This window comes from Haemaphysalis longicornis, unplaced genomic scaffold (genome assembly GCF_048455015.1).
Source record: "Haemaphysalis longicornis isolate Haplotype H1 unplaced genomic scaffold, Haemaphysalis longicornis Haplotype H1 scaffold_18, whole genome shotgun sequence".
NCBI lineage: Eukaryota > Metazoa > Arthropoda > Arachnida > Ixodida > Ixodidae > Haemaphysalis > Haemaphysalis longicornis.
In genome coordinates this window covers 909,976-982,064 of record NW_027526282.1, presented here as the reverse complement: position 1 = coordinate 982,064, position 72,089 = coordinate 909,976, and the positions used below count along the sequence as shown (strand labels likewise).

Sequence of the window (72,089 nt, the reverse complement as noted above, 5' to 3'; positions counted from 1 at the left end):
GGTGGTCGCCCCGCCTGTAAACAGTAGTGAAGGTAGGGGAATAACAACCACCGAAATTCGCCATCATCGTCAGCGCCCTCATTACACAGTGGCATAAACGAGAAGCGGCGAATCGGGTTGCCACTCGAAAGTAAAGCCATTCGAAAGCAAAACGCTCCTCCAGCGGCAAGATGACAGAGATCTTCGACGAAATATGCGAGGCTAAACAAGGCGCCGCACGCGTTGAACTGGATATTATGATGTCCGATTCACAACTCACAAACTCGGATATTTTATTTCCATTACTGAGGCAAATTCCACCACCGCGCCTGCACGCCGTAGTGCACGGTGGGGCTATATGCTCACTTGTAAATGGCACTACACGAGACCACATTACTAGCGAACCTGAGCAAAATGTTTCAAAACGGGAACCTAATAAAATCATATGGGCGCACGTACATCAGCCAAACTGTCGCTTGAATACGCAGAGCGAACGTTACAAACCACGCAGTCGGTTTGACGCGAGTTACGTAAATTAACTGCTACTGTTCGGTTCGGCTCACGAAACGACTACACAGCGTGACATGCGTCTACGGAAACTTCTGAAGACCGAAAAAGAGGGACTTCAGTACGCCTAGTTCGTGCGTTGTTAGCAGCCTCCACCGCCTCTCCCCTAAACCAATTGGAAGGGAGCAAGCGCAATGAAGCCGCCACGCGTTCACAGGCCGCGGCAACAAAAATAACTGCGGCAGTCAACAAGTCCTATCAGAGAAGAGCAACTGCGGCCGCGTTTCCCGCCGGGCCCTCACCCCTCCTTTTTCCCTCTTCACCGTGACCCCTTTGCGAGCGACCGCCGAAAAACGCTTACAGCGCCAAACAGGGACCGGGAAAGGAGGGAGGTGCAGTTTTCGTTGCCTAATTTTACCATCCTTGACAGTTAAGCTGCACAGTGGCACCGCTAAATGTTTGCGACTCGTACACGCGCGTCCGGACTCGAGCTCGTGATAAAACTTGTTTGCCCCACTGTACTCAGGAGTGCATATACTCATGAATACACAGTACTCATGATTACACAGTATTCATGAGTATTGTACTCATGAGTGCTGTGTACTCATGAGTACTGTATACTCATGAGTACTGTGTACTCATGAGTGCTGTATACTCATGAGTACTGTGTACTCATGAGTACTGTGTACTCATGAGTACTGTGTACTCATGAGTACTCATACTCATTAGTACTCAAACTCATGAGTACTCATACTCATGAATACTGTACTCATGAGTACTCATACTCATGAGTAGTGTACTCATGAGTACTGTACTCACGAGTAGTGGACTTACCCCTGTACTCACTCGTCATCGTACTCACTGTTTTTTTCTGGGTGTGTGATCACTCATCATCGTACTCACTCGTGAGTTTGAGTACAAATGAGTACAAATGAGTGTACTCACGAGTGAGTACGCCGACCTATGCCTGTGGGCGGAACGCGAGGTACATGGTGCTCTTCCCACTGCGCCACAATAATCATACCCACCTGCTAATAAATGATGTCATACCCACCTGCTAATAAATGATGTCACGTGACCGCGTAATTACGTCTCCTCATTTAATTACAGTACAACAACCAACAGCAACAAGTGCAACAACATTAACGTAACGCAAACTACTTAACGTCGCGCGCCCCCGGAAATGCTCTGCATTTGATCGTGCCCTTCGCGAGGGGGATGTTTTAGTAGAACCAGGCGGCCTCCTGCGCAGCTTGTGGCGCATACCCACTTGGGGGATTGGCCAGGATCGTTTCGCTTACTACATGCCGGTTACGGCAGGGTTTGACTCAAATTTTTCAAACGGGGCAGCAGTTATTTGCGTAATTGATCGTTACCCTTGGTACAGAAATACTTGGATGGCGGTATTTAAAATTGCTCTTTGCATGCAGAATGAGCGCTCGTTTGAACTATTAAGGTAATTCATTTTAAACGCTTTAGGGGCGGTTCAAACGCGACGAAAGCGCCAAGTATTGTGGAGATAATCGGTACTAGAGCTTCCAAAACACTTTAAAATCGCTACACACATTTTTATAATAGGGTCGAATGTGTCGTGAACTAAGTGGAGGTCAGCCAATTGTTTCAAGAATGTTTTCTTCTGAAGCCTGCCCCAAAGCCTTTAAAAAATTTATTAGATGACGTAACTGCAATAGAAATGCAGTGTCGAAGACGTCTTCTATAACGGACTGGTCCTTTCTTGGTATCACCCGAAGACAGCTTCCTATATTTTAATGTTAACCTAACCAATATTCTATAGAAAGGGTTCCAGCAGCACATGCGTATATGGTCTGCTTAACGTGTCTCATGCACAAAAATGTCTTCACAAGAGTACGCAGGCCATAAACAATCTCTGATACTCTAAATGATAGAGACACACATAACACGTGGCAGCCACCAATACAAGATATTGACGGAATTTCTTATGGTGCGCCCTTCTTCGAGAATGTGAATCGGGAGAAATTTGAAATAGACATGTTATATTAGTCGAGCTAACGTACAAACGTTCTTTCTATATTTAGATTTCTCCATATCTTGGGAGCTTCACTGTGCAAGGACTTGTTTAGAATGGCTTTGAAAGGCCTGAGAAAAATTCCACCAATATGTCATCCTTCGTTATGACCCTGTGTTAAGTGACTTCTTTTTCAGTCGTAGGTCAATCGGAATAGGCGAATTGATAAAGGTAACCCCTCTGCTTAGTCTGCAAATGAACCGCCGAACTCCAGCTTTCTCACTAAAGAATCCGACTGCTCAGGGACAATTTAAAACCATCATAGCGAAGAACCGGTTGGTTCGTACAAAGCAAGGAGAAGACTAACATAAATACTAAAACGCGTTTTCCAGAACTCGAAACAGTTTATGTAACTATTTGTCAACAGCTACAGCCCATACATTTAGGCCAGGCTAAAATGGGGGCTAGTTGGATCGGCATCTTCTTGAACCGCCCTGTTTTAAAACAGGGCAACGAAAGAGCACACAGGACGAGACAAAGCGCGATCTTCGCGATTCGTCTCGTCATGTATGCTGTTTTCATATCCTGTTGTAAAACAGCGCGGTTCAAGCACATACATTTAAAATGATAGTTTCCAAGCCAGCGAAACTTGGCAGTGCAACGTGCGAGGCTCAAAACTGGCACCAAAATCATGTTTTGCGATCATTATCAGTTGCGCGAAAATACTTTGCGTTGCACTGAGAAATTTAGGGAAACAACTTCTGAAAAAGAACTGCGATAAGCCATCAAGCAGCACATGTTTGCTGTTTCCTTGAAGTTATGACCTCCCCGGAAAGTGTGTGCATTCGCAAGTACGGCTATCCAACCGATGGCAATAAGCAATGTTTTATAAAATTTGTCTCTAAGTCCAGTATAGACGTCTCCAGTGATGCGACTGCATTTGTACTTTTCCACACCAGTTAATAAGATTTCTGCTTTTTTGATTATAGAATCCCACCCAATCTTGTTTCAGATGACCGACATTGAATGCTGCGATGTCTGTGATGCTGATTAGCCTTGGTGAGGTAACTTGTAACTTCCTCCAGCTCATTAATGTGCTGCAGTTTGAAGTGCCCCAAACGTGCCCATAAGCGTCCGAGTACTCGGGTCAAAAACGTAGACGCTGAGCATGGCATTACGTGGTTTAGTAGCACTATTTCTAAATTGTTGTGCGGCGGAATTTTGAGTTGTGTTTGTACCCGAAAAGGCCATTTCGCGTCAGTTTTTCTCGTAACTTAATTAATCTTGCCAGCCATTTTACCAATGGATGTGCACCGTCGTATCCTGGCGCCTACTTTCGGGCCTCGATCGGAAAAAAACTTCGGATGGAACATAAAACGGATCAAACTGAGAAATACCGCCCGGGTATACCCCCTTCGATCTGAACGTGTAGTGTTATGTGCCGGAAATGTTCATTATACAAATTCTAAAGGGCTCTCCAATCGTTTGGAGAATACAGTTTCTGGCGTCTTAAAAATGTCCAAACTTAGATCAAACAAAAGATATATTCGTGTAGGTGTAGTGATAAACCGCCCAGCCATTGTGGAAATTTACGGCGTGCATTCTAAATGGGGATATAAATTTCTTCAGGGCTTTGCTGCAAAGCTCATAAGCAATTTTTTTAGCACCATCCGAAGTTAGCATTCCTTTGGAAATCGAATAAGAATATTAACATGGTTTCTCCAGCAAGTGACCTGGTATCAGAGCGATTGACCAGTTTCACATCCCCTGAGTTCCTCCTTAAAACTAGAGTAAACGCATACGGTAATTCAGCATAAGCATCCACAAAAACAGCAGCATGTTACAGCGCCATAAGCATTATGGTCGGTGGTTTAACAAACAGTCTACAAGTGCTATTCATTTACCATGCTGGAAAGTTTGATTCTGCGGTCACAATACTAGGTCTAGAGGAATAATGTTCTAGTACATTTTTTTTAATCCTAATGACTTTCCCATCATTTAAGTAATCTACGAGAACTATGTGCGGAACTGCGTTCGTGCCTACACACATCCCCGCGAGGCTACAATGTCGATGTCTCATGGGGCCAGTTCTAGAAAAGTAATGCTTATGTCGTTGGATTATCAAAAAACAATTCATTCACAACAGTAGAAAAAGAATAATGATTTCCGCAATATCAGTAAAGATCATAAGTACCTGTATTTTTTCACACTTTGGGCAACAGTTAACACGTCGAAAGTAATGACTTCTCAGAGTGAATGAGTATTTATACCTTAAACGTTTTTAAATAGGGCTACAGAAGCGGAGTTTTACATGCTGTCGATACCCTCACACATGTTTTTCCGCAATACTAATTTTTGCTTTATTCCTGGGTGCTCATAATACCTCGCCTATATTTTGCCAAAATTTGAGAGCCTGATACCTCCCCACAGCGCTCCAACAGCAAATAAACTAATTTCTTATGCAACACAGCAATAAGTTATAATACTGTATTACAAAACAATATGCGACTTTAAAAGAACTAGATATAGTAGGAAAAAATGAAATCGCTGTATTGCGGTTTCATACGGCTGTTGCATTTCTTATGCAGCGCTGTAGTAGTGGCAGCAGGGTGCAGAGAAACAGCTGTGCCGGTCACACACCACCATTAGGAAGCTTAGGATGCATGCAGTGAGTGCGATCTATACAAGTGCGTGAAGCACAGATGAAGGGATAATGGAGGACACTTGCTCCGTCAGGGCGGGTGAAGCAGCGTCAACATGACAATTGCAAACCCTGCCGCTGGTCACATTGAGATTGTTAGTTGATTTACGTGCTGTCTTGATCACAGTTGGGGTGAACACGGAAGCGCGTGTTTTCTGTAAGCGGGAGCCACCTGGCGGCGTTCCAGTACTACTTCGCCCGCATGCGCAGTTCATTTACAATGAGGTTATGTGTAATCATGCGCATCAGGTCGCCTAGACGCAGGCTTGTCGTCTGCTATGCCGATTGTTGCCTACTATTTGCTGTCTGGTTGCGCCAGCCAAGCAATCTGCGGCGTTGTGAAACTATCGGTACCGGGCTGCAACGAACGACTCGTTCGTTTTATTGAAATACATAAACCACGCAATGAATGTCACAAAAAATTGAAAAGTTTTAGTTGCGGCAAGCCAAAAGAAAACCACCGACACTTTCGTGGATTTTTGTTCCCAAGAAAACAAAGTGTTTTGATATTTTGGCAAAGGCTGCACTTATGGCCGTAAAGGCCACACGTCATTTCTCCGCCCGCCGCAATAACGGCAGAGCTCCGGAAAGGAAGCGACTCGTAAAGAGCAGAAGCTTGGTGAATAAACAGAACAAAAACCACAGAGATTTTAAGGGCAGAATTTGAGACGCATATCACAATTTTAGTCTTGTTTATTCCAAGCAAACAAAACGCCATGCTTATAACCGACAGTTTCCCTACGCCGCAAGTTGCAGGGTCCACGCAACTAAAGAGCAGAGGGCAGTCCACAATCGGCATAGCAGACGACAAGCGAGTGTCTTGGTGACATGATGCACGCTAATAATACATAGCCTCATGCGTGCGAAGTTAGCCGGATTACCGGCAGGCTGCTCCCGCGTACGGAATGGTAGGCTCTCCTATGTTCATAGTGTGATCACGATAGCACCAATAGCATAGAGTTTCTTACTACATACACTCTAGAGGAATCTGGCGCTAGCGTCTGCGGCTCATACAAGGCCCTCTATCTCGTCATGAGCCGCCATTATACCATGCGCTCGCATTGGTTTCGTCATTGGCTTGGATTGAATGGTTTTATTAGCCAAATATTTGAGCACAGTGTCACAAAAACGCAAACACTGGTGGGTTACTAATTAAGTGGACAATAAAACAGGCGGTTTTAGGGTAAGGATAGACTATATAAAGAGTATTTTTGCCAATCTGGTTGTCCTATTATGCTGTAAGCAGAGCTGGTAGTCAACATCAATGTCAATATTTTCTGGAAAACCCATTAGAGACTCTAATTTATTATTTGAAATATTAAGCTGCTTGAAGAGCTGGTAAATGTCTTGGTACGCGGCTATAAAAACGGCGCCTTCGTGCTGAACCGGTGCACCGACAGTCAGCTCCCGCTTAACAAACTTGTTTCTAAGCGAGTTGGTTCATACTTGAAGAAAAACTTAGTGCCCTTCCACTCTGCGAAGGCTGATGACCTGCGAAGCTGGACGCTGTCCACGGAATGCACGAAACGAAACACGTTTTTTTATAACTTGCGGTCGAGTAATAAGCACTTAGCCTCTGGAAACTTTGAAGGACTCGATATTTTTGCTAGTGGACAAACATGACGCTCTCTGTTTACCTCCCGCGTCGTAGGCATCTTACTGCCTGCGTTACGGACCAACCTGACCCGCTCGACCACTGAGGACACCGCAAAATTTGCATTTGGGCAGTGGTCGTGCACATTTTCATATCGCGCCAGCACCGCGGACATCTGCGGGTTTACCCCACGCATTCCCGCTGAATGGCACATGATAGCATCACACAACCTCTCGCGCCGCTGTGGGCTCCCTTCACGGCCCGTGTAGCGGCATCAAACCTACATCTGCGCGTGCACGCCCCCACCGTCCCTCCACTCCCAGCTTGTGTCTGATAAACCGAGAACCAGTTATGTGCGCGCACATAGAAGTGAAAATCACTGTCAAAATTGTCGCTCTACAAGCCCATCAGGCTGAACAAGAAATATTGGCTCTCGTAGACATTGCTGTTTATCCAAGATAGATTCCCAGCTACTTGGCAAGCTGGACCTTGTGGTGGAAACGGCGGAGGTAGCGGCTTTCTGTTGTTTCTGCACCCATTAGCATTTTTGTTCCGGTTAGAGGCTCCTCCGATTCCCGCTGTTCTTCCTCCAAGTTAATGACACGCGTCTGCCCATCGGAAGTTAAAACGTGGAAGGACTTGAGCTTTATTCTAATAGACAAGCATGTGGCTGTTTGTTCCCACCCCGTGTTGTAGGCGTGTCACTGTCTGCGTAACACACTAACCCAAACGATTGAGCTCGACCCATTGAGGACCTCTGACAGGTCGCATTGACCCTCGAGATATCCGCGTTTAAATTTGCCGCCACCAGAACGCGCATTTTATCAGTCGCGGTATGAAGACTAGCTTTGCATGTACGCCCTCCTGCTTCGATCCGAAACCGGTGCACCAAAAACCGAAAACCGGTGATGGGTGCGTGCGTAGACGTGAAATCCATGAGTGAAAATGTTGTGCGGAAAGCGTTTAATGCTAAAAAGAATTGTGGGCGCACGTCGGCTTTTAAAGCGGGCACGCTTTTCTGATAACTCCTGATTATGGCGCTACCACCGTTATCAGCTGATTGCAGAGTTTGCGTGAGGGGGAGTGAAGGTGGTGAGGCCAATAACTGTTGTGAAAGCGGTGGCAACGGTGGTGAGGCGGAGCGCCGCAGCGGCGCCGGCTAAAATATGCTGCTTCGCCGTAAAAAAAAAAAAACATGGCGTTAAACAGTCCTGGACGAACAAAAGGTAGGAAGCATGCAGGCCCCCGTGTCTGTCGTATCTTGTCTTCATCGAAGTACCTTTGGTTTCTTTTTTTAAAGCAAAGCTTTTTACCTTTTTACGCGTCTTCACCTAAAGCACCCGAAAGTGCTACGAAGCTGAATGTAAATTTTGCTCATAAGTAGGAACACTCTGTCACATAATCGGGGTGTGCAACTTTCGCCCTGAGCACCCTCCTCTCTTCCCGTCAACTACCAACAAGAGCAATGGGAGATGCTGCTGTCCCGTCCCTCTTTGCCTACCCAGCTTCAGCTGGTGGACAGCACAGGTGGCGCGGACTGCATGTGGGCTACAGGAAAGAAACCACTCCCCTGCTGCGCCCTCTGGGCCCTTCAGAAACCTGAATAAAAGTATTTCGCCTCATCGACCACCTCCTCTGTCTCTGCCGCAGATGTTGTCGCCTCTGTCGGCGGCGTCAGAGGCTTAGAAGTGACATCGTGTGACAGCGGGTTCGAGCTTCCTTTATTTTATAAAAAAAGAGTTTCTACTCATGTGCTACACCAATACAACTCAACCAATCACGCTTCATGCATTTATTTAACCTTAGCAAAGCATATCTTTTTGTCGTTATAAAGGGTGTGGTTAAGCGCATTTCAGTTTTCTCCGGTTTCACTATTTGTAGAGCCACGTGAGTTAATTTAAGTGACGTCGCATGGGTAATCGTTGTAGGTGCCGTTTACAGCTTTGCTTTCCAACAACATTCGCAGGGTGGATTGGATCGAATTTTTTTCGTCAGCTACAACTTTGCCGGCGCCATAGTACCCGCTTAGTAATACGTTCCTTCGACTCCGGCATGACCAACGCTAGCTACGATCACGCAGTGCCTGCTCCTTCACCAAACACGCAGTTGCTGCGGCTACCACAGATCAGGGAGGATTTCTGCTGTGTCGTAGCTCGTAGATGTTTTAATGCATAGTGAAGAAAGCAAACCCCAAAACCACTTCAGAATGCAATTGTCATGGCATGCCCAAGTCAGATGTGGTGGTCGTTGCATAATTCACAACGACGACGTGGATTCTCACAAGCAGTCCTCTCTAAAATACTTACTGAGAAACTCTATTAACGAGAAGCGGGCAGCGGAAACCAGCGATGCTGTGAGCAGGAACTGTGAATAATTCTTCTAAGGTGCGTCGACGCTGCAAACAGGGAGGAAAACCAGGCTCTCTAGGGCCATGAGACCAACGCACGCGTAATCACGGGCACGACATCACAGCTCCGATTGATTATGATGTTTTCCGCGCCGACGCTACACGGGTGTGGCGGTGCAGCGTATTTGAGGGATCCGGAATAATCTGGACCAACTGGATTCCTTTAGATGCGCTGACGTTTTGAGCACATGTAAGTTTTTTTCTTTTCGCCTCCATCAGAAAAGTGGCCGTAGCGGCCTTTAGCATGCTTAGCCTAGCTGTCGCTTTGCATAATCATAGTTAAATGAGCTAACCTTCAGCCATTGTTGGAATAACACTCATGCTAATGTCAAGACTCCACTCATACAATCTTTATAATGAGGAAAATACTCAATAGGCTCAGTGAAGACAAGCTACCCATGGCATTGCGGCGCGCCACAACAATTGACTGAGACCGACAAGATCAACTGAACAGAATTAGGGGGCTTAAAATGACGGCTATACGGTTTTAATGGTATACTCTTTTATTGGCAGCAAAAAAAGGTGCCCTTAAAGGTATCAGTTCTGAACGAACATGAGCACAGTTAAACATGCACACAGTTGCGTACGGCATCGCTGCCTACCAAAGCTTCGCACGCCGCCGCCGTCGCACACACGACATTCGGTCGGGTAGTGTAAGTCGGCAATGACAGCAGCTAACTAGCGTACGCGTCACTACCATTCACAAGATTTGTAGATTGAACTATACCTAATGATTTACGAAACGGCTACAATACACCACCCCAACCTACGTCACGTGAAAACCTGAAACACGTATGAACCAAAGAAAAATCTGAAACACGTATGAACCGAAGAAAAACAAACACAGCAGCGGTCGCCGAGAGGAATTGTTGCGTCATGTTCTCGTTGAGATAGCTGCGCAATGTTCGTGTTCCTCGTGTAAGGGATCATCTCCGCTGTCAGCTTTCTGCCAGCTCCTGATTGACCGTCGACGTGTACGTGCTCGGGTTGTCAGCTCAAGGAGCGAGAGGGCGACGGAACGACTGACGACCTACCGCCTTTTTGTGGCGCTGTCGTCTCCTGTTGTTGTTTTTTTTTTTTGCAGTTGACTGATGGTTTCTTTGTGGCCGGATCTTCTCATGCTTTTGTGAAGCTTTCGCTTGCGATTTCGTGCATAACTGTTCACCCAATCAAACATCTTGCAACACAAATGTTTTTTCACAGTCCACCACACGGCGCACAGTCTATCAGTCGAACGGTCCCACGAAATACATTCACATAATTGCAGTTGAACCAGCCCCATTGCTAACCGAGTGGTCCACAAGGAAACGTGCACAGCATCTTAATGGCTATACACAGGACACACATGCGGAGTTCGCCAACCAAAAACTATCGACATCAAGCTGGCAGTAGGTTGTCCCTCTTTCTACAGTGACCTGTTGCGGATCTAGTAGAGTGACCGGTGAAGGAGTCCGCTGGTCCGGAGTTGGGGCAAACATTTGGGCCGAGAAGGGTGAAAAAAGAAACTTTATGTAGAGATATTTACATAGCGTTTGACTGAGTGAACAGGGTTCTGCGTTCCTGCGCGCGCGATATTAAATAACTAAGTTGGTTCCGCCCCTTTTCCTCTTTTTCTAGGGTGACGTCACGACGCACCAATGACGAAATTCCGTGGCACTGATATAAACTTCCACACACTCACAAAGAGAAAACACTTGTCCTCTCGCACATGTCAGTCGGATGGATTCGGTGGTGCAACCTTCCTTGAACAGCGGCGTCTCGAACCCACAAAAAAGCCGTCCCGCGATTCGTGGTTCGCAGCTGAAGATTGCCGCATGAAGAACAATGCTGAAGGGCTTTGTTCATCCCTCTCTGCAACATTATCGTTCATTATGACTTGTCTTGCCGGCTGCCGCTTGGGTTGCCGTGAAGGTGCCGGAAGCGGCTTGTGTCCAGCAGCAGAGTCAGTCGCCCCCGCGCCTTTGCGCACAGAGCCTTGTCGCGCCCCACCGATGAGAGGGAGGGGGGGGGGGCGGGGGAGAGGGACCGGCGAAAACCGGACGACGGGAGGGTTGTGTGATTGAACCCGATAATATTGCAGACGGTCGCCGCAATAGCAATACGCCGATCTAACAGACCGCAGCGCCACCTTCTGCCACCTTGGTACAGAGGTCTGGCAGAGTTGTGATACGTCATTTCCTTATAGAACAGGTTATTAGTGCATGGGTAAAAACGCAACAAGTTTGTAAGTATTGTGTACTGAAAGCTTTACGTGTTCCCGGTGACTCCTTGCGTGAGGATCTAGCAGACTGTAACTTTTCTCTATTGGATGTGCTACAGATCTTTTGTTTTGATTCTCCTGTCCCGCGCCGTTGGGCGACTAAACAGCACGTTCGACCGTATGCTGAGCCGCTTTCACTCGACCTCATTTCAGGGTTCTGGGATAAATTTAACAGGTGTAGTACCTACCTCGTTCTAGTCAGGTATGTTCACTGAGAGTGAGCGGCGCACATGAGGCCAGACGCCCGGTGGTTGTATTTTGACGGACCGCCGAAAATATTTTACAATTTCTGGTGCTTTGCATGACTGCTTCGAAGAAGCCCGGCATTAGCTTTATGCCTGCACTCTTGTTGCGCGGGGACAAAAATTGGGGCTCTAACGCTTTGCAATGTTCCATATTGCCTGTCTCCTCGTGCTGGCCACTCACCCTTTATTGCTTGCACCATTCTTTGCGTGGTCCTAAATTGTGTTAGCCATAACCGCACTTCGAACGTTTCTTTTTTTTAATTTTTCCGATCTTTGTCTATTGCGGCAAGCTTTCTCAAAATCCTCGAGTTTTTTGACACCTTGGCGTCCGCGTGTCCTTGCCTCACTCTGTAAGGATTTTTCCTCTTTCCGGAGACTTTGGTACGCGATTACCGACTTATGAGCACTTTGCCACATCAGCCTTACCATCCCTGATTTAGTACCTCTGCTGCGTTCATTATTGAATTTAAGAGCAGGCGCTAAACCAATTCGTGTCACCCTGTCAAGGACGCCCACTGTTGTCAAATTTCGAATAATATTAAGAGAAGCACCTCTGTACATGGGATTTGACGTTTACGAAACCACAAAATACGGCATGAACAATCAACCTACAGAGACAAAAACTACAGGATTTGACGCTTACGAAACCACCAAATACGGCATGAACACTCAACCTACAGAGTCAAAAACTACCGTGAAGCCGAAATGTAGTTCTGAATCAGCGACCATCATAAAAGAGAGTGAACAAAGGAAACAGAATCAGAGTACCTGTCTGTCAGTTGGTGGGTTCTTCGCGTCGGTAGTCGGAGCGCAGTTGCGTCACTCGCGACGTCGCGCGGTCGTCTCGTTTCATGGTCCACGGTGGTACAGCCCGCTTTGAGCTCGCGCCGTCGCAGCGAGCGCCACGCCCTTGAATGTGCGGGTGCCCATTCGGAGGTTAGCGAAGCTACAGTGTAAGCCTGAATTTACGACTTTCACGGGCCATTAAAAAGGCGTCGTAAAATACACGCTTAGCGCAATCCGAACACCACCAATTACCCCTAGAAATGAAGTTTCCCAAGACGTATTTGGGAAAACCGCTATTCCAAACTACAAAATAATATTTTGTATAGGGCAGCAACCCAACTAATAAACCAAAATTGGCTCCCATCCGTGCTGTGAAAGGGGTTGGAATGCGAAATTATAAACAACCACAACCGTAACCCAGGCGGCATCGTTTGAATTCATATACTTGGCTCTACAAAGAGTGAAACCAGACTCGGCCAGCCATTACCTGGCATTCGCGGAGGCGGCTCCTGATAGCAGCTGCGTCGACAGAAAGAAAACGTACAGGAGTGCTTTTCGAAGGGTCAGGAGGAGGGCGGCACACGCGGCTATGGCCAAACAACGCCCCCCACCCCCCGTTCTAGGCGCTGAATCTAAACTACCGCCTGTCTCTATGTCTACACGTGTAGACGTAGCTCAGTGTGCAAGACGACAGGCTCTCGCTACACTTCTCTTTTTGGGCCCAAGTTCGATCCTTGGCGGTGCCAGTAGTTTTTGTAACATTGGTGTAGCCAGTAGCGAGTAGTAGCCTGGGATGTTTATGTAGCCAATAGTAGCCTGGCAGGTTTGCCCTTGACGGCGATGCAAACATTTCCTTTGCTGGTTAGAGGTATACTGCTTCGCAGTAAAACGAAACCTGCAAAGGCTGATGCACGGAAGGTTCCAATCAAGCGGTATTAAAGCAAACTTTGTACCACAGTCTGCGGCCGCGATGTCTGCCGGCGAGTGCGAATCATAGCACAGACGATCACGGCAAATACACGTGTAAGCTTAAAGGCACGTTCCCACTTGCGATTCGCCTCGTCGCGCGACGTTCCGCGACGTCGCAAAGTGATGAGCCGGCCGTGGCTTTTCGTCGCTTTGCGACGGCGGAGCACATCGCTCTCGGACTGAATTCCCTCGTCGCACGACATCTTCGCAAAACCGGATAGCCAATCATGGCCGCGGAGTAGGCTGACGTAGCCGGAAACTTGTTTACATCCGGCAATGCAAACGGCGGCGGGAGAGCCGCCGCCGCTGGGCTCGCTCGGCCCGCTTGGCCCGCTATCGCTGGACCCGTGGGGTCCGGCCGGCAAGCAACTTCCCGTGCGCTTCAATTCTGTAGTCAGTGACTTCAGCGTACACGTGCACTAATCAACGAATAGCTAGGAACTCATCAGTGTGGAGAAACGTGTTTGGATTGTAATCTTCGTGGATAGCGAGACGGTAGGTTGACTTGCAGCCTCTTCGTACTCCTATTGGCGACTGGTAAACACGCGTAAAGTTCGGAGGCGTGAGAACTTTCGCCTGTGAAAAGAAGCTAAATTTCTGGGCCGTGATGCGAGTGTTGTGGCTGAAAGCAAGCGTTTGCAATAATATGTTGAAAAAAGCCTTCTTGGGTTTGTTATTTTCTGCTCGTCCTGCAACCCGCAGTGCTTTCGGCATTGTTCCAGGTTTGTAGCATGTGTTTTAATTTGATTTCTACCTGCTTTTTTTCGCGCCCGTGTAACATAATTTTCTTTAACAGCGAATTGTTGACGCACCAAGGAAGTCGTACAAGTCCGGTAGCAGCTGCGTTGAACGCAGTCGCATCATCGCTCATCGCAAGTGCGAACACCGCGTCAGGCCTCATCGCGTGATGCGCGACGTCGCGGGACGATACAAATTGCCAGTGCGAATGAGCCTTAAGTATCTCATTGTAACATCGCTGGCAATCCACAGTTGAGCGGGAGAAATGAACACATGCACGCTGCCCCTGCCACACCGGCGCAACAAGAAGGACGCCGGTGAGGAGAGGTGGAAAGGGATTGCTGAGGGGAGCTGCTGGAGGGCACAGAAACTAATTTTCATAAGGATAAGAAAGCTACGTTGGAGAGAACCGATTGAGCAGGCTCAAGGTCTACGGGGTTCCACATTGTCCGCAGATGGGTCGCGTGCTTCCTGTGAATCGTTGGGTAACCCGGGTCAAGCATAAAATCGCGACGGATAACAAGTGTTTTAATTCATGCTTTCTACAGGGACTTCCCGGGGAGTTGACTAGTCCATCGTAAAACGTGAGTTGTAAAACCAGGGGACATACAATCACAGTTGCACTGTACTGCCCTTTAGAGATGAGGTCATGTCGTTTTCTGGGACCGAGCATGAATCCAAACGCTCGACCTGCATATGTCCAAATCACCATTCTACACCTATCGGTAACTCCTCCACGGGATCACCTCCGTCGGCTGGTCGCTGTTAACTACTTATTGGCCGAAGCATTGCGAGAGGTTTTTTGTAAGCTCGAGCGCTTGGCGCGGGAGGCCGGCGTGCGTGACCGGCGGCGGAACACTTCGTGGAGCGTTGCGTACTAGTGTTCTTAACAGTGGAGCTTTTTGAGCTTGTGTTTCATCGATGCCAATGGTGAAAAACGCTCTGCGAAGGCGTATGAGGGAAAGACAAGGCAAGGAGCTAAAGAGCTGGTGGTGCGAAGTTCGCGTTCCAAGAGAAAAAAAAATGGTTGCCGCGGTCGGAATAGAATCTTGATGCCTCACACCATGAAACCGCGTTTATGCGACTGCACTATAACCTTTTTCGGGGCACACAGCATTTGCTCTCGGTGCGTAGGGAGGCCGTTGCCTCTCGACTTCGGCTGAGTTGAAGTGGGCAGGTGTTCCAGGAGTGGAGGGGTGCGTCGGGGATTAGCTGCGCCTAGTGATGATGTAAGCTTTCTCGTGTAGGTGTTCTCCTAGTTAAGAGAGACGGGGTGCGCTGAGCGGCATCACTGTCGCATATGCCGAGAAGGTGGGCGCATCTAAAAAACGCCATATTAAATCCTGTGAAGATAACCAGCCAGGCGATTTACTCAATATTCGCATCGCAATTGCGAAAGTGGCCGCATTTTGAAACGTGAAGGTTTTTATGACTCACTTGCGCCGTAGATCATAACACCAAAACGAACTTCAACGAAGCTAAATTTACCAATTACTTTATACACCGGCACTCAAGTTGCATAGGAGAAAGCTTTACATTTTAGCCATCTTTCCAGTACGAAATGGGTTTTAACTTTTTCCTTTTGCATGGTCTTTTCCTCATGATGTGGCTTCCGTCGTCTTCTCGGCGTCATCTTTGTCTTTTAGGGCTTTGGAATTTCTTTTCACAACATGCATGCGCACAAACATACGCACCTACGTTTGTACGTTCGTAGGTACGCACATACATACACTAGCCGAGGTAGTTCAGTGGCTAAGGCGGGCTCAATTCCCGGCCGTGGCAGCCGCTTATCTGATGAACGCGAAAAGCCAACCCGCCGGTTTTACGACACTTAAGGGCACGTTAAAGATCCCCACGTGGTGAAAATTCGTCCGGAGCCCTTAACTACGTCGCATCACATACGTTACGTCAGCGCGTTAAATCGGGCAATCAGTGCCATACACACATTCTTACATACATACGTAAATACATACATACATACATACATACATACATAAATACATACATACATATATACATACATACGTAAATACAAACATATATACATGCACGCCTGCATATTGACATACATAATAACAACCACATATCCGTTTCTCCCTCACTATTTTGCTCCTTTCAACCTACCATTGACCCACTTTGCTTTCCTTCCGCCAGCCTCGCTCCAAGCAACCTCTCCCCTCACTCTCCAACTCAATCTGTATCTATACAGTACAATCGGTGTGCCTGAGATGAACCTTCATGCCTTGAAAAAGGTTGTAGAACGCCGGCTAAATTAAAATAATATATATATATATATATATATATATATATATATATATATATATATATATATATATATATATATATATATATATATATATATATATATATATATATATATATATATATATATATATATATATATATATAATTCTTGCAAACGCTATTACAAAAATAATTGCCGTGGTGGCTCAGTGCCTAAGGCGTTGCGCTGCTGAGGTCGAGGACAAGGGCTCGATTCTTGGCCGCGGCAGTCTCTTTTCTGATGAAGGCGAGCGAAAAGCAAAAACTCCCGTGTGTACAAAATTTCGGCGCACGTTAAAGCTCCTCAGTTGGTCAAATCTAATCCAGAGCCCTCCACTACCGCACGCCTCAAAGCCTGCCTTGAGTCACCGTGTTTACCCCTAAATCAATTACTCAGGTACCTCTATAGTGCCCTTATTGTACTTTATGGGTACTGAGGGTTCATGCTTGTGTTATCTGTGCAAGTGCAATTACATGTGCTATCCTTAATTGCCAAATTTCGGCACCGAAACAAATATCTTGCTTCTGGAAATCCCTAAAGTGGTGAACGTATCGTTCTAGGGTGGTATTTACGGACGCCGTGTACGTATTCATTGCCATCATAGCAATACTTGGTATTCGTCCGCAGGTGTAGTGCACTGTAAGATATACCAGGCAGTCAAGCGAATTTCCACCATCAGAGTAACCAAAACTGCTGCCATTAAAATAGCCGTTTCTGAGTATGGACTTGAACCCAGCAGAATTAAGATACCATTACTGTGGCAATTACTATTTATAGTCAACTTTTTGTTTCATCTAGAAGACTTGGAATTGATTCTGCACGTTGTTATTACACCCAGCTAATGCTAAGAATACTCGACTGTGACGGTTTATCTTTTCGCTACTTTTTAATGTCAAAGTTAAAACAACACAACAAACAGGCAAATACGTTTTAGGAGGAACACTCCTTTTGTTCTTGTGCCATCAAATGCCAGTGTCTAAGTTATAAATAGCCGGAACAAATCTGTGTGCGCCGCACTTTTTACATACGCACTTCGGGCGCCATTAGCTTATACACGGGTGGTACAACTATCAGCACACCCGCCCAATGAGCAGAAAGGTGGGTATTTCTTCGAATTGTTACTGTGGAATTGTTGTGCTTGATTGTACGATTGAGACCGGCAACAATACTGATACAAAGTCTGAAAGACTTGAACGTTTCACAGTCTAAAATTTTTTGTGTGTTGGAATTTTGTGCAGATAGACTTGTAATAAAACATTTCAAACTAAAACAAAGAAAGCTGACCTTAACACCTCAAACTTAACAATTGCATTGCACCTGATTGTACAAGGGTTCCTAGATGGCTCCCTTAAAAGTTGAGTTTCCTTCTTTAAGCTATTAGTAGGGACTGCAACATTATGCCCAAGTTATCGTGGTTTTAGGCGCTAATAATATGCACTGAAAAGTGCCATTTACCATGTGCAGGCACCAATTGTTGTCTTTCTGACCCATGCCAGGTCAATTCATATTTATCTCAGCAGCACATTTAGAATAATTGTCTCTCGTTGCAAAGAAAACTGCGGATTAACCTTGTTCTCTGAAGAGGTAACTTTATTTTCCTCGTGAGAATAAGCGGCACAGGTGTTGCTATTTTTAGATTTACTTGAAATACCTGGTGTTTCTATACCAACAGAACAAAAACAAACACTGTTCATAAAACGAGCAGACAAGAGAAGGCGACTAGACGCACAGGGCGCCGCCCTGTGTGTCTAGTGGTCGTTTCACGTGTCCTCTATTTATGCGCAGTTTTAGTTTTCGTAATGTACCAACTAGCCCAAGTTTGCATTCTACCAAAGGAACGGTCTGAAAGCCATGGCAAACCCAACCCATCTCAGTAATTTCCTGCTTCAAGTTGTGGTTCCTTTAAGTCGAAAACTGTGTGTGAATAAACAATGTTCAACGTCCACTAAAGTTGAGGGATCGTGCTTGTATCTGGGACCCTACATGATCTAATTCCCCGTGGAATATTACAATGTTTGCAGCTCGCAACCTTCAGCAGATCTTGGTCAGACAAATTTAGGCCACCTGATATTCGTGGATGCTGGCGAATCTCTTGTGGACCTCCGATTCAAATTAGCATTCTTAGTCAGAGTGGCGCCCGAGGACGCAGCTTCTGAAATGCTTTGTGCTAAGAGTGTAAAATACGCACGCCACTGTGACATATTACGTTCAGATGTAGCTTGGTGCAAATAATTTCGGCTGCGGCGCTTTCGCCGACAGCAAATCTGAAAAGCCAGAATGTTTGTGTCATATTTCCGCCCGTAGTCCAGTCACTTAAGGTGTAAGAACGGGCTCTCGTAAAAGAGGCACAATCGGTAACTTCTCCTTGAAGACACAACTGCGCTTCCAAGAAAGACAGCAACTTGTTATTGACCCACAAGAATGACCTTCTCACCCCTTATCAACACAAATAAATTTCACGAGTGGTACCCTGAAGTGCAATGAATCCGTAGAAATTACTGAACCATTCTGTCTTGAAGAAGCACAGCATTAGCGAAGCTGCCGAAATATTTAATACCATTCCGTAACTACGCATTATATACTGATTATCGAGATAAGACAAGAGGCAGGATTTTTGTGCAACTACTTCTGATGCTACGTTTCCAAGTTCCTTTAAAGGTTACCTGGCACACCAGATGACGGCTGTCACGACTCTATTTTTAAAGTGCCAATATGCGATGACCTTTAAGCTCCGTTTCTCGTCCCATCTTCATGCTACGTTTGCTGCACCTTGCCGGCCGGTGATGTACCCGTGATCGGTGGCTGACAGTGCAAGTGTCACGTTATCACGTTGGAACTTTGGTGTATCAAATATTTACACGGTTTTCCTCCAGGTCGCGTCTTTGACCTTGAGTGGCATGCACACGGCAGTGTCACTTTCATTTTCTTTCAAGGCTTGTTTTTTATTGCGTCATTATTGTATAGGGCACGTCGACAAATGCTTTCGCCATTGGCCCGTGGACACAGTGCGTCAGAAGGGAACAGAACAAAACAGCTCGTGTGGACAGGGGTGACGTCGGTGGGCTTGGGTGCGGTGTCGCTGCGCACGGGCCTGTAGGCGGCTTGGCCGATGTGCCAGCTCGTGGAGCGGTTGTGTTTCTCGGTTTGTTTGACAGGGCTAGCAGATCTTCCTCTGCAAGCGGAGTGCAACAAACACCCTGTTGGGACCTTCTAAAGCGAAAACAGCCCTGATAGCTTATTCAATCGAAAAACAAAAAAAAAATCATATAAATCACAAAAAGGGCATTATTAAGCGCTGAAAGCCCACGTAGGCCCAATAGGGAAAATGGGCGCTAACAAGCTTATATATTCAAGATAGGCACTTATAGGCACAATACCTATTGCTTAAAACGATCCCGTTTTCATATTTGATGCTTTATGTTACACAGGCTTAATACGGACTCGTCGAAAAAACATGCATTATGCCTTATGTTCACTTCTCTATTTCTTTTGACCAATTGTACACCTAAGCAGCAAAATTCAGGTCAAAATCTGCTACGGCTGTTAAGGCAGTTATAAAGTTATCTTCTAAGACAAAAAGGTAATATTGACGGCCTTCTGTATTACTCTTTGTGTGAGGGGCACTACAAAGTCAGCAGAAGTTGTGATGCAGAAGGTAAGGCAAGTAGAAGGTTTGAATTGTCACCATCACTTGGCAGCGCTAGCGAGTTTAAATAAATTAGTGTTCACTGCTCAGCAGAAAGAAACTACCCAGAATGTTCTGGTGCTCTTGAAATACTCTCCCCAAGCAGACGTTACCCACTCGATTTTCTTAAGCCACTCTGTGAATCTAGGGGATATTTTTTACACTGCAACTGTAAGCTTTCTTGCTGACGTTTTTGGTTAAAATGCCGAACATGAAATCTCCGTGCTTTCAAGCGCTTAGACCCATATCTATGCGTTTATTTTCGGCGTTTAATAAATGTTTTCTTTGCGGAACACGGAACCGAACACGTGTAATTGGTTTTTAGCAGCCAGCTTAGTGATGAATAAGGGCAGCTTTCATAGAATTGCGTGATCTAATCGCGTGCGTCACGGGGATAACCTGTCGCAAATCACTTCTTTATCAAGCACAACGCGCAAAACACTAGAACCGAACTAAGTTGAGCCTTTAATAACGAAACGACACACTGTTATTCGATCTTGGCATCGACTTCGCTTTCTTGCCTGACTGAGCCTCGAACCGCGTTACCTATTTTAATAAGATCAAATTATGTGGAGGTGTAAGAGCAACTGGGAAGTCCATGCGCCGAAAGTTATTTTGTACACCTCCAATCAGACGAAGACTTTAATCAACGTATTGTTTCATCGCGTAGTGACAGACTCGGTGGCGCCACAGCGCACTGGCCTTTCTTCATCTAAATACTCGTTTCAGTAGATCTTCGTTTTGGAAACATATTGTTACATTTATTATAACTCAAGGAGCAGAACCACATGTTGTTCAATGCAGCTTTCCTGCGATAAGTGCTCCTTAATTAGATAGCATAAACGCGCTTTTTGAGCTTTTCAAGTAAGAAATTCGCTACAGGCCCCAGTTATGCAAAACGTTTCGACATTAAAGGTTATATTTCACAGTACTTTTCCTTATGAAGTGTTATTACAAAGTTCAAATGAAGTACATAAATTTTCGAGCTTGCTTTACCAATAGCACGTAAAAAAAGTAGGTGGTTAATTATGTAGCCTGCGTTGACCTCTAGCTAACCAATTTCAGCAATATTATATCTTGAATTTTTCAAGGTTATATTTTGCATTTCCTACAAAGTCGCTGTGATGCACTAAAGATATGGTACCCACATTACAAATGGAAATAAGAAAGTGAGGGCGTTTCTTTCAAATTATGCTAGGTTATGGTAAGGACCCCATTTGTCTGGTTATTCGAATAGTTATCGGGCATGTTGTAATTTACTTAAGGTTTTAGGCATTAGGCTAAAGGTGGGCTGCATTACCAGGGTATTAAGCCAGAACACTATTACCAGAGCCAAAATGTCACCGTGGCGTCGCGAGGCCACCGGTGAGGGTTCGTTCGACTCACTGGGCGGTGCCAAGGATGCGCTCGGAGCCAGGCGATGCGACAAACCGCGTTTATTGCTCAGTCGTAATATAGAACCTGCACTGGATTCGTAGTCCTGGCTTGAGAGGGGCCCGGAGTTCCCACGAGCTTGGTAACCCTTCAGCTTCCGCCGTCTCGGCTGGCGTCCTGATGGAAGGCTTACCTCGTCTCGGGGTCGAGGAACATCAGCTCCTCTGTCTGACCCGCGCGGTTCGAGACCTCCGCAGAAACGTCCAAGGTCGAGCACTTCCGCTTGCCACCACGACCTGGGTTGGAGAGAATGTTCTCCAAAGGGAGAGGAGGGTGCGGCGTGGAAGCCGGCCACAATTGGGGCGGCGCTCAATACGCCATTATCATGGATGGGCAAGCCTGCGCTGCGTTTGCACGAAGGCGGGTACACTCACGCAGCTGAACCGTGTCGGCTGCACCAGGCAATCAGCCCAAATGGGGCTGCGTGGCCGCCATTGGGACTCACGTGCTCCCCAAAAAGGTCACACAGAAACTTTTACTAGAATCTCTTAAGTTTTCCGTAACACCAATTGACTCGCTAGCGCAACACATTTTGAGCTCGGCACCCGCCGAAATGTTCCCCGCGTTTACGTGGAGGTTTAGTTTTAGAAAATATTAGTTTAGTTTAGGAAAAACCGCTGTTGGCACTGGTATCTAGTATAAATCGTTGCAAATTTACATGCGACAGGAGTACTGTACGGTGTCTGTTCAAGCAATTTTAAACACCTGTTCTTAGAACACGCAATGCTTCCTACGGATCGGAGTGTTATGTGGCTATAAAAGAAGAAATGTACCATGGTCGTCGACAAAGAAGCAGAAATATGTACTGGTGTGCCTGAAAAGGGAAGTGTGGATAGACGCGTTGCTTTGAAAAGGGCTTTTGGTATCGCAGTTGCTTTCAAAGCGAGCGCTGGATTTCCGAGACCGATGGTGATCTGTCAGGAAACTAATGCTTTCTCCCTATACCGTTTGATTGAACGAAGAGCTCTAACATCTCAGGACCCATGGCACTCCCCCGAAACCGGGCTTTCACTGTTATAACGATTACCTGAACACCAAAAATAAGAAACGGTTCTATAGAAAACAACACACGTATCGAATAAAAAGAACAGAATAGTATAGCTTGATGTCATAAGACATGCGTTGGTGTACACTTAGATTGTTCTTTTATGTAATTAGTTACTGCGCGAAAAATTGTCGCATGGATTCGTTTTTTGTTTCAAACGGAATGTTTCATATTTGAAAATGGATTTGACGCACTTTCAGCGAAGAATGAATGCACTTTTAGAGAAGGTTTTACGTGATTCGGAGGTAGTTCCACGTTAGGGAGCTTTCGCGCTTCTCTGAACTTTCTTTAGGAAGGATGGTAGTTTGTATCTGAATTGGAACACTGTTAGTGTCGAGTTACCTGTACCAGAAAAACTGCTTTTACGCGGGAGCGCGCATTTTGAATATCGCTCATTTATTAAGGAAAAAACCATAACCACTTTCGAACTTATTGTCCTAATCGCAAAATTTTACACGCATTGTAAAATTTCTTAAGAATTTCTTAAACAAACGGTTTTGCTTTAAAACTACTCTGAACTCTTTGCTGTCAGATTTCCGTACTCCGAAATCATACCATATCTGATTCTAACGCTGCATGATGGTTTCTATGCGCTTCGTGTGCGGTTCTTTCATGACTTCGAGGTATCTTATAAAGCTTCTTCGAGAATTTTTATATGCAACCAGTTGCTAAATTACCAACATTTTAAATTTTGAAATAATGATTTATTTACAACTTTTTTGCAGCCTCTCATAGGGAGCAATATGCAACGTCCTGGCTTGTTCCCTCTGTTCATCCTCATGGTGAGAAAGATATTCAGCAAATATATTTGTGAGATCTGTAACTATGTCTTCACATCGATATTTTAAACCAAACACCCTCTCTACGAAGTAACCAGTAAAACGATTCTATGTTCAAGCTACGGACCTTCAGAAGGCAGTTAGCACCGTAATAAACATTGACTGGGTAAAAATGTCTGCTGAATGTATGCGTGTGCGCACGTTTGTATATGTAAATCGGTAGTACTGGTGAGGCCCGGTTTAGCAGATATAGCATTGACTATATTACTTCTTGATTTATAACTTACTCAACACAATTTGTTCGACGTGAGGCTGGGCACCACGGGGAATTATCGCCTACTTTGAATACGTGGCAACCTACCAGAGGCGTCTTGTAATACAAATCAGCTCACAGTGTTGCATATTTAGTATTGTCTTGAACTAGTGGAACGTTGATTTGTTGAAATGACTACATACATAACCATACAAGGTTTCATCTCACCTCGTATTCTAATTTTATTGTCGTATTTTTACAAATATATTTAAAGATAAGTAGTATTTAAATACTGGAAGAAAACAGGTCTTTTGATATTCCAACTGCTGCGACGAGTCTTCTAATAGATATTATGGAAACATAAACATGACGCAAACATGTACATGCCTCATTTAGAAGATGTTTAGCATAAAATGCTTGACACCCCCTTGCGTTACTGTGGCTGCCATTTTAGGTTGATTTATTATGCTGATTTCGAGATGTCAATCGCTGACATTTGTACAATTGCTCGTAATTCGATAAACGCTACGCGAAATGATGAAAACATGGATAAACATACTTTAAAAAACTGATGCTATATTGATAGGATGCTGTGTCGAGTCAGGCTGTTTTTACTTTCCTACCTCTGTTCTGCATGTAAAAAGCCAAAACGCATCAACATTGCCTGAACCGAGATAACCTTCACCAAACCCTTCACAAAAATATATATGCAATAGCACAGATGGTAACATCATACACTGGGTAAATATTGCCCAAAAGCGTAATAAATGCACCTGAAATGCACATTTCAGTACTCACGTTTTGCCATTCTAGGTTGCGGTACCGAAAAGTAAGTTTTGATTTTTCTTTACTTTGGTTTGATAGTAAACATACCTTCATATCCATCGTAAAAATCTGCTACGTCAGATTTTTCAGTAGATTTTCTAAAATATATAAAAGGCTAAGACTCTAGCTAAGGCGTTGTGCTGCTGAGCAGCTGAACCCAAGGACAGGAATTCAATCACGGCTGTGCTGGCTGCTTTTTGTAGAGGCGAGAAGCGAGAACGTCAGTTTGCTGAGATTTCTGGCGCGTTAAATATCCTCAGCTGGTAAACCTACATCCATAGGCACCCACCACGGCGCACCTCGTAGCTCATGCGTAGCTTCGGCGCGTTAACCCCACAATGAATCTATTACATCTCGATATCAGTCTAGCTCTGCAAACGACCATCATACTCTCCAACACATGATGTTCTGATCGAGAGTTCGTTTTATGTGATTAGGCCTGTGCAAACGTGGCTTTCTTCGGCGTTGTCGGGCGAATGGGACAACCGTCTGTCTGGAGTCGGCATGGTTTAGCTGCATCGGGAAAACAAGTGAAAAAGGGAGGCTAAGTTTTCCTAGAGATAACCACTTTGTGATGCCTGTGCCTGCATATACGCACGCTGTTTATATGTATGAAACAACGGCTGTAAGAAAGGGTTCGCCCAAATAACATACCAATTTTTGAAATCTTGACTCAACGCATAATTTATGTTAGATGATTATCTAATCGGTGCGACACAATTGTTTCGAAGACATGTGCCTTCGATCGGGAACGTTGTCGCTGAAGTAGTTTCTTTCTGTGATGTATAGGCGATAACACACATTTTGAAACCGAATACTTAAAACTCTTTATTTTTGAGAACCTAATACAGTAAAACCTTGTTATAACCATTGCTTCGTTATAGCCACTGTCCAATTCTACTGACAATTCACATCAATACAGGGTGTACTTACCACCGAATGGCAGAGCAGCACGTGAAAAGAATAAAAAACAAGCCGACGAAAATCCGCAAAGAATCGTTATTTTTTGCACGCCAAACGGCTCATCCATGATCATTAGGGCAGCAAACGAGCAGGCTGCTCACTTCGCCCAGAAAAGTCTTTCACTGATTTTTGACGCGTCTTCTACAGATAAACAAGGCCTTTTTTCAGCAGAAGCTGTGATTTAGAGTGCGTCCACACCGCCGTAGTGAGCGCCAAAGAAGTAGCGCAGCAGGTCTGTCGTATCCAGGTAGAGTAGCTGGAGGAAAATCTAGGCACCCTCCCGGGAGCGCGGGAGACGCGCACCGACGGCGTGTTGCCACGCTCTTGCACTTATGTTAGCGCGCTGGAGTTGGTCGTCCCTAGCCTGCACGAGTTTTGAATTACCGCATACGAGATGCAACGTACCTCGTTGCGCTCTATAAGCCATTGACCTGACCGGTGCCAAAATAGTTCGTAAACGCTCGCACTGGAACAAAAAAACTTCGCTCTACCCGCTGCAAGGCAATTTTACCTTTCTAAAAACCGAGCCCTAATTTGAATTTCAAGGGGAGTAACGATTGCTTCGTTACATCTATTATTTCATTATATTCTGTGTCGTTAAAAAGTGGTTTCGCTGCAATACAAACGAATGTTCTTTGTTCTATCTGTTGGATGCTGTGGAATTTTACCTATATTTTTACCCGTTCCTACCCACTCTCGTTCCTGCGGTGGTGCAAAGGGTTTTCCCCCCTCAACACAAAATCCTGCCGACACCCATGGCAACATTGTGGTGAGGCAGAAGTACAACATAGAAGTGGCGTTCACTGCTTGCATGAGTCTTGTCAATTCTTCTGTTATTCCCGCTCTACCGTTGATAAAAAGATTTACGGTGACGTCCAATTCATTTCAGATTTTCTGCATTTTGGCAATTGTGGGATTTCCACTGCCCCTATCCCCCCGCCATCCCGAACACGTCCATTTTGAGGATTCTTGCGGGGACGTTATCAGGGACGACATCCTGACCTACTTTTATGATAGTGTTTAACAGTGAAGCTGTCTAGCAAATCATAATTTTTCGTGTCCGCAGTTAAAAATAACCAAACATTGACGAGTGCGCGCATGCGAGCGCGGACGTCGGGGCGCCCCTCCGGAAAATAACAGGCTGACAATAGTGAAGGGCACTTAGTTGTGGTTGGATGGCACTGCAACTGACCGCGAAATTTTCCCTTTTTAAATATACGGCACATAGGAACGATCGCAATATTTATGGTGGAGGCATTTTCGTCACTTTTCACAGTGCTATCGGTAGCCTGCCAATAAACCAAAATTATACACCATGCGAAACGATCTGGTGCAACGGCTTTGAGAGGTCTACAATGGCTATCGGGTTGTTGTACAGTTAACCTCCACAGAAAAGCTCTTTATTGTTTCAGCTTATCAATATATTACTAACATAGATGCAACAGGTGATACTTTTGCGGGAGATTTCAATTTGCCAAACATAGAATGTTCCCAAGTTCAGCCTAAAATAACACTTCGTCGCTAATAACAACAAATATTGGTATAACTGACAAATGTTCATCGGTGCAACGAATTTATTTTTTAATACTAGAAGAAAAAAACAACTTTATGCGGAACTAGGCGGATATCACGTACATTTTGTGTTCCATCATAGGTATGGCGAAAATGGTCAATCTGACAGATGAAGCAAGAAAGTATGTCGAAGGAATGGGTGGGTGTGGAAAACACATCGACGGATGGAATCTATCTGGTCAGTACGAGTACTGGCCAACAACTTTTAACAAATTCATGTAAGCATGTTTAAATATAATTATGTTATTTTATAGCCACAATGAAACTGATAGCTGGTCCTTATCATTTTTGTATGATCTAAGTGGAAAATACGAATGGGCGTAATAGGTTGCTTGTGCCCTGGAAGTGAAAAGCGGAGCTTTGTAGATTCCAAAGTTCTACTTATTTCGGTGGCTATGCATGAGCTTAATTTACCGGTGCGACCTTTGGTTTACTGGGACGACCTTTGGTTGCTATGCGTGGAGTTAGTTTACTTGGATGACCTTTAGAACAAAGAATGACCCGCTACTCTTATGGTTACTCTAATTCAGTATAGAGAATATGTACCTCTTTGGAGCCCTGTTTTATAATGAGATTGCTAGTAAAGAATTTTTTTTCGATTATTAAATATTGTTGTTAACGTCAACTTTCCCTAACTTTGCAATTAAAACACACTACTAAACTTTACTCTATAACAAACACCGAGTGATCGTGTAAATAATGCACAGCTGACATTTGCCCTGGGGAAACCTCTTTCGCCTACAATACCCGCAACGTACATGAATGAGGTTCGGCCACGAAAAAAAGAACGAGATTTGTAAATTCTTGAATAGACGGTATAGAAAGCGTCTGAAAAAATTGTTCCTGATTTAGAGATACCAAGGTGGTGGGAATGCTTTTTATCAGTGAAAGTGGACCAGAGGGAAGAACTGTGTTTGGTTTAGTCCTCCGGCCAACCTGTACTCTTTGTGACTCCGCGTAGTATGACCGCACTACGTGCTTTGAGTATACTTATAGACTTTCAAATTAAGCCCAACAAAGTAGTCGAGATATCCCTGCAATAACGATATAATATTTCAGGCTGGTCTTAACACGAGTTCAACTACACGTTGTGGCGAACAGAAAGAAGTGTCTTTAACACTGATCTATAAGCATACCGATTAGCCCTTTGCGATCACATTTTACGGAAATTTCGCCTATTCAGGTCACTTTTGTGTTAAACCAGAAACAGCTGCGATACATTCCTACTGATTTAAAGGCAAATTACATCGTCATATGTGCCTCTGCGAAAGCTGCTGGCCATCCTGAGTACCGTGACACCCTTACACGGCGTGTTTAGAAAAAAACACACAAAACTCGTGCACGGGCATTGCGTGTTGTAAATAAAAAGTAATATTCCATAAACTGGATGAACATCGAGAGCGCAAATGCACGCCTTGCGCTGTTGTGCGTCTGTACTTTCGGTTGTAACACAAAGTTTGGGATGGGCATAAACGTTCGTAAAATTCGATAAATTCATACATTTCTTCCAGCTTCTCTTCTGTTCTCGAGCGTTGTGGTGAAGCTGACCAGTGAGTCGTTTTGGATGTTATAATGTTTCGTTCCTGCTCCAAATTCCGAAGCAAAACTAGCTTAATAAACATATCATTGAAAACTCAGTTTTTTTTGTCCGTTTGAACGTAAGTGAATACAGCAACTTTAAGCAGTTTTAACATTTTCACGCACGAGTCACAGTCACAAAGCCGATATTAGGTCCTTTTTGTTTTACAGCTACCGGAACGCGCCGCTAACAGAATGTGATGAATATAAACAAATACGTCTGCAGTACCTGCGGAAAATGCAAACTCTTCAAACATATTTTAAAATTTATAAGCGGATGTAAAATTAGTTTGAATAATTTAACTACATCGCCATCACACTGGACCAGCGTGTCATTTACGGTTAAAAAAGGGGTCGCAAAAAATTTCTATTGGGCATATAATTTCTCAACGAGGTAACTAATACATCGATAAAAGAAATCAAGGCCCAAACTCCACCTGAAGTAATCGTAAAATTCTCGCGCTTCTTTCAACAGCCACCCAATCAACGCAACAGTTAAGATACTGAAGTGCAAGAACGACAACAGCTCACATTCCGGCTCCACCGGCTACCGCGCAGCGGCGTGCAAAAATAGGTTCACTTGGAAAATCGACGCTGGTATCGTCAGTCCTTTTTCTCTTCCTTATAACATAACTCTTCCCATGATTAGGCAATCTGGGAAAAAACAAATTAACAATCGGACAATCCTCATCGAACTCAACAACAAAACTGAAATCATGTGGGAGAAGGCACGTGCAAAATACAATACAAAACGCAGAGCATGGTACATATTTACAAAGGTGAGTGCTCATGTGCAATATTTCGAGCGTTTTGCATGACTTGGATGTCGCGGCTTCTGGACAGCACACAAAAGCGACTTGTTGAGCTGTTATGCTGCTATGGATCACATAACCCTGTTTTTATTGCTTTTTTTATTTCAAATCAAAACTTGTTTAGAAGAAACAGTGCAATTGAGGTAGTTGAAGCGCATAAAATCAACAGAATAAATTTTTGCAAGATGTTGAGGAGTGTGTTAGACCTCATGAACATGATTCTTAGAAGAATACTGCTTACTTTTTACTACAGCATATAGCATTGCTACGACTTTACAGCCCGCAACACGGCATTCTCGTACGCCCCTAGAACTCCGTGTCTCTCTCGAGTGTAATTCAAGCAGTCTAACTCGTCCCGTTTGCTAACTTTACGGGAAATTTGTGGCCTGTCGCTTATTTGGTTGTTTACGAGTATCGGTAGTTTGTTTTCTCGCCTACTCTGCCATGGAATAGCGTATAGGTTGGAATGGGGCTGGTCGAGAAGCCGCTGGATGGACGCGTAGGGCAGCGCAAAGCCTTCCGTCCCCCCACTAGAGACATCTCGCTTGCAACTTAAGGAGTATGCATTTCGTGAGACTCCGGCCACATGTTACGCCAAGAGGATCAAAGCGCCAACGCAGCTATAATGCTGGGGGTTCGAGGCTCGGCTTCACGTCCCAATTTCCCAACGTGCTTACTCAGCTTGGCATATCGTTCCTCTCTGCACATGCCCTACGTCGTCTGTTCCCTTTTTGCCGGGTATTGAAGGATATACGGCAAAATTTTCACCACATCTAGGATCTGTTGATCACATGATATAATTGTATTCAAGCTTTAGTAGCGCAACATGTCGCAATGCAAGCGATGAGCCGGGCAATCGCAACCTGGTAACAGCAAAATTCCTGCTTATAACATTACTGAAGCTGGGCGACAAAACTATGCTTCGAAGACGCAACCAGATAACGCGGACCAGCGGAAGGAATAATTAAGTCAGTAGCATGTGTGTTGACGGCCTATCCGTGATCCGCATCGTCATCCAATGCAAGGCACTACAGGCAACATGACACGAACACTTCCCGCGACTGTAGAGACAAAACATTCCGGCCACATAATCCAAGCGTTCAAGCCAATACTCTGCATTTTTAAACTTCTCCCCTGGAAAAGATCTCGAATTTTGCGGGGCATGAAGATCCGACGAAGGAGGATGCCCATGTGCTTGCTTGTGAGGTTAGCCGCTGAGGGGATCACTCACCCTTACAGGTGCCGTGAGGATTGCGAACTCGGTTTGTGGGTCTTGCACGCGGCGGTTCGCCTTGTGGGTGGTTGTTGAGTCCATTAGGTCCCAGAAAGTAATGAAAGAGGCTTCCGGATTTAAGCGCATGGTTTGTTAACCAAACGTTACACCACTAAACGCAACGCAGAAGCCGTGCTCCCGATAAAAAAACACAGCCTTTATAGCGCGAAGTATCAAAGGAAGACAACTCGGAAAAAGGAATCACTAATATACATGTATGCACACAAATATGACTAGTACCCGTGGTTTTAATACTGTATTTTAATACTTACATATAGCCTGCATAACGCAACTGCCACAAACACATTGCTGGGGTATGTGTAATTCTAATTTTTGAGCTGCGGTACTATTGGGTAAAAGTATTTATATTTTCCTGTATATTCATTCATTAACCTGCTCATATGGTATTCTCCACTGTTTAACCAGTGGTTTGTTCTAGGAAAAGGAATGCACCACAGTGCAGGGTTGGGGAAACTGTATGGAGCCGCTGAAGCTGCTTCTAGAATAAATAAAGACAGAAAGGCCTGGTTATTATTTTTAACGCTGTGTTTTACAATACATCACAATACGCCTGTAGTTAATAAGTGTGGAATGGCAATATCTTGTAACTTTGGAAAAGATTATGCGAGGGTGCATCCCATGAAGCTTTTGCGATAAGGAGAAGTTCTTTTTTATATGCGAGAAATCTGTTTTCGTTCATTTAAAAGTTGTGCTCCAGACCAGAGCAGTAGTTTACCTGTGAGCAAAAAGGGACCGAGTTATAGAGGAGTAACGTAAAATGAGTGCTTAAAATATTTTTGAAATTGCATCGAATTTCCGGACTTTTATCTAGATTTGTGGGAACATAATCTCCTTGCGAGTTCCACACTAAATGCCCGTTAAATTTGATTCCTAAAACTATAGCTTCTGAGGTCACCTCAACAAATTCTGCACCGATTTTAATGTAGAAATCATAATTTAACCGCTTCTGATAAATGGTGAAGAGATTGTTTTCGTTTTTTTTACTGTTTATTTTTAATGTATTTTTGTAGCGTCAATCATTAAGATTTTCGGGTGTCGAATTTGCAATGTAACAGCTTATCAGGACTGTCAGGATGAAAAAATACGCTCTTCTGATCGGCGTATATGACGAACGAAGCTTGATCGGTAATGTTTGCGATATCGTTGATATAAGAAATAAATATTAACTGGCCTAATGTTGTTGTCTGAATGACACCTGCGGTGAATAGCTGCTACGGTGCAACCTCACCGTTTATTACTACTGATTGAGCTCGATCCGCAAGATACGACTGCAGACGTCTACGAGGTGGACCACGTATTCCGTAGGGTTCGAGCTTCAAGAATAGTGTAGGATAATTTAAACCATCACATGTCTTCGGTAATGTTCAACACTCCCGTAAGAAAATTTTCATCTCCCAATGTCGTAACAATAATTTCGGTGTGTTTTATTAAAGCGAGTTCCGTTGACTTGTCCTTGAGAAAAAGTATTGACGGGGTCACGTTAAATAATGGTTCGTGCTGCGTAGACACCGCACTGAAATTTTGATTAAAAACTTCGCCAATCCACAACACCATTTATCGAAAATTCCACTAACCCACTTTTTATAGTGCGACACTGTTCCGTGCAACTAGCGCCGTTCGAGATGCACGGAAATGGTCAGGAGAACACGTTGAACCCTTCAACCTCCGACCGATTCCCACTCAGCCATCAAAGTTAAAGTTAACCCGAACGTAACGGCAGAGACAAAGTTCCGGTTCAGAAGCATTATGGATTTTTTTGTTTTAGTTTTTCAAAAGGTCTCGCGGACATTACATGGGGGAAATAACAATATGGCACAATCCACTCTGAACAGCACAGAAACGCAGTAACTAGGGAGGTTACGTATAAAGTACAAGAAAAGAAAACTTTGCATGCAAGAAAGCACGAGGGAATACGGAAAAGAATGAAGTATTACAACAAGTTCATTTTCAGAATAAATGTAAGCACACAATATATGCTCATTAAAAAGGGAAGTGGGCCATGAGCGGGAATAGTCAATTTTCTGAATACAAACACTCAAACAGGCGTACACGTTCGATGATAGATGTTTCAGGATTATAACGATGAAAACGCGGTTGGGAATTGTGTTTGATTCACTAAGAGCTAAAGGGTTTAAAGAAAGGCGGTATAGGCCGGTACGCAAGAAGTCACACTGCATTTTATTTGTGTGCTGTACCCCTGTGGAAACATGTCGCGCAGGTATTCATTGCAATTACTGACTGTGGCGAATGTTGTCCTAATAAGAAGCGCGCGCTCTTGTTTTGCAACAATTCTATTTTTGTAGTAAAGGGATAATAGTAAGGATGCCAAATTATTCCAGCATTTTAAGGTTTTGTTACTACAGGGGAACTAAATGCGAGCAGGTTTTTTTTATTTCTATTGAACAACCAATGAACAACGAATAAAACCAAGGCTCTTGCATGTACCAACAAAAGGGAATCATTGTGCACTTTGCAAAATAGTGTGTGAGATGGAATTCTAGGTATTCAAACGAATGAACAATCGCGTTCAACAATGGCGTATTGAGAGTATAAATAAATGAAATGATTCCGTTGCCTATTGTGAAAGGCGTGCGTTTAGTTTTTCACATTAATACTCATCTGCCACTATAGCACACACTCTTCAATCTATGCGAGTCATATTGGAGTTCACAACAATCAGACTCGCTAGTTACACTCCTATAAATTACACAATCGTCTGCAAACATCCTAAGAGAAGAATGAATACCCACACAGATTTTATGTAAATAAAAAAATACTGTAGGATCTATGACAAACCTCAGGAAACCCCTGCTTTCACTAGCTGGAATAAAGTCTGCACATCGTTTTTAATAATTGCCCGATGTCTATTACGAAGGCCTTTATTAACCAACCTAATAGCACTGGTTTATAATTTAGGATTTCCCATTTTGTGTAAAAGTCCATCATGAGGTACATGGTCCAATGCTTCTCAAAATCTATAGAAATGGCATCCGGTTGCTGAAATTGATGTAGGAAGCAACAAAACTGAGTTGTTAATAAAAACATTTGGGTTCGGCAAAAGCGCCCGCGCTGTAACTCATGTTCCGCCAAGAAGAGAATGTTGTAATTTGTCACGTATTTTATTATTTGGGACCATAGCATGTGATGATGGGGTTTGCATAAAACGGAAATTAAAGATATTGGTCTATAGTTGCAAAATTCAGTTTTGTACTCCGCTTTGAATATTGGTACCACCGGTCAGTTTTCGATCATCACGGGGGACACCCATGTACACTAATTGTTGGAAGATAAGTGCGAAGTATAGTACTGAGTATTGTGTTGTTATGTTTAGCAGGTCATTGTTTGTCCCATCAGGACCAGGACTTAAATAAGTCGGCAATTTATCGATAGCTCTTCTAAGCATATCTCAGGTGACCCCATTTCAAGGCTTGTTGCAATGAAATTTAGTGTATATGGTTGCATTGTACATCGAAGTCCTTTCCGGAAAACCAGGGCAAAAATAGGAATTGGAAGCATTTGACACCTCTAGACGATGTGATCCAGATTTAGACACAAACTTAGGTATTTTGTTTTCAAGCTGATGGAGCAACTACTCAAAATTTTTAGGGTTTGTTTTTTAAAAAAATTGTAAATCGACTTTAAAAGATTTATCGTTTGCTTTTTTCTACATGTTTCTTGTACACTTTACCATGCTGGAGGTTTAGTACACTCCTTGAACCTTTTTCCGCCCCTGGCCTTGATATACAAGCGCTTGTTTTTATTATAACATCGCTTTAAATGTCTTGAAAATAACGGCTTATCAGTCGTTTCAAATAGGTATTTGTGGGGACGTACTCTTATGGATTTGTCTCAGCCTATCGCTGAAGAAGAAGCAGTTTTCAGGCACCAAACGTGCTTCATATGGCTGCAAGAACGATTATAAAAACTGTTCTATGTTCTTTTTTTCTCCCGTCAGAATTGCTTTTAGCAAATTCGTATACGATGTGTGTCTGGGGTGCCTTCTTTCTCGCACCGGCCCTAAATTTTGTGTTGTGTCCTTACGACACGTTTTACATGTGGCAGTCACTAAGCACCGTATTGTAACTGAAAAAGCCGAGAAAGTAGTTCGTCAGAATTCATATAGAGTTCCCTCAAAACAGGGAGAATCAATTCGTCGCAAGGTAAACAATCTCTTACACGATGAATGTATGCAGCCCTCGGCCAGCGCGCAAGCATTGTCAGTTGTACTCCTGGTACACAAGGCGAAACTCCCCGCGTTTGCTTTTAAAGACGATAGTCTTTCTTGGGCTACTTAAACCCAGAAATTTTGGTCTGTCTGTATGTCTGTCTGTCCGTCTGTCTGTCTGTGACTCGATTCAGCCACCCGGCCGAAGTAAAACAATGCCTGCGCAATAGTCTTATATAGTCACAGCTAAATCTACCCGTCTAGGTCTGGTGTAAGGTTCATACTTGTCAACATTGTTGAAGAAGAACAGGACATTACGCAAATATGAGACAACAAATCAATACAGAAGTGATATTTGCAGTGTTCCTTTATAAAAAAATCAAACATGCTTGACTTTTGCGAAATTAAATACTTCATCAACTGCAGAAAAAGAATTCACTCCGCCGTCGCCTGCTGTCGCCCGCGCCACTATAGCTTCTGGCGCCATTTTAAGAAATCAACCGGCAACAGTTACGCAAGGTTCCACTAGATAGTTTCCACGTTCTGCTTGCAACGCACGTGGAGTAGGGAAACGCGGTTCTATAAACGTTGAAGTAGGGCGCCTCGATTAACGAGCGTCTTCGCCGTACGGCAGCGTTCGCATCGAGACACCCGGTTTGGAGCAGGGGAACGCGGAAAATTTAAAATGATTTAAGCAAACCTTTGGAGTCTTTACCTTGAGAGGAGCGCGACGCAAGAGGAACAACATGAGAGGTGAGCGGGAAAGCGAAGGGAGGCATTTACTTCGCAAAAGACAATAAAGACTGTCGTCTTTTGACGGCATTTGCAACGAAAGGAGCAGATACGCGGCCATTTTTTTATTACACGGGACGCAAGCACATTTGAAAGGAAGGTGTTGCTCCCCTGCTTCTTATTGATGAGTCCTGAGAAAGTTTGCATCAAGTTGAGTATTCTGATCTATAGACTTATGCAGTCGGTAGTGAAACATCGAATGGGATTAACACGATAGCAAAAGACTGTCTTTATTGCCCCCTGTGGCTAATTTTAATTTAAGGCGCTGCTATTCCGTCTCTCCTCAGCCCATGAACCTTTGAAAGAACGATGGACGCTGTTCTTACTGAGTTTAACTTTAACTTATATCTTGCGTACCTGAGTTACATTGTACTCGTGAGTCCGACATTTAGTGCGACAGACACATCAGGTGTCTGTCGGCCCACTGGAACGCGGTACCCTCTCATGAAAACCTAAACGTCCACTTAGCGTTCAAACAGCTTATGTCTCTCGGGAATGTGTTGCTATCTCGTATTGTCGGCTTCGATATTGACAAAATGGCTACGGTAACCGCTTTATGCCACCGGCAGATAAATTGCCTGTACGACGAACTTCAATCCTTCGTGTCAACTAAGTGCATTCAACCGCTAAGTTCTCTAATGAACATTGTGACAAGTGTGTGGCGCCCCCCATCCCTGATATTCGTTGGCCGCTAAGAGTGGCCCCACCAGGCTCGGTGGGCAACCTTGTGTGTGGCCGGGCAAGAAACACCTCCGAGCACAGCTGCACGGGGGTCAGTCACCGTCACCACCAGCACGCTGCATGTCGTCTCTCGGCTGGAGGGTACCCCTACCCTCCCAGGTTCACGAACGCGGGACTAAATCGTGACACTGGCGACGAGGGAAGAAGCCCGCGGAGCGGCCGAAGCCACCATGAACGCCGCCACCGAGAACGCCGAGACACCGCCCCCTCAAGCCAGCCGCCATTACGCCATGCCGCTGTACGGGAGGCTCGAGCCGTTCGAGGGTGAAGGGTCCGCCTGGCCGGTCTACGAGGAGCAAGTCGGCGTGTTTTTCCGGGCGAATGACACACCCGAGGCAAAACAGCGCGACATCTTCCTGGCCAGCTGCGGGACCCGCGTCTTCGCTCTCCTGCTCGACCTGCTCAAGCCGGCCACGCCGCACGAGAAGTCGCTGGGTGAGCTGCTCGCGACGCTACGCTCGCACTACAGCCCGGCTCCGTCGACGCTAATGGAGCGTTTTCGCTTCAATAACCGGAGCCGCCGAGACGGAGAGACGCTCGGGCAGTTCGTCGCAGCGCTGCGAGGGTTGGCGAGCGGCTGCGCCTTCGGGGAGCAGCTCGACTCGCTGCTCCGGGACCGTTTCGTCTGCGGCATCAACGACCCCGCCATGCAGACGAGACTCCTGGAGCTTCCCGACCCCTCGCTAGACGACGCCGTGAAGGCAGCGCTGGCGATGGAGGCTGCGGCCAAGGACGCGGGCGAGCTAGCGCGTGCGGCCGGCGCACCGTCGGCGGAGGCGGCGGTGAACAAGATGGCGGCACGGCATGGCAGGTGCGTTCGCTGCGGTGGTGACCACCCCCCCTCCCAGTGCCAGTTCGCGCAAGCGGAGTGCTTTGCGTGCGGAAGAACTGGGCACATTGCTCGGGCGTGCCGAGGGGGGACGACGGCGGACGGACGGAAGCAGCAGCCGGCGCCGAGCACAGGTTCCGCGCCAGCCCAAGGCCAAGGGAGTCGGCGCAAGGGTAGGCGGCGGGGGCGTGCGGCAGCAGCTTCGGGTGCAGCGGCTAGGCTTCACGTCGTGGCCGAAGACCCGCAGATTTTCGACATGTGGCACGCGGGCACAGTGCATCCGTCGGTGCCACCATACATGCTGACCGTCGAAGTCTGCGGGCGCCCCATCTCCATGGAGCTGGACACAGGGGCCAGTGTGTCGGTCATGGCCGGGAAAGCCTTCAAGCGCACCTTCCCTGGCGTGGCCGTCGAGGCGTCGGGCGTCATGCTGCGCAGCTACTCCGGACAGCTCGCCCAAGTCGAGGGTCAAGCCCAGGTCAGCGTCCGCCTTGGCGACAGGGAGGCCACCCTTCCCCTGTACCTGACCAAGGGGCCGTCACCGACGCTGCTGGGCCGGAACTGGATCCAGGCGTTGGGCGTGAGGCTGCCGGAGTACCAGGAAGCAGTGCATGCAGTGGCAGACGTCCCCGGCCTCCTGACCAAGTTCGAGGCCCTGTTCCAGCCCGGGGTGGGCACATTCACCGGCACGGCGGCAAGCATTCATGTTCCAGAGGGAGCACTGCCCCGTCCAGCCCGACTGCATGGACGGCGTCATCGAGCAGCTGCTGCACCGGCGAGAGGCCGGCACCAACGGCGGCGGGGTGCTGGGCACCAACGGCCGCCTGCTGCACCTGGTGGTGCTGGGTGCCAGGGCCAGCGCCCAGCAGGTGGCACAGGCTATGCGGCAGGTGCTCCCGCAGGGTTTCCGGCTCGACGACAAGGCCCAGTACGCGCTGGACTTCAGTATCATCGGCGGCGACGTGGGCCTGCCGCACAACTCGTTCCACACGGAGCCCCTGCCCCACAGCTGCCTGTGCGTGTGCACCAGCCAGCCGGGGCTGGAGTACATCCGCGAGAGCCTCGAGAAGACCCTGCTAGCCAACCTGGAGCAGGAGAACCGGCTGCCCTTCCACGGCCTGCCCCTGGTCATGGTGTTTGCGGGCCAGGGGGACTTCCTGCGCGAGGAGGTCGTCAACCGGGCCAAGAGCCTGCAGTGCCCCTTCGTGGACGACGGCGGCGGCCTGGACCCCGTGCGGCTGGAGCAGGCGCTGTGCGCGCTGGTGGAGAGCATCGAGCGGCTGCACATCTACCAGGCGCTGCCCGCGGTCTCGGGGCCCCGGCTGGACATGCGGCTGATGCTGTGCATGCTGTGCGGGGACCCGTACGCGCCCGAGTAGGTGCTTGCGCCCCTGCTGGCGCAGCCGGGCTGCCAGGCCACGGGCCCGCTGCACTGCCTCAGCCTGGACTCCTTCAAGGGGAGCCAGCTTCACCGACCGCTGCCAGATCAGCACCAGGGGCTGGTGCTACTCGCGCCACTGCGGCACCACGCGCAAGTCCTTCGACACCGGGAAGGCTGACAGCTGGTGTGAGTGTGACACAGGCAGCACCTAATGCTGCCACAACGGCCTCGACACCTGTGCTCCGGCGGAGTGAGAGGCTGCGGAGACCTCCGGACCGGTACTCGCCGGGGGGACAGGTGTTGTTTTGTGTTTGTGTAGGACAAACAAACTTGGGGGTGAGGGGTGTGACAAGTGTGTGGCGCCCCCCATCCCTGATATTCGTTGGCCGCTAAGAGTGGCCCCACCAGGCTCGGTGGGCAACCTTGTGTGTGGCCGGGCAAGAAACACCTCCGAGCACAGCTGCTCGGGGGTCAGTCACCGTCACCACAAGCACGCTGCATGTCGTCTCTCGGCTGGAGGGTACCCCTACCCTCCCAGGTTCACGAACGCGGGACTAAATCGTGACAAACCTGACTTCTTTATTCGTATACCAAAACAACGTTGTGCTATTTGTTAGTGGTCTGAAGCAGTGCACAGCTTATCCTAGGTGAAGACGCATGTTCCAACAAGCCTGATATCAGCACACTTGGAGTAACGTTGGTTTCGGTGCACTCTATGGTGGAGCGGAAGGATGGTACTTTACCCGGAATTGCTTACGCATGTCGCCCCTTATCGCAAGCGGAGAAGAAATATTTCACGACCGAAAGAAAATGCCACACCGCGATATGGCTGTTACAAAACGTTGCCGTTTTCGATATGAGAGGCCCCTTGAAGTTGACACCGAAAACCAGTCTTTCTGTGGCACCAAAATAAAAAAAATTCTCCTGGACGTTTTCGGTGCTTGAAGTTACAAAGAAGTGTCTACCGAAGTCTGGAAGACGCTACACTGAAGGGGATAGCATATGAAGCCCCCTAGAGCAGCTTTGAATGGAAGTATAACATGATACAGCTTTCCTACAAACGCTTCTAGAGCTAACTATAGAAGAAGAACAGAAACGTTCTCGGAATTTTGCCTCTCATATAGTATCTTTTATATCGCATCTCAAATCCTCAACAACTCTTCGTATGCTCAGTGTTACCTGCCACGGTGTCCTCCGCAACAAACGCTTTGGACACTACCAAAGCTAACCAATCCTTTGCGGTGCCGAGAGCGCTACGCGGCAGTATCCTGAGTGTTTTCATGCCACCCGCATTTGCCTTGGCATGCGTATTTAGCTAGCACACTGGCATGTATTCTGCACAAATAATACTTCCCGTTGCTAGCTGCGTGAGTCATGCGCTGTTTTATGAAGATGGCGGGAGTGTCAGCGGAAGAAAACACGGCATTCAAAACGAGCTGGGTTTCCTCAGCATATTCGTGTACCGAGCATGACACTTAGCCAGCTCGGCGAAGGTTTCCCTAAGGCTATTTCTGGCGTGATCAGTCAAGAAAAAGTAAATTGTAGCCACTCTTGACTATCTCACTTGTTATTGCGAACTACAATAATTACCTAAGAGAACGTCGACCGAAACGGCAGGATTTTTTCTGCAGAACACCTCCTTCCTTCAGCCCATGGAATAGTCACAACGTACTAAGATACAAAATACCGGGAGAATATACTCTAGGGGTAATGCAACGCTGTTAAAGTGATAATCGCAAAGCAATGGCGCAGCATATGCGCCGAAAAACGGGATCACATAAAGGCTGAACGAGACTCTCGCTGATATGAGTTGAATGTGCACTTACGACGATAACCGCAACAGGGAAAAAGTGCTGCGTTATCAGGCCTTCGTTAACAATGTGGAAAATCAAGAAAGAGCAATTTTTATATTTTTCGTTTGATGTGTGGTCCCAAGGCAGGACACAGTTTGGTGCTATGTTGCTGTCCGGTGATGTTATGAAGTGTGCCCTCAGACGCGCGCGCAAGCACACCGCCCAACATGAACGCAAGCGCACGCACACGAACACGCACAGACACGCACACAAACCTTCAGAAAAAGTTGAATTTTTTCAGCCTTCCCATTCAAAAGGGGCGATTTGCCGTACAAGACGGGTAAGCTAACCCAGCGGTGCACATCCTAAAAGCGGTCGAGTGCTGGCCCTGGGAGTCGCTCTTACCTGTTTTCGTAGTGGGCGCGAAGGGAAACCAAGGCGCTTTATTTATCCTGACAAAGGCAGCACACTCAGCTATGGCACTACAGAAGCCGGTGGTGGGACACTATTCAAGTCACTATATTTATTAGTGTTTTTAACGTTGCTTGCCGGACTGTTTCCATTTATTCTTGAGTATTTTGGTGGGAAAGGGGGGGGGGGGCGCATGTATAAGGAGCGTATTTTTTTTGGCCGATCCTTTTTGTAAAATTTTATTTCAGCTACTTTTCTTATTTCTAACGTTTTTCAAAAATATTTCGACCAGTTATACCTTTCACGCGACTAGAAGGATTAAAGGAACTACTTCCGCCAACTTTGAATTTTCGTGGGAATGCCGGAAGGTACATGGTTCGCTCCTTTTCACAAATTTTTTATCCCATTTTGAACGTTCTGCAGCGGACTAATTTATTTCAATATTGGGTGCTGAGCGACATAATTAAGATACGTATTTGTGATAATGTCAGATCATTTTTGTGAATTAGTTTCATTGGTCGGCTGCAACATTCAGTCCTACTAATTATTTCCAATTTCGGTATTGTGAAGATTAAAGGTGTTTCTTCTGCCTGTAATGCATTTTGGAGAAAATGCATGGCGCAACACGGGCTTGAATGTGCTGGTACTTAGCTTAGAATGCTACGCATTAAAGCGTGCAGTCAGACTTCAAGAACATATGACTATGGTTGCCATAGCATACGAGTATGGCTTAACTCAATGCAAAAAATTGTGGTTGATCCCTCTTTCATAGGAATCGGTAAAGAACGAAAGTGCAATGTGCCTTCACAGGATCAATTCAATTTTTATTCTGCATCAATATGAACTTGCACATCGCTATTTCTATTTCGTCGGTATGCCACCGTCAGACGCATCAACATAAACACTAGATTGCACGTGCGGGAGCACTGCGAAACCGGAATGAAACCACACGGGCTCACAAACCGTGCGAAAAAAACCGAACGGGTTGCCAGCGAATAGTTTGGTGAACTCGCGGTACACTCCAGCAAAAGAGCATGATTTGCGGGGCTGTCTTGTGGGTTTGCTTGGCGTGCGACGACCTACCGACGCGTAACTTAGGCAATGTGCGACCACTGCGTTCCTGCTCCCTGGAGTGTACGGTAGACGGTTGCGTTTCGGCGTTGAGCTCAGCTGGCGCCAACTGTCGGCGCTCATTAGCATGCGATGCCTACATCGCTTCACCTCTCTTAGACGGCAGCACCATTTAAATGGAGGCGGTTATAGGAAGGATATAAGGCGCGTTCATACAGCTGTCTGCTCTTCAGCTTATAGTCCAGATGGGAAAGCGCCTAGCTTCTCTCTTTGCGGCGACGGAGTTCTAAGCTCTCATTCTGGCGCAGCCGCGTCAATGGAATTTTTTCTGGTGATGCCATTTTCGTGATGGATATCACGTCACTCAGATTTGGTGGATCCTGGCACAGAACACTTTCTTGTTAAAAATATTATCCACCTGCGGTGCAGAACCAGCGAATGAAGCAGACATAGGCGATACGAATGCCAATCGGCTTTGAAGGAGCAGCATCAGTTTCATGTAGTTATCATTGTCAGGATTGACCCGAGATGCTCAGGGGATAATCGTCGTCAATTGGTGCGGAAAAAATCTCCGAGCCTTTGTCTCAGATCCTTTTGCACGCGTTGAGGGTGCAGGTGCTTATGTGCCTGTGCTCCGATCCGCGGATTGTAGATACCGAAGAAGACGTGTTCCATAAGCCCTGCGTTTTTGAAGCCCTGCGATGGGTTATTCAAATATTCTATGGCCTTTCAATTGCCGCGCACGGGTAACATAAAACAACGAATTTTAAATGCAGAGCATTTGAGTAACTCACGATGTCACCCGCGTTGACGTCCGTAGTCGTAGTCCGCACCCCTCCCCCTACACTATATAAAAAAAATACTATCCGGCGCCTGGTTTCGATCCCTCGACCCTGCGGACGGAACGCAATGTACATGGTGCTCTACCCACTGCGCCACAAAGCCGACGCAGAATGAGAGGCTACGAACTCGCCTTATATCCTTGACTCATTCAAACTACGTCAAGAAGCTGCTGATACAACCCATTCACTACCACCAACTCCCCAAACACTAAACGTTAACGCAATACACCCACCCCCTATGCGACGCATTTACTCGAGTCCCCCTCGCGGGGAGATGGGCCCAATTTTTAATGCGTCACTTTCTTTTAGACTTCTCACTCATAACCTCGTACAGCCTAAGTGAGGTTGCGCATGTTTTTACGGCTTTTTGTTTATTAAACTCGAACGAAGAAGTGAAAAATATGCAACTTTCGACACGTTTTCGTTTCCCAGGGGAAATGATGGGAAAAAGTATTGCAGTCAAATGTCCCGCTGGGAAGTGTTTTACGTTCAGTGCACAAACAGGGTTGACAATTTATTGCGTCAATAGTCTCAGGCTAATTTGTGGATACGCTGCCCGTTGATCCCTCCGTCCTGCGAGATCATGTTCTGTTTGTAACACGTGGCATGGTGCGCTCCATATTAATGCGCGGGCTATATCATACACAGAGATCGACGTTCGACACGTCGGTCAATGCCACAGAACTTCGAGTCATAGGACGCCGCATGGCTTTAGGCATCATACGTAATGAACAGCTTTAACTAATGCTGATTTCGACCCAATTTGCGACAATACAAATCGGGTAGTTTTTCCGACCCTTTCATTTTATTCAGATTCTTTGTATGCTGAAAGCTTGCACAAATGCTTTTGCTGCCGTCCGGGACCTACTTCGCCTTCTCGCGACATAGCTGTGTATGCCACATTGTTCTAACGGTTCTGTACAGTCTTTTTAAAAGCAGATGTGCTTAATCTGGAGCTTTATCCCTCGGCGTACGAAAAAAGTACGCAGAAAAAACTCTCCCGCCGCGGGGCGCAGGGTACGACCTTTGCGCACTTGCCTCAGCAAAAATAGAGTACACGTGAGCGTGCCCATCGTGAGGAGCGCCCGTGACCATCTAGACTTGCGCTTAGGCTTTCGCCATGAGAGGAGTTCTGGCCTACGTCATCGTCATCGTCTACGGCGCGGCCAACCCGTGGCGCGGACCTCGCTACAGGACTCCGCCCCCTCCCCCCCCCCCCCCCCCCCCAAACACACACACACACACACCCTCCCATAAAGCCGGAGGCCGTTGTTTTGCCAAGGTGATGTATTTCGCAGGTTGAGCTTCGGAATTCCGGGGCGGGGTCGTTGAGACGCGAAAGCCGTGGGTGAGTGGTAAGGAGGCAGTGTAAGCGGGCTTGGTTCGGTCATGACCTACGGCGTCTGGGAGGCCGTTGACATCCAGGGTGACAGTTGATGTAGGTGGTGAACGTGCAGAGAGGTTCCCTTTCTCCTGCCTCTGCCCTGGGATCTGCTCTGAGTGTCGGAAGCTATGTCGGCCCCCAGCTCTGCTGTTTCTCCAGGCTTGCTGCACTAGGGCTCAATCCAATATTTTCGGTTACACATAAACGATCTTGTTACCTCGGTGTGGAGTCAGCCCCATGAATGTACCGTTTTCATCGCATCTTTTGTTTCTCTTGAATAATAATTATCCACAGAAAATAATGATTTTACAGACAATATTTGCCGTAAATTTTCTCAGGAAATTTGCATTTCGTTTTGTTAATCTAAGAGCGCACTTTGTAATTGCTTGCGCTGATAAAAGATCTGAGAAAAGAGAAGGAACATACGCATGCGTAGATTTGCTAAAGCGTGTGAATGTTCATTATAAAATTTGATAAAACAAACAAGCATCCTTCTTTTTCAGACATGCGACTTTTATGCAACGGTAATTTTTGATGGCTGGTTTTTAGTTCACTATGCTGGAGCTGGCGGATCGTACTACGAACCTGTAGGAGTTGGAAGACTTGAAAACGTTTCCGAGGGGTTGCTCGATGAGAAAGAATATAAATTGCGCTACAATATCACCGGCAAATACACACAAGATATTTGTGTGCGCGGGTGGTAACAGATAAGCCGTTTCAATCGAACAATAAAGATTTGACACCTTGAGTCGGGGTCTTATTGCCAGCAATTATTTTCGGGAGCTTCTCAAAATTTTTGTGTATGGCCTAGTTACACACAATAAGCGTGTTGATATATCACGTTCATGAAGCGTATTTCCCCTTGTAGTATAGTTATGCGAAAATGTTATAAGTAAACCACCAGGAAAGCCAACCAGTTTAAGGATAGCTTTATTGCGCTAAAAGAATAAGTCGTTCGTAGCTGTTTAACAAACGAAGCACTTATTTTACGGCTAAACGGCTAAAATATCACAGTTCGGGGCAAAAAAGAAAGGTTGTTTAGTAAGATGTTAATTAGCTGCCTGGATGTAAATAACGCCCCTCCATAGGGCTGTAGTCAACGGCCTAGGTTCAGTAGCGCTAACCTTCCCCCCCCCCCCTCATTTCGTTTACTCCGGGCTTCCGGAGCGTATGTGCCGCCATGTTTTGATTCCAGCGTTCCTGCGCTGACTCCGCGACCGAACTACCGCTGCTTATTGGTACATACACGCATTGGATGGAGCTGTGTTGATACTTCGCTTCCAATCTATGTCTAAGCGACTCCCCTAGTGCTTTCGGGCTCCGCATCGTGAACATGGTAGGGGATCATCCTTTTTTTGTTTTTTTCGAGCGACTGAAGCGGAAGTGCCGCCATGTTACTTTTCTCGGCGAACACTCAGCCGCCACCGCTTGCTACCGGAGCCGCTTACCGCCGCACGCCGATATACGCATTGTTGTTTTGCATTACAGAAAGTAGACATGGACAGCAGAAAAGGCGACTATCCACAAAAGCGGAGGCGGAAGCGGGAAGGTTTCACGAATCGGCTGGAAGCTGAACTTGGCGGCGCCACTATGGGGCTACTTTAAAACAGGGCCGCGGCCGTGATGGAGGCTTTTACTTAAAAAATCGTGGCCGCAAGAGAGAAAATGGGAAAGCATCACTTGACTAAGCATCACTATGAGCTAGCCCGCGTATAACATCACCATAAGAAAGCAGTGTAGCGAGAAATTGCCAGGTAACGTCATTTAAAGTGAACGAAAACGAGAACGTCAGAACAGATAGCTTGGCAGTAATCTAAACACGTCGTATGCCAGACGCCTCAAAGAACCAGTTTAACAGGTTCGAAGCCTTAGCCTTCGTCTGTCTTTTCCTGCCTCCCTCAGCCGTGAACCTGTGACGAAATGCGCTTCATGGAACAACCGAGTCAGAGACCACAAAAGCGGCTGTTCTACAAGTCGCACCCACGACCGGCTTTATAGATAGCGAACTGCCCATGCGCGCAGATTCAGCGCGCGGAATGCTTGCGCGCGAAATGCTTGCTTGTTTTCTTATAGTTCTTTCCGAAGCAACTGCAGCGGCTGCGGCTGCTTTTATTCTTCATTTCTCCGCTGTATACGCGTTTGCTCGTCCTGCCACCATTGTTACTTTATCCTTTTCGGGGTCCGTTGTGCTCAGCCTTTGCCGATTCCCACTTGGTCACGTGCACACGTTCTGTGGGGTCGACAATACACTCAAATGAGTGTTTTTGACGCGAAATTAGCATTTGCTAATCTGGCGAGAGCGTGCACACGGCCAGCTTTCACCGAACGCGCACCCACTCGACATTATTCAGAAAAAAAGTGTCCCCAGCTGCTAACCTTTTGCAAAAACGTTTCATGGCGTTCCACACGTTCGAAAGCGCGCTTATATCTGAAAAAATATACCCCACAAATTATTCAGCGCGTTTCAACAGAAAAAACAATTCGCGCGACTTAACCTTGTGAATGTGGTTGGAAAGCAAAGCAGTAAACGGCACCCACAACGATTGCCCATGCGACGTCACTTAAATTCACTGACTTCACTTTACAAATAGTAAAACCAGAGAGAAGTGAAACGCACTTCACCACACTCTTTATTGCTTTGAAAAGTTATTCTTGGTAAGGGTAAATAATGAACGGTGATTGGTTGGGTTGCATTGGTGTAGCACCTGAGTGGAGGCTCTCTTTTTATAAAATTAGAGAAAGCTCAATAGCGGTGCTAGACGATCTCACTTCTGCGTCTCCGTCGCCGTGGACGGAGGCGACGAGATTGCCGGCAGACACGATGGAGGAGGAGGTGGACATACCTTTAGCCAGATTTCTGAACTGGCCAGACTGCAGCACAGGCGGGTGATTCCTTCTTTTATGGAGGCCATATGCAGTCCGCGCCGCCTGTGCTCTGCCCCCCCCCCCCCCCCGCTGAAGCTGGGTAGGCAGAGAGGGGCTAGGTAGTAGCATCTCCCATTGCTCTTGTTGGGTAGCTATCAGAAAGAGAAGAAAATGTTCAGGGCTGAAGTCGCACACCCCGATTATGTAGTGGAGTGTTCCTACTTCTGAGCAGAATTTACATTTAACGTCGTAGGGCCTCGGGCGCCTAAGCGAAGACGCGTCGGGTATGGGAAGGAGCCGGATTGTATGAGCCGTAGGGTAGTTCTTTGTTCTCTAAAAAAGTCAGTGTTTGGTGAAGGTATGGTCTGTCTCTGATGGCGATAGTGCTGGGTTGTGTCCCTGAACGTGATGAATGAATGAATGAAACTTTATTAACGATACGGGGGGCTTGGTAGCCTAGCTGGAGAAGAGGGAAGAAGGGAAAGGAAGTGGGGTGGCCGTCAGAGTCGTAAAGCGGGTGACTGTCATCGTGCAGATTCATAGCACGGAGGGGGGGGGGAGGGGGGGATGTGGGCGGTAAAAGCGCAGGCTTCTTGGCGGGCGTATTCCTTGCCCTCCATGGAAGGGTGAGCGGGTGTCCAGATGAGCTGAATGGAACCGTTTGTGGAGTGGTTTTTTAGCACACGTTGTGCAGGTCGGGACACGCAACCAGACCGCTAATTACGGTAGGCTTGATGGGAATCGGTGAATACATTCCGAACCCCTGGTTGAGTGAGAGCCAAGGCGATCGCTTTCTCCTCTGCTGCTGTCATGTCTTGGGTTTTGAGTGAGGCACACGCAAGGAGGTCGGTTCTGGAGGCAGCCGCGATGATGGTGTATTGCTTCCCTCGATGTTGGGAGGCGTCTGTGTAGATAACTGCATGATCCACACCGAGGGAGGTGTTGAGCGCTAGGGCCTCTGCTATCGGAGACCCTTGCCGTGTGCGGGGTTCACATTTCTCAGTAAAGGGACCATCTGCACTTCTTGTCGCCAAGAGTCCGGAGTATATTAAGCGCGGGACCATTTTCTGCTGCAAGCCGATCTGGTGAAGGATGCGGCAACCCACAGCCGTTCTGTAGAAAGCTTTGCTTAAAATTTAAACTGAGAAACAGCGCTTTAAACGAGGACAGCGAAGAAGACACACACAAGTGTCTGTGTCTTCTCCTTCGCTGTCCTCGTTTAAAGCGCTGTTTCCCAGTTTAAATATGAACCAACTAGCCCAAACCCAAACTTTAGTTTGCTTTAAATATTAAAAAGAAGCACTTTCGCGCACTTTTTTATATAGTGCCACAAAATAAAAACCAGGGAAGAACACTCTGTGCGCTGTCAAATCCCATGGGCTTGCGACGCATAGCACGAGTAGGTAACAAGAAAAAAAATGTGTGCGTCAGAAATTTTCCGCGCAGTCCTGGTTGACCTTCATTTCATGGGCAGGCAGCGTAGCAGTAGCATCACTCGTGATTTTTTGAAAAACGTAGGTGAAGTGAGTCTGATAGCAAGGTTTTAGGTTATAGTAGACTTAAGTAGAAGCACGGCCGCTGAGACCGTAAAACGTGAGTGCGTCCTTTATCGAGCGGCGGTATCAGGCGGCGCGGCGACAAACCTAGCTAAAATAAATGTTCCGATCCCTTCGATACCAGGCAGTGGCTCAGAAGATATCACGAAAGTTACTATGGTTCTCACTGCAAGCATTTAGCAGGGACGGTTGCCTACCCAAGTTAGCCATTTGTTAGGCTACCCGACGGAGCTCCTACAAACGCGGCGCTCCGCAGTGGTGAAAGCACCACAGCCGCTGAGAAGGTTTCCGTCGACACAGCGCTCCCTTCGCTGTAATAAATTGTTTTCCGGCAAGAATGAAGCGCTCCCACGCATGGTTTTGCCCTTTCAGAGTGTTTATAATATTTGAGTCTTTCATACGCCCTTTTTCAGGTGCACAGATGAGCGTCACGTCAAAGGAGAGTTCCTCGACATAAAGGCCCAACTACATGCAGCGTATTTTCGGCGTCGCGCGAGAGTCAGCGTCGTTCGGCGCAACGCGCGGGCCCGCAGGAGAGGGCGAGTAACCGCATGGGACCGGCGAAATCACACGCCGGCGTGCGCGCTCGACGCTTCTTTCCGCGTCCAGCACGAGATTGAACAGTCGCCGGTATTTGTCGCGCAGGGATTTCCATTTTTTCTGCACGGTTTCTGCGGCACAAACACACGAAAACAATGACGACTTGTTACAATAACTATGCGCCGAAGCTGCAGCGCAGGTGACAAGTGTCTTACCTCCGTCCGCAACACCAGGCGCCACGGCTGCTGCCACTTCATCCCACAACGTTTGTTTGCGGGGTTTGTTCTTGTTATCTTTGTGTTTAGCCTGCCATAGAGCGGGGCGGGCTGCGACTGCAGTTATTATTGCCTCAGCGTCGATGTTCGGCATGCCGGCCACCATTAAAACAGCGAGACGAACTGGCACAACCGGAAACTGGCACCAGCGCCGCTTCCGCCGCTGGCGCCGATATCTGGCGAGCGCAGATATCGGCGTCGCCGGAGCGTCAGCCCGCGTCGCCATGCATTTTGGCGCGCGCGCTGACGCTCGTCGACGCCGATCGGCGCTGACGCTCGCGCGACGCCGAAAATACGCTGCATGCGGTTGGGCCTTAACACAAAATTAGGCAAAGTTTCCGCATGCCTTAAACAACAAAAATGCTCGAAAATAAGGAATACAAATTGCGCAGGCGGAAATCGTAACAGTGTAGTTTACTTTTATACGTTGACATTTCCATACCAAGGAAACGGTTCTATTGGCCTTACCATTAGTTCTCGTAGATGGCTGGTATTATAGGTAGTAATCTTTAGAACCGGTATTGATTTGTAGGACCGCTACGTTTTATGCGAGTAGCCGACGGCAGCACTGCGAGTGCAGCGAAGCTGTGGGTTTGGGGTTAAAAGGACACTGAAGTGATTTGCAGACAGTGCGGGATTACCAGCGCAAATTGTAGTCCGGAGTCCCTAGGCCATGTTTCGACCACGGTGGGCGCGTTTACGCCAATTTATGTACTAGCAAAATCAATTCGATAATGATGTCCTCCTCTCTGCATCCTCGCCCAGATTTTGTAGGCGTTTTCGTGCGACTTCAGAAAAAATGACTTGGCTTGACTCCGCTACTGCACGGCTGATTTCTCCAGGTTTCTAATGCATGGCAAGCACATTGCTGACTCCATCCTTTGGTAACAAGGAAACCGAAGTTGTCGTAAGATGCAGTTTGAAACACCGTGCTTTGGCGCATCGCATGACCTTCTTGACACATCGTCGGCGTCTCGAACTACCTGTGTGCCATCGCGTTTTTTACAAAGTGGATGGCTCACTCCATATTGAGGAAGTCGCTTATGACCGCAGTCAATGGGGTGGGTACAACGTTGATTTTCCGGCAGTTGTACCGGTCGTCTTTCTTAATTCAAGGATACGATTAGATTCAGTCCTTCGTTAAGGTGGCCCTCCCAGGTAGAGGCTCCGGCAGTATGTAAGGATGCATAACAAACGACACGGAATCGTGTATTTCTTTTTCTTGACGCCTATCTAGGACCTCAAGGTGGGGCGCGTAGTAGGCAGGATTTGGACAAAAGGCACGCTGTACTTCTGCTGTGCGGCGCTCCTTGTGGTATTGCCTCTCCGCCTTGTCGGATGTCCTGATTGCTTCCTCGTTTGGATAAAGCGGTCGAGGTAACGTACAGGGTCCTGAAACTGCATTATTGCGGTCGTCTGCCGTAGAGTTTGGTTGGAACTTACATCGGAGTGCTACATAAGGGCTCCCATTTTGCTACCAAATTGAATATTTTACCTTGCGCAATACATCTCCATCGCGATGCGATTTCGGTGAGTTTTTGAGAGCAACAATGTCTTCCTCCAGAAACCCCCGAAAAGTGAAAGTGAGGTCTCCATTGTCTTGCGTATCGGTGCGGGGAGCACAGACAGGGGCTCTGCTTATGCATCTACTGGGCTCTTGAAGAGATAACGGCCCTGGTTTGGTACATCCGAGGCTTGTATTGGCAGCGACCAAAGCAGTATTTGTTTCTACCCGCTGTATCTGGCTCGTTTCTGGAATGCACTTCCATATCTGGTCGGACCCAATCAGAAGGCTCCATTGCTCTTACAATTTTTAAACTCCTTTTCTGGGAAAGCGACGGTATCAGCCAGTGGCTTCTCTTCGGCGACCAGGCGTTGCAAAAGCGTGTTTCACTTCGGTTCTTCAGCGATTTCTCTACAGATGGAAGGCACGACGACGGCTTGAATGGCTGTACACGTGCTGTCATTTTGACTGCAAACGGTCGCTCTGAGGAGATTAGGCTTCTTCTTGGAACCTTGAGATCACTTGGAAGCTGTGATATTCACATCAACTTCGCCAATCAGACCTAACTTTAGATCAGAGGCGACATCTTTTCTGATGAAACTCCGCTGTCTGCCATTATCGAAAACTCCATCAATGTAGCAGCAATTCGAGGAAGTCTTATTCTACGCTCGGAACGGCTGTAGTAAGACGTCGTTGAGGAGTCGCGGAACGGCTGATATGCGCGTGGTAACGTTCATCGCTGCATGTCGCGTCTCTGCACCCGAATCAGATGATTTTCGAGCGGGGTCAGCGGTGCACATGGTGGTAGCACGTCGTCGCTTACATGTCCCACACTGGACCTCCTTTCGGAAACTCTGTACGAGATGTCCCTTGGAATACATCTGAAGCATTGGCCGTTACTTGCTACGCGGGTTTGCTTGTCAGTCAATGAGATGCCGCTCGGACATTCTCCCATTCTATGGTCTTTCGGGGACTAGAAGAAGCAAGACGAAGTCTGAACCTTGTTGTGCGAGACGGAAATGTTTGGAATAGACTGCTGCTTCTTGGGCCCTCTGTTATCCTCCTCAATTCGTTGAAGCTTGCTCATCCGGAAACCTCTTTCCCTGCACTCGACTTACACTCACAGGAAAGGCAGCAGATGTTCTGTGTCCTGTGCTAAAGAACTGTGACTGCTCGTGGAAGCGGTGCTCGAAGCAAGGCTCTGCTGGTTGAAGTAATCGACAATAATTTCACCAGGCATCACCTTCACGGACACTTTTTTCAGCAGCGTCACGTAAGAAAAAATTCTAATTACCAAGCTGGCTAGCCCTCATAGGTTCGCTTGCGCGCTGTCGTAAGCTTATTCACACTAAAAAATTGCAAAGACTTGGACCGCAGAATGGACATAGTAGAGCGCTGACACTAGAACCCGCACAGGAACGGGCGGCTACTCACATCAGAACGGGCAGTAATCTTGCATTACTGTTCAAGAAATGCGAGAAAAGTGATTTCTACCCCAAGCTGAAAGAAATGCCTGTTTTCAAACGCTATCGACACGCTCGCTCCTGGGAAATATTGGAGGCCTCATTGATTGGCATTGGATTGGGGGGGGGGGGGCGGAGGGAGAGAACAATGCGCGAGTATCGACTGCACACGCATTGCACTTCTGGAAGCGATCGATTTCCCTTTTGGAGCTATAGCAGCCTATCTAGCGAGATGAATCTGACTTGTACTAGATAGCAGGCTTGACACTTCCAGTCTGATTGTTTAATCAAAGATGTAGGCTTTCATTGCATAGTTACAGTGATACCTTATCTTTGAGCGGGCGCATACTTGCAGCCAGTGGTTCGCCATGCATTTATGTCGTGTAATAAATCGCTCTCTAATGGTTCTTAAACAGTGCTCCAATTGGTCTCTTCCGACCACTTCTTAGCGATTTTGTTTAGTGTCGACAATGTGTGCCCAAATAGACCAACGTCAAGCCTTAGTTGTACAACTTCCTCAAAGCGGCCACTTTGCTGGCTAAATCGACAGGACTCAGCTTTCGGACATTTGCGAATTGCTTCTGTCTAATCCCTTTGGAATTGCGAAAAGGATTCTTCAATTTATTAACAGCATCTTATCAACACGAAATTGTGACTTGCAGACCAGCAACAGCTTATGAAGCAGCTCTGGTCAACAAGCGGAACCAAGTAGTGAAAACGGCAAATATTACACAGCGGAGTGTTCCGTGAATGAAACGTCGAAACATGTCCCAAAAAGGTTGCCACCGCGTTATCGCTCCGTCAAGGCGCAACAGTTCTGGCTTCGGGAGACGTGCACCAAACTCACGATTACGTGATATGGGTTGTCCGGTAGACGTCGCAGCTCGGCGATCTCCGCTGGCGTTATCCAATGAAGGAGCAGTTTCAAAATTGGAAGATGACTTCAACACCTCTATGTGACGCTCGAGTAAGGCCAGTGTTCTTCTGGTCGCTGCGTCATCATATTCGATGACCGAAGCGTAGTCTCCCGCTGCTTGTTCATCGGGCAGGTGGGCTTCAAGCTCTGCGTAAGTGTGGACAATGCTGCATTGCTCGCTCAAAGACGTCCTTAAAAAATACGGAGGGCAGAAATGTCCGACTGCTGTGACTGTAGCATCTGGTACACCTCGGGGGTGATCTTCGTGGTCATAGCCTGCCGTGACACACGGTTATTCTGGATCGGTTTCATGGCTGTTATAGCTGGAAAAAGGCTCACCCAGCCCGTCAGGAGTAGGCTTGCCGCAATGCTGGGTCCATTCCCAGGTTTCCAGCCGACAACACGAAAAGGAAAGCCGTTCTTCATTGTTTATTGCTGCCGTCTAGAGAACGACGCGAAGCCGCGCACGGTGATACAAGCACAGAATTATTGATTGTGGGGGTTAACGCGCCGAAGCTACACAGGCGATGAGGCGCGCCATTCTAGAGTTCACCGGATTAATTTTGACCATCTGAGGATCTTTAACGTGCGTAGAAACCGCGAATACACGGGTGTTCTCGCTTTTAGCCTCCATCAGAAAAGCGGCCGCCGTGGCTGGGAAATGATACAAGAACAGCGTTCCCAACCATACGCGTGCATGCCGACGGCCCCTTTCGTGCAAACGTGCCACTTCATTGCCGGCTGCTCTACCCTAATCACTCTGTTGGCGGTAAATTACAAACCCGTAATAGTAGCATCGCGTGTTTTTAAGATAGGCAACTTATACTCAAGCAAGGACACGCAAGTGGAAGTAATACATGTGTCAGAATTCTTCTTATTAAAGCCGCTTTCTGGAATTTACATCGTGCGCTCGTATTTGGGAGTAAACAGCAAACGTGTATGGCTAAAATTGGGGTAACCGCCATGCTTTGAGCAGTGTGCCAAAATGGGGGAGTGGGCATACCCTTTAAAGGGGCCCTAAATAGGCTGCCAAATGTTACGATTTTGCGTGCGCAGTCACTGGAGTACTATCCAAGAAACGTCATCCCGCAAAAATTGTTTAAATTCGTTAAGTATTAGCCGAGTTATCGCTCATTAAAAGGGGCCGCCCATAAGGCCTGGGGCTCTCCTCCTCTAGTAGCTCCTCCGAAGCACTGTGGAAGCCGCGACGTCATCGACCCGGCGCAAGACCACCGAGAGAAACAGGGCAATCCATCACCCTCCTTGATGTACGTGCAGTCATTGGCTGCGCCAAGCCCTGCGCGCGCTTTTTTTTTTTTAGCACTCGACGCGCATGCTCCGCCCACCAGATTCCGGTTGCACGGTGAGCGCTGTCGCTGTGGTTCGCGTTCGCGGCGCCGCACTGGACAGTGTCTCGTGCGTCATAGAGGCGCGTCAGAGCCGGAAAGAACTGCGTCAGAGCGTGCAAGTGTGGCGGCAAGGTATGGTTGGTGAGCCAGGAGAGAAAGTGAAATCTTTTTTTCGTGTTTGTGCGGCCCCTGCTTTACGCAGAGGTGTAATATTTGGTACACGTTGTCGTGAAGGGGTACTCTAGCGATTGCGCGATTGAAATGGCGACCTTCGGAAGCCTATTTAGGGCCCCTTTAACGTGGTTTGATTATTACGCAGACTCTCAGTGATGCACTGCCCCCTCTGTTGAATTCACATTTTCTCATTCGACATGGGGATGCTGTATACTGCGTTGCATTTGGAGTCAACAAAATGCGACTTTTGCTTTATCCTACATCCATCCAATTGCGGAGGCCTTGTTTGTCGAACGCTCTGTATACCCTGGGACATAGGTTTTGTGTTTTTTTTTCGAGAAAGGAATATTTATAAGATACCTGCAAGCAATATTTTTAATTTTTTGCGAATGTGCGAAAATGTACGTGGTAACTGAAAAACACGCGTTTTCTTTTGCCTTCATCTACAACTCTTTAGTTTTCAAAATATCTTATCAGCCGCAGAAACACGGGCGTGTCGCGGAAGCCCCGCGTCTTTTAGTCTGATAACTTGGCCAGCGAAATCGGCACCGATAGAAATTCAACACGCGGAGTCGCCACAGGCGAATTCAGGGTGTTACAGGCATTCTCTTCTTAACCATCTTCAAGTGGCAAAACTACAAATACTACCCCCACTTCCCCTCGCGGGAACCCTGGTGTGATGTAGCACATCTCATGGGGGGTTCCATTAGCGTTTTCCATCGTATTGATTACGCTTATAGCAGGGATTCTCACGCGAAGGGGAGGTGGGCGTAATTTTTCATTTTCACCATGAAATGCAAATGCAGTACACGTATGCTCAGGTACGGTGCTTATTGCAGACGAGAATGAGTGCCTTGTGGTCCGTAAAGTGCACAGTTATGGGCTTGACGATTGCATCAAGCAATCGTATTGCAAGAGAGTGCGAGAGAGTACTGCGAGAGTGGGGAAGCGTAATGTGGACGACCGTCGCCTGAGACCGTCGGAGCGCGGCATGCCGCTTTATATTCACAGCGCCCGAAGGAGAGGATAGCGCGGAAAGAGAGAGTAACGCAGCGCCGCCCACCGGCGCCTAGCAACGGATTGAGAGAACGCTGCGCCAACAAGCAGCTGTTTGGGAGAGAGTGTTCGCTATCGGAGAGAGGAGAGGAGGAGAGGCGCAGCTGTGCGGACAACGCCAGACAGACGCAGGAAGGACAGAGGGGCGAGCATAAGATGCGTTGCATCTAATAAACAAAAGAGTCCTCCAAATTGCCCAATAAGTCGAACGAACATGGTCATCCTGGGATATCAGGAACTGGTTCAAACACTGAATAACAACGTCAGTGGGTACTTCACTGGTGAAGGCCAACCATGCCCCTTTTCCTCAAACGCATTTTAAATGCAGAGCATTTCAGTAACTCACGATGTCACCCGCGTTGGCGTCCGTGGTCCGCGTCCGCATCGCTCCCCCTACACTATATAAAGAAATAATACTTGCCGGCGCCAGGTTTTGATCCTACGACTCTGCGGTCGGAACGCAAGGTGCACGATACTCTACCAACTGAGCCACAAAGCCGACACAGAACGGAAGGTTACGAACGTGCCTTATATCCTTGACTCATTCAACCGTCGGCCAGAGGTGCGCCCTCTCCCCTGCGTCCTCCTCGCCTTCTCTCCGCTCGCAACGCCCTCTCTCGCCGCGTTCGGTTCGGGCGCACAACAGGTGGGGACGTGCGCAACACCCTCTCTCGCCGCGTTAGGTTCGCGCGCAAGAACAGGTGGGGCGCTCGCATCGCGCTCTCTCGCCGCGGTCGGTTCGCGCTTAAACCACATATGTCGTTCGCGCGCGCTGCGGTGGCTAACATCCGTCGCGTGATCGTGACGTCAGCATCACGCGTTCGCGTGGTGGCGATTTCGGCGCTATAACACTCTCTCGCGAGGGGCATTGGATTGGATTCGATTGGATTGGCTTGGATTGGCTTGGATTTGGATTGGATTGGATTAAAGTGGATTGTGTTGGATTGTGTTGCGTCATAGCTGCGCCACGTTGCATCATAGCCGCTCCACGTTGCGTCATAGCCGCGGCAGGGGGTTCACGGCACGTTTCACCATCGACTTCATCGACAATGTCTACACTGGAAGACAACAATTACAACAACAACAACCAATACGTAATCCATACGACTTGCAGGCGCGCCCCCCCGCAGAAATGCTCTGCATTTGATCGTGCCCCTCGCGAGGGGGATGTTTTTTTTTCTTTTCTTGGTCGTTGTCCAAGCTGAAAGGAGCGCTATATTTCGTCAAGCGCTTGAGCGGCTCTGCAATGCGTGCGAAGTTTGCGACGAAGCGCCGGTAGTATGCGCACAGTCCGAGAAATCTTCCAACGCCCTTCTCGTCTTTCGGCCTTGGGAAGTTCGCAACGGCTGAAGTTTTTGCTGGGTCAGGTAGGACTCCCGCGGCGTTGACGACGTGGCCCAAGAACTTGAGTTCCTCGTACGCGAAACGGCACGTTTCAGGCTTTAGCGTTAACCCGGCGTACGAATGGCCTCGAGTACAGACTCCAACCTTGCGAGGTGTTCGCCGAAAGTCCGGGCGAATACAACAACGTCGTCGAGGTATACGAGGCAGTTGTGCCATGACTCGTTGAAACGTTGTTGGCGCCGTGCACAGCCCGAAAGGCATCACCTTGAACTCGTATAGGCCATCCGGGGTTCTAAATGCAGTCTTCTCTCGGTCTCTCTCGTCCACTTCAATTTGCCAGTAGCCGGTCTTCAAATCCGTCGATGAGAAGTACTTCGCATGGCAGAGGTGGTCGAGGGCGTCGTCGATTCGTGGCAGGGGGTACACGTCCTTTTTTGCTTATGGTTCCATCATCGACAGAAGGCTTGTCAAATGAAAATGGCAGCGTAGGTGTTCCTTTCGTTCCAATGTCGACAAAATACAATAGTCGACTGGCGACCCTGCCAAGCAAATGCCTGCCCTCTCTTTCCGGCTCACCTCATATGCTGTTCCTCTCATGTCTGGTTCCTCCCAAGATGAACACGCTAGAGGTGGGCTCAAGTCAATTTAAATTTACCGCGTTTCACTGCGCCAAGTCGGCTGCCTCGATGCCTGCACTGTCCCGCAATGGACACGCATGACTCGAGGTACCGTAATTCAACGTTGATAGAACCACGTTACCCAACTCGACATGCCTTCCAAGCAGAACGCGGACGCTATCTAGCGGAACCTTTCGTAACTGTTGCCGCTTGATTTTTTAAAATGCTGGCAGAAGCTATAGTGGCGCGGGCGACAGCAGGTAATGCAGTGATTTTTTTTCTGCCGTGGACGTAATATTTCATTTCGCAAAAATCAAACATCTGTGAATTTTTTTTTCTAAAGGAACACCGGAAATGTTATATATTTGCGTAATGTGTGGTTCTTATTGAAAAATGCTGACAAGTCTGAACATAACACGGGACATAGACGTTTGGATTTGGCTGGGATTATATAGGACTACTGCGCAGTTTTCTTTTTTACTTTGGCCGGTTGGCAGAATAGAATTACGGACAGACAGACGAACAGAGATACAAACTTACATACAGACACACCAAAATTTTGGGTGTAAGTAGCCCGAGAAAGACTATCATCTTTAAAACGCCAGAGAAGCCTATGCCGGGTGTATTAGACGAGTACGAGTAGCTTCCGGTAGAGTTCATTCAGTCACAGCGTAGGAAGGACTCCCCGCCCGCGCATTCAAACGTCCTTCTTAGCAAACATAGGTTTGCACGCTTTTGCCACCCAGTGTATTTCACGCCGCTCTTCGTGTTCGGTTCTTCTATTTCGTCAAAGTCGTCATGGGCTAAGTCTACTAACTAGTAGACTAATATATATTAGCACCCGAAGCAGTGGCGCCGACGGGGGTGTCATCAGTCGTAGTGAATGGCAGACGGCGGTCGCTAGCTCGGTGCGTCAAGGGTGGCCATGCGCACAAGGCACCGAGCGTGTACGAAAGAGAGAATTGCGACAGCTCCGCTAACCTGGATGGTCCCTTGCCTGCTCTGAGTGCCGCGGTGAGTGCTCACCTCAGCTTCCTAGTTCGTTCTAAGCAAATAAATTAATCGGCGTGCTTCTATAAATACACGATAGAATGCATGTATTTGGGGCGCGACTGCTTGACCCTAGCCTAAAACCGACAATCGGAATAAATTATAACTCGATAATTTGATTGATTGTAGGGTTTAACGCGCCGACGCAACGCAGGCGATGAGGCGCGCCGTAGTAGAGGGCTCCGGATTAATTTTGACCACCTGGGGATCTTTAACGTGCGCCGAAATCTCGTACACGGGCGTTTTTGCTTTTCGCCTCCATCAGAAAAGCGGCCGCCGCGGCCGGGAATCGATACTCGATAATTTCAATGAACCCGGTTTAACAATGTTTTACGGTATTTTGCTTCTGAAGGTTCATAAAAAGGTAACGTAAAGTTAATGTTTCTTTACAGATTTAGCCCATGCGCAGATTTTAGTTTTCGGCATATCTTGTAGCCACACAGGGTTGTAGCCCACTATGGTGTCTAGGCGTGAGGCAGGCGAAATGAGTTGTTTGACAGAAATTTTCGGGGCACTTACTTTCGGTTGAGCAAGCAAGTCTGCAGAGATTAAAGGTAGCTAATTATAAAGACGAAATTAGAAGGAGTGAGAGAGGAACGTTTAGAAATACTGTCACTTCTGGTTTTCAAATGTCAATTGCGGAGTTTAACAGCCGGCCTAAATCTATTTATGCAGACAATTTTTATAATACCAAGTAAATGCCGCTACTCCCAAGTCAAATGGTTAAGGTTCATGATATTTGTAATATCAAAGTAATATTTGTAATATCAAGGTAATATTTGTAATATCAACTACACAAAAGAGCGAATATAATGTTTTACGAGGAGCGGAAATTTACTTCATTACTTACGAAATGCTACGTCTTCGAAAGGTGAAATGCCGTATGCGAAGCTGTGAGGCAACCATTTGATATAACAATGCTGCGACGTCTCTCGGTTGGAATACTCGTAGTACACCTGTAAAAACAGACTTGCAAACAGGAGGAGTATAATTATTTACCGCTAGTTTAATGGCGAGGCGTTCCTGAAACATACCTTGCTACCAGATAAAAACGCCAAACCCACGTTAAAATGGTCATTGACCCTTTTTATGTAGGTGTGCAGTAATATTTATGTGAGAAACTTAAACAGAAATTACAATGGGTGGAAAGTGCGCCAGAAACAGCCACAATTCATATGACAGGTTTAATCTAAGGGCTATTATATAGCTGTAGCGCGAGTTCTGTTTCTAAATCAGAACAAAATAATTGCACCCGCAAAATACGGTGTAAATAGGTGTACCATAATTGTATCAAATAACGTGTACCAAAAAACATTCACCAAAGAGTAGCAGTTTTTGTACTGAAAGGTAGCTACAAAAAAAATTGGCGCAAAGTGAATCTTAGGTCAGAGGGGTATTATGAAAGATTGCCCCCACTTTGGTGACTTTGTGAGACGTAATGGTATATATCACAGCGCTGAACAAAAATATCGACCAGAGCAAAAGGTATCCACATGGCTAACAAGCTGAAGATTGAAGGCACAAAAAGGGCTGTACGTTAGTGTATTTGTACATGCGCGTCGCAAATATTTAGCCGCAATAGACGAAAGCTTCAACCAGGACTCGTCACAGTAGTTCGGAATAGATGACGTTGTTTTTGCACTTTTTCACCAAAATTATATTTCGCAAAGTGTTACCTAGGTGTTCCGGCCGCAAGGTTCCCGTGCCAAAAATAAAGCAGGCGGCCTGCAGAGCACACAGAGTCATCGAGGTCAAAAAGTTCTTGGGTATGTTTTCTCACATATTATAACAAACACACGTGGCCATTCAGCCTTTTTATATTGGTGTGCAGTAATATTTAAATAAGAAGCGTGATCACAAATTATAATGGGGGAAAGTGCACCAGAAGCAGCCACCATTGACTCGATACGTCTAATGTGAGGGCTAATAGATAGCTCTACCACGATATGCATTTGCTAAACCACAACAAAACAATTGCACCCGCAGAATACGGTGAAAGTAGGTGTACCATAATTGTGTCGTATAATGTGTACCAAAAGGCTTCACCGACTAGTGCCAGGGTTTGTACTAAAACGTAGCAACAAAGAAAATCTGGCGCAAAGTCTGAAAGGTCGTCCCCACTTGGGGGGCTTTGTGGGACGTGGTGGTATATTTTGTTTTATTTCACAGCGTTGAAAGAAAAATATGTACCAGAGCAAGAGGTATTCACATGCCTCAAGCCGAACATTGAAGTATCTACATGCCTCACAAGCCGGAGATTGAAGTCATAAAAAGTGCTTTACGTTACCGTATTTGTACATGCGCGTACCAAATGTTCTCCCGCAATAGCCAAAAGCTTCAGCCATGACTCGTCGCAGTACTTCGGAATAGATGGCGTTCCTTTAGCACTTTTTGACCCAAAAATTTATTTCTTAAACAGCTATCTAGGCATCCGGGAAGCAAGGTTGCCATGCTACAAATAAAGCAGGCGGCCTGCAGAGGGCACAGAGTGATAGGGGGGAAAACGTTCTTGGGTGTTTTCAAACAACATACTTTCACGGGACACAGGTGGGCAGTGCTTCATTGCGCCAAGGCTCATCATTGAACACGACGGAGGAATTCCTGGGTTGCGACGCCGCGGGCTCTATCATGGCCGCTTACAATAGTGTAAATCGCCGTTTATCACACTTTACCACGGTACCTGTCACTTCTACCCTGCGGCTACGTTGCAATATAATAAGCCATCGTGTGCTTGAAAATGAGTAACAAAAAGCAAGGGTTAACACAGGAACTGCGCCCCATCCACCCTAACGAGTTCCCGAGTTCATACACCGCCTGTCGTACCCACAACCTTCTAAAGCTCATCATCCTCATTATCACAATACGGCAAACTGGGTGGAAGCTCCTTGTTCGCCCATAGAAATGGGAAGCAGAAGCATTACCGACACTACGCCTGTGCCCAGTGGCTAAGACCATCTATTGCTAAGTCGAAGTACGCGGGTTCGGTCCCAGTAGTGGTGGCAGCTTTTCAGAAAGAAGCAAAAAGCGAGGATGCCAATGTGTCTTCATTTTGGGGGATGTTTAAGATCACCAGATGGTCTTAATTATTCCGGAGCTCTCCACTACGGCACACTTTATCACTGGGGCGTTTAGCTTCGGAATGTTAAACCAGCAAAATTTGAATTTACAATATTTTTAGGGCTACTTTTGTATCTCTTTTCTTTTGTTTCGGCGGTGCCTAAGCCGGCGTGCATTCTCCAGTAGCACGATGACCTGACGATGACAGCACCTGTGGCGCGCTAGGAGAACCGTAAAAATGTTGCTGTTCTCCAAACAGCTGAGGCCTAATGTCAATGCACCGCCTCACTTCTGACTGCACTCTTTGGTTGCCTTAAGGTATGTTTGTACTCCGGCCTCTCTTCTCGCCACATGACAGCCATTAAACAAAGAACCACCTTAGCCTCCGTAGAAAAATACTACAAATATAATTCGTTGTGGTAAGTAGAACAATCATGATTTTCCCTATCAACGCCAGCATCGCCAATTTTTTGTCACGCTAGATCTTTAACATTATATCGTTAAGAGACTAAAGCAGCTGTCACCCCACGTGGCATCATTTTCAGGTAATTATGTCTTTCAATGTACAGCAAACGCGAAAAACGTTGAAATGACTTAGTGTTTATAATACTTTGTTTATCAAACATGTTTGTGAATACACCGAAACAAAGGAATAATAAGGTTTTCTAAATGCACGGACACTTACTTAGTTACCCGGAAAACATCTTTCATCAAACAATGAAATGTCCCCGGCGTACCTTTCCGCTTGTTTTAACATTTTTGCCTTAATATAACTCGCGCAGAGTTCTTGTATTGTGGGCTGTATTTTATCTAAATCAAGCTCATGGAATTATGGTTTTAAAAAAAATTCATCAAAAGCGTTCTCGGTGTCTCAGCTTACAAATGTCAGTGGCTAACGAAGTGGCACCAACAATACAAAAGTCAGAAGTTATTTACGTTTTTTCAGTGCTAGCTTGAGCGAAACGTTAATAATTCTGGGCTACGCAAGCATTTTTCCGGAATTGTATTGTTGTTATATAAGCGCTAACAATAACTACGGTTTAAAATTTTGTTGTCCTGCATTGCGCCCATATCCGTCGCCGCTGTCGCACACTTTAGAACTTCTGTCCTTGGTGCTCTCCTTAGACTGCACTTCGTGGACAAATAGTAAGAAATTGGGCTAAATTTTGTGGTTTGTAGCAGCATTTCAGGCCACTAACACCAAAACCACCCCAGGCGGACTTCCTCTGGTCCATTGTATCATTAGTTCAAGGTTTCTAGATTTTGAAAAGTAACAAATTCAGAGAGTGTCATAATCCGAGGTTATCAAAATTGCAATGATTGTATTTTTCCTCATTTTTTGACAGCCCGTAGCCTTTCACAGCACAAACATGAAGCGGCCTGGGGTGTTGCTTCTGCACATCCTCATGGTGAGTAAAATTTACTGCCGAGAGGCTTTTGCTGTTGCAAGCATGCGCGAGCATACTACGTAAATAGGAAAAAAAAACAATCAGATGCACCTACCATTTCTTCAACGGTACACTTAATTCCTGTCTCTCTCCTTTCTCTCTCTCTCTCTCTCTCTCTCTCTCTATATATATATATATATATATATATATATATATTTTCTTTCTTTCTTTCCAAATTCTTTATCTGTTTCAATGAGCTAACACAACCTCCCCTTTGCTTTCCGAGGTGTTCTTGACTGCCAACCCTTATTTCTATATATATATATATATATATATATATATATATATATATATATATATATATATATATATATATATATATATATATATATATATATATATATATATATATATATATATATATATATATATCCTTGCGTATGAGCAGTCATCGTGCGACAAACCTATCGATTCTTCTGCTTTCCAAACATTCCTTAGGCTTATTCTTGAACTTAACAATTTCGAGTTCGACGGAGTTCATTATGTGCAAGTCAGCGGAACGTCAATGGGAACTCGAATTGGACCTAACTACGCTAATATCTTTATGGCTCACCTCGAATCAAACTTTCTTGACACCCAAAATATAAAGCCAATGTACTATAAAAGGTATATTGATGACATATTCATGATCTGGCAACACGGTGAGGCGGAGCTCCTCACCTTCATTGAGGCATTTAACGTAGCCCAACCTAGTATTTCCCTTGGTCATTCCTATTCGGAACGCAGTGTAAACTTTCTGGACGTCCCCGTTACTACCTTCCAAGGTCGGCTTCAAACTAAACTGTATAGAAAACCGACAGACACGCGGCAGTATTTGCACTTCCGAATTAGCCATGTCAGACACTGCAAGACAACAATACCTTACAGCCAAGCCCACCGATTTAGGATAATTTGCTCAAACGAAGCCGACTTTGACTCAAACTGTCGAGAACTGAAGACCGCCCTCCTGAATAAAAAATGCCCCGAAAAAGTTATCGACGACGCTATTGTGCGAGCCAACCAATTAGACCGTAACGAAATCTGTAAGAAAAAAGCCCCGGACGGGAATCCGCAAACTAACTTAGTTTTAACCCACTCATCCTCCGCTCCAAGAGTGTCAACCGTGCTAAAAAAACATCACAATATCCTAATGCAAAGTGACCGGTTAAAAAGCATATTCCCCGAACCACCACGAGTTGTCTATCGGCGTAATAAGAATTTAGGCGACTTTCTTACTAACTCTCGTATCAACCGACCGGCAACTACTGGCTGCATGCCCTGCAATAAACCCCGATGTAAAGTATGCCCACACATGACTACACAGCGCGCCACCAGCACGGCTTCAGACTACTACGTAAATATAAAAGGTAACTTTAACTGTGACTCCGCTAATGTCGTATATCTTCTAGAGTGCACTGTTTGTAGGCAACAATATATCGGCCAAACTGAAACGCCCTTCCGAATACGGTTCAATAATCACCGCTCTCATGCGAAAAGCTGCCCTTATTTGCCCCTGTCAAGACATGTCAACAGTCCCGGGCATGCATTTGAACATCTTAAAGCAACGATTTTAGAATCCGCCTTCAAAACGCACCACGACAGCGAGGTTCGGGAATCTTATCTCATTTAAAGGTTTGGGTCAGCCACACTTGGAATTAATGAAAGTTACGGAAAACTAACGTGCTTATCCCTCGATTAAAATTAGCGGCTTCATAATTTTTATAACTATGTTCATTATTCCTACCCTCGAGTTTGCCATCAGAATTCGCAGAAACTCTCCTAATACAGCAGCTTTATTAGCCTAATGCGGCTCAACAATGCCATTTGTCCTGGGGAAGGAGGCCTCGTTTTCACCACTTAAGAATGTTGAACTCTTCGTGATCTATTCATGTTTAACCTTTTGTGACCCTACCTATTTCCTGTTCAGTTGCTAGCTTCTGTGAAATGCTCTTTTGTGCCCCCTATCTATTCTGTTCATCCGCGGGGGGCACACCCATCTTTGCTTCTGCCCGAACCAGTCTCCCCGGCCACTGAATACCTTACTGTATACTCTTCCCTTCCTTTTCAAACCGCGGTTGTCCAGTTTCCCCCATTGTCTGAACTTGCAGCCAGCGCGGCATACGTTGACCCGTCATGGTGGAATCTTGAACGCTGCATTGTTAACACGACCCCTTTTTCTCCCACTCGCTCCCCCCGCCCCCTTTTTTTTTGTTGTAGCATAGGCGTAGCTTGACTGTATGCACACTCTCCATTTCCGAAACATTTTCCCCTCCTTCTCACAGTTTTATGCAAACATATATAAGAAATGTGTTCGAAATGTTTGCGAACGCAAAATCATGTAACTTTACTCTGATGAAGGCAAGTCCCGTTGCCGCTGCGTAAGTAAACATTGTTTGTTATTGTTCTTGCTGTGTATCCAAATCTTTACTTATACTATTTCTGCGCGCTTTGTGAGTTTATCTTTGTCTAGATTTATATACGATCGAGAAGTCAAACTGAAAAACATAACATTTATTCTAACGTTTCGACCGGGGGCCGGTCTTTTTCAAAGATACAAATAGTGCAGATCAGTTGGGTTTAAATACATTTCAGTTGTGGGCGGGGCAAGAAGATGGATCAAGCAGAAAAACGTAGGCTCTACGCGACACAAAAAAGCATACGAAGCTGCAGAACGCAAGGGGTGGAAAAAAAAGAAAAAAAAGGGGGGATCGAGGGCCGTTGGAGTGCTGCCGGGGAACAGAGGGGAAAGGCTGCCTAATCAAGACAGGCGAAGCTATAGGATAAGAGCAAAGCAATGCAAGGTACTGAAGTCACGACGGGAAAGCAAGAAGGTGAGAACTAAGGAGGGGCTCGTTTTAGCTCGCTTGTTGACCTGTTTCTGGCGGCAGGTGCCTGTTAGGGCAACCTGCAGGGTCTGAGAGTTTCAAAAATACATAAAATATGCAAAGAACCAGAGGAAATTGACTGGTGAGAAGAAAAGGGTGGGAGAGCGAAGAGGTAATTACGGTTGCCTATTGCAGGCGTTAACAACACACACAAACAAAGGGAAAAAAGAAAAAAGAAAACGAGGGAAGGAAGAGGGGGATTGGGATTAGCGGGAGGGGCGGGGAAACCGCAGATGGGGGGTGGAGAATGCGGGGATGAAAGAGGTTCGAAGAAAAGACCAAGCGACCATGCGGGGATGAAAGAGGTTCGAAGAAAAGACCAAGCGACACGTAATTTCACAAGGCGTGAAATCGCGGAAACGTTTTCCTGCGTAAAACGTGGCAGCCGTCCACGAGGCGTTCACGAGGTCTAGCAATGCAAGGACAATACAATGCAAAGTAACGCTAATTTAACCTAGATCACATAGATACCGAAAATAAATGACATAAGGCTAAAAACACATAGAAAAAAGGAGATATACAGTGCCACATGAAGTTTTCGAAGAGCATTCACGCAAGATCATATTTCTTTACATACCCGCATACAGACACACAGAAAAAACTATAAACAGAATATCACCACAGAAAAGACAAGCGGTTTTATCTACCCGATAGCACTTTGCACTTCCGTGCAAAAGGACACAAAATAATAATCATACAAATAAAGAAAAAAACTATAAAGCAAGGGATACTATGGTGAAATCTATGTACATTCGTGCCTATGTTGTACGGCAACTACACACAAGCAATACACTGACACAGTACAAAGTACATTATATACACAAAATTAAAAAAAAAACCAAAGTAAGAACGCTTCTCTTTCAGAACAAAGTTTCTCAGTTGCTCGCTGCATCGGCCTGCTCCGGAGCCTGATTGGGCAGGCAAGACAATCGGCCTGTGTTTGTGTCTTTATTTATGCCGCTCAAGATATTGTTAAACTTGTAAATAAGGTACGATTTACGGGCTTCACGGTCAAAATGCGTTTTGAAATTGGACGGAAGCACTGTGGCTGTGAATGCGTGGAAACGGTGGCCAAGGTTATTTAATGTTTAGATAGGGGAAGGTGCGGTAGGGACTTTATGTGTGCTCGGTGGTTGTTGATTCTCATTCTAAACGGATTCTCAGTTTGATCAGCGTACTGGGTGTGGCATATGGTGCATTCAAGAAGGTAGACAGTGTTTGCGCTGTCACAGTCAAAGTTTCCTCTTATCTGGAAAGAGAATGAAGACGTGGTGCTGGTGGCGACAGAGGCTTTAGTCATCATGGGGCATAGTTTGCACCTAGGCTTATTGCAGGGTCCGCTGCGTGTGAAACTGGGGGTGTTGACTTTAGATGACGTTACAATATCTATGATGTTTCTCGCACGTCGGTACACGACGCGGGGAGGCTCAGGGAAAACACTTCGCAACCTTTCGCTTTAAAGTAGAATGTTGTGGTGCTTTCTGAGTGTGCAGTTTACGCTGGAGGACGAAGCGCCATATGTTAGAATAACGTTGGGGGTCGTATTCAAAGATTTGGCTTTTGAGTTAGTTATCAGGTGGCGGCGGTCCTGTTTCGCAGACTTCCTAATAGCATCACTGATGACAGATGGTGGGTATTGTTGTCGTGTTAGGTCATTAGTCAGTTGTTGACAGTTAGAGGCAAAATCAGCTGGGTCAGAGCAGATCCTTCTGAAACGCAGAAACGCAGTGTGCTTTTGAAATGCCAGTATTGGTGTCTGTCCGTTGGCTTCCTGTACACTGAGGTCACAAGCTTGTTGTCCGATATCCAAACTGAAACATCGAGAAAGTTGATGGCAGATGCGGAATACGAGTGGGAGAATGAAATGCTCTCGTGGGCGTTGTTGAAAGCGGGGATAAATCTTAGAAGTTCCTCTTCCCCATGGCACCAAATGAGAAAAATATCGTCAATGAACCTTCGATAGAAAAGAGGGTGAAGCTGTGCCTTGCTTAGAAATTCCGACTCCAATGTGCCCATGAAAATGTTAGCATAGTTAAGTCCTATTTTTGTTCCCATCGAGGTCCCGTCGATTTGCACGTAGTGCTTATTGTCGAACTCAAAGTTGTTCAGCTCCAAGACAAGCTTTAGAAGTACGCCGAGAGTTTCACCATCAATTGAATTGTCTTGGGCGGCATCATTGTATGCCTGGATGAGAGATCGAATGCCGTCCGTGTGTGGAATATTTGTATATAGCGAGGCGACGTCAAGAGTGACTAGCAGGCTATCTTCCGGTATAACTAGATTCATAATATCAGCCAGAAAATGGTTTGTATCCTTTACATATGAAGGTAGCGTGGGAGGAATGTCTTTGATTAAGCTATCGATAAAACTAGAGATCATTTCTGTTACTGTCCCTATACCGGAGATCATTGGCCTGCCTGGATTTCCTGCTTTAAGTATTTTAGGCAACATATAAAATTGTCCTGGAACTGGGCTTAAAACTTGAAGTGAGGCTGCAGTTTTTTCCGGAAGGTTTTTGTCTTTGACGAGCGCAATCAGTCTCTGGCTTACCTTGTTCTTAAATTGCGGAGTCTCATCGGTGCCAGTTGGTTTATAGAAAGAAGTATCGCTGAGCTGTCTTTCCGCCTCAGTGATGTAGTCCTGCTTATTCATAACAACAATTGCGCCACCTTTGTCGGCGGGTTTGATTGTTATGTCGGAGCGCTCGCTTAAACCTTTTAATGCCTTTTCCTCTTTCTGAGCGAGATTTTTGTGATACGGTGATTGATTTTTACATTGAGCTAGAATGTCGCGTTGTACCGCCTTGATGTAGATGTCTAAGCATTTGTCTCTTTGTTAGGGAGGAGTCAAATGGCGTAGTGATGGCAGCCTAGTGTCCATATTAGGGTCTTGTGATTTGCCCTAGTAATATTCGCTGAGCCTAAGCGTTCGGGAGAAGTTCTCTAGATCCTTATAGAGTTGGAATTCGTCTAGCCTGCCGGTTGCAGGGCAAAAACTCAAGCCTCTTGATAGCACGCGTTCTTCGTCATGAGTGAGGGGGGTGTCGGAAAGATTTACTATGTGGCACTCTTTGAGCTGGGAGGGGTTCAGGTCAGGAATATTTTCGGGGCTTGCATGGGAAGGAAAAAAAGACGTGTCTACTTTTTCAAGAGGGAACTTATGCCGTCCCGAAGCAGCTTTTTCTGTTTTGTTAGAATTATTTGGCGCTCTTTGTTTTGTGCAAACACTTTTAAAAGGTTAATTTCATCGGGCGTCAAGTCTACCTGGTCAGTGAGTCTTCGTTCCTCACTGAGGATGTGCTCTAGTTGTGAGTTATCGTGGTCAATAACAATATTCAAAAGTTCCTTGGATGCTTCATGTATGCATAGCGCCCACCTAGCCTGAAGCTCTTGAGACATGTCGGACGTGGCAGCTTTAACGTAAATGTGGAGCCCTTTCGGAACAACATTACATCTGCGATAGAGAATGAGGGTACTGAGATGGCACTGATATCGTACTCGCTTTTCGACAATTTTCCTAGCCTTTAAAATCTTTTTTGACACAGTTGGTCTGTTCTGACCACAAGAGGCACCTTATTCTAGTCAGTTCCTTAGGTTTTGGTTCACGACGGCCGAGAAGGTCTTTCGCAAGTTGCAGCGAGGCTCCGATGGAGCCTGGGATGAGGCCGCTGGGTCCGATGGAGCCTTGCCTTAGGTTTGGGCTGGAGACCGGGATGCTGCCGCTGGTTCCGATGGAGCCTGGGCTGAAGCCCGGGATTCTGCCACTGGGGAGGCCGGTGCTGGTGGAGGAGAGGTAGGCGCCGGTTCAGCCGCTGTGTGGCCCGCAGAGTGCTGCAGCCACGTGTCGTCTGTGCTTGCGTATCCTCGACGTAGGGTCTGGTGCAGGTGGCTCGCCAGCATAGCCACACCCTCGAAACTTGGTTGGAGCCCGTCAGCGGCTAGCACCAGAGCCGGCGGGAGCCACTGGAAGCCGTGGTCGAGGAAGAAGAGGCCCCTTGTCTGCCGGCAATGCCGGCAAAGAAGGCCGTTGAAGCGGGCAGCCTTCCGCTTTCATATATATATATATATATATATATATATATATATATATATATATATATATATATATATATAGATACGGGACGAGGGACTCGGTAAAGATACATATCAAGGTTGCAGTCGTCATTGCCAGTGCTATTCGGCTTTTTTTTTTTTTTTTTCGAAATATATAATAGGGCCGAATGACGTGTGCTTGTCACGTTTCTTTGATTCATTGATAAATAAGCGAAAATATAAGTCGAGAAAAAATCCGCCGTTTTCCGGGAGCGGGACTCGAACCCACATCTCCGCATAACCGGTGCGGTGCGTTAACCAATTACGCTATCCCCACAGCGGCTTCTCTCTCGACTTTAAAGCGGGGGTTTATATTTACAAGAGCTCTGAGGCCGGTCAACTAGCGCCGCCCCTCGACTACCGCGGGAGACGTAGAACGTCTTCTTTCCCAGCGGCCGCCACGTAGAACGTGGTCGGAGGTCGGGGTTAGCAATTGGCATATCCGAACTGCTGGAGCCAGTGCCTCGTAATGCATGTAGCAGAACAGAGAGATACGGGACGAGGGACTCGGTAAAGATACATATCAAGGTTGCAGTCGTCATTGCCAGTGCTATTCGGCTTTTTTTTTTTTTTTTTTTTTTTTTTTTTCGAAATATATAATAGGGCCGAATGACGTGTGCTTGTCACGTTTCTTTGATTCATTGATAAATAAGCGAAAATATAAGTCGAGAAAAAATCCGCCGTTTTCCGGGAGCGGGACTCGAACCCACATCTCCGCATAACCGGTGCGGTGCGTTAACCAATTACGCTATCCCCACAGCGGCTTCTCTCTCGACTTTAAAGCGGGGGTTTATATTTACAAGAGCTCTGAGGCCGGTCAACTAGCGCCGCCCCTCGACTACCGCGGGAGACGTAGAACGTCTTCTTTCCCAGCGGCCGCCACGTAGAACGTGGTCGGAGGTCGGGGTTAGCAATTGGCATATCCGAACTGCTGGAGCCAGTGCCTCGTAATGCATGTAGCAGAACAGAGAGATACGGGACGAGGGACTCGGTAAAGATACATATCAAGGTTGCAGTCGTCATTGCCAGTGCTATTCGGCTTTTTTTTTTTTTTTTTTTTTTTTTTCGAAATATATAATAGGGCCGAATGACGTGTGCTTGTCACGTTTCTTTGATTCATTGATAAATAAGCGAAAATATAAGTCGAGAAAAAATCCGCCGTTTTCCGGGAGCGGGACTCGAACCCACATCTCCGCATAACCGGTGCGGTGCGTTAACCAATTACGCTATCCCCACAGCGGCTTCTCTCTCGACTTTAAAGCGGGGGTTTATATTTACAAGAGCTCTGAGGCCGGTCAACTAGCGCCGCCCCTCGACTACCGCGGGAGACGTAGAACGTCTTCTTTCCCAGCGGCCGCCACGTAGAACGTGGTCGGAGGTCGGGGTTAGCAATTGGCATATCCGAACTGCTGGAGCCAGTGCCTCGTAATGCATGTAGCAGAACAGAGAGATACGGGACGAGGGACTCGGTAAAGATACATATCAAGGTTGCAGTCGTCATTGCCAGTGCTATTCGGCTTTTTTTTTTTTTTTTTTTTTTTTTCGAAATATATAATAGGGCCGAATGACGTGTGCTTGTCACGTTTCTTTGATTCATTGATAAATAAGCGAAAATATAAGTCGAGAAAAAATCCGCCGTTTTCCGGGAGCGGGACTCGAACCCACATCTCCGCATAACCGGTGCGGTGCGTTAACCAATTACGCTATCCCCACAGCGGCTTCTCTCTCGACTTTAAAGCGGGGGTTTATATTTACAAGAGCTCTGAGGCCGGTCAACTAGCGCCGCCCCTCGACTACCGCGGGAGACGTAGAAC

At 46.6% G+C, this 72,089-nt stretch overlaps 1 long non-coding RNA gene across 2 annotated transcripts; it reads left to right on the top strand.

The window, feature by feature from the left end:
- The first annotated feature begins 17,438 nt into the window (after window positions 1-17,438).
- Window positions 17,439-63,283, top strand: LOC144166534 (uncharacterized). Of its 2 annotated transcripts, none has more exons than XR_013321696.1 (6): window positions 17,439-17,555; window positions 23,347-23,403; window positions 24,467-24,482; window positions 27,096-27,231; window positions 29,067-29,370; window positions 63,219-63,283. It is a non-coding gene; the product is annotated as an uncharacterized LOC144166534 (long non-coding RNA). The 2 variants fall into 2 exon arrangements; XR_013321695.1 differs by lacking the exon at window positions 63,219-63,283 and adding an exon at window positions 44,610-44,836 and having other exon boundaries at window positions 17,447-17,555.
- The last annotated feature ends 8,806 nt before the right edge of the window (window positions 63,284-72,089 follow it).